The 60948-nt window shown below is 37.7% G+C and overlaps 3 protein-coding genes across 4 annotated transcripts in view; 1 reads left to right on the top strand and 2 right to left on the bottom strand.

Annotated features, from left to right (window-relative positions):
* Window positions 1–1057: 1057 nt before the first annotated feature.
* cdkn2c (cyclin-dependent kinase inhibitor 2C (p18, inhibits CDK4)) lies at window positions 1058–6243 on the top strand. Its single transcript, XM_066644695.1, has 2 exons — window positions 1058–1289; window positions 4515–6243. Exons 1-2 carry the CDS (start codon window positions 1158–1160, stop codon window positions 4890–4892), a joined length of 510 nt encoding a protein of 169 aa, XP_066500792.1. The 5' UTR covers window positions 1058–1157; the 3' UTR covers window positions 4893–6243.
* A 5168-nt stretch (window positions 6244–11411) lies between these two features.
* On the bottom strand, window positions 11412–33298 carry rnf11b (ring finger protein 11b). Its single transcript, XM_066643947.1, has 3 exons — window positions 32780–33298; window positions 19177–19346; window positions 11412–16646 (listed from the first exon to the last, which is right to left on the bottom strand). Exons 1-3 carry the CDS (start codon window positions 32900–32902, stop codon window positions 16475–16477), a joined length of 465 nt encoding a protein of 154 aa, XP_066500044.1. The 5' UTR covers window positions 32903–33298; the 3' UTR covers window positions 11412–16474.
* A 2702-nt stretch (window positions 33299–36000) lies between these two features.
* Window positions 36001–60948, bottom strand: part of ttc39a (tetratricopeptide repeat domain 39A) — a 30889-nt gene continuing 5941 nt past the window's right edge. Inside the window, exons 1-18 of one of the 2 annotated variants that reach the window (XM_066643522.1) lie at window positions 60255–60426; window positions 56957–57061; window positions 52051–52182; window positions 49007–49050; window positions 47659–47726; window positions 47385–47449; window positions 46109–46208; window positions 45951–46016; window positions 45646–45754; window positions 45018–45085; window positions 44693–44752; window positions 44410–44571; window positions 42374–42465; window positions 42055–42175; window positions 39916–40027; window positions 39309–39423; window positions 38525–38641; window positions 36001–37453 (exon numbers count right to left, since the gene is read on the bottom strand). In XM_066643522.1, the coding sequence (XP_066499619.1) occupies window positions 37336–37453; window positions 38525–38641; window positions 39309–39423; window positions 39916–40027; window positions 42055–42175; window positions 42374–42465; window positions 44410–44571; window positions 44693–44752; window positions 45018–45085; window positions 45646–45754; window positions 45951–46016; window positions 46109–46208; window positions 47385–47449; window positions 47659–47726; window positions 49007–49050; window positions 52051–52182; window positions 56957–57061; window positions 60255–60292 (1692 nt within the window). In that variant the 5' untranslated portion in view covers window positions 60293–60426 and the 3' untranslated portion in view covers window positions 36001–37335. Of the gene's footprint in view, window positions 37454–38524; window positions 38642–39308; window positions 39424–39915; window positions 40028–42054; window positions 42176–42373; window positions 42466–44409; window positions 44572–44692; window positions 44753–45017; window positions 45086–45645; window positions 45755–45950; window positions 46017–46108; window positions 46209–47384; window positions 47450–47658; window positions 47727–49006; window positions 49051–52050; window positions 52183–56956; window positions 57062–60254; window positions 60427–60948 lie in introns of those variants that run through there. The other variant, XM_066643521.1, reaches the window with a different exon arrangement.

Here is a 60948-nt window from a genome sequence, read left to right as displayed (position 1 = left end):
GCGTATGTGTGGCTCGACTGTGGCTTACCGTTGAGTCCCGCCTCTCTCTTCGTCTGTTAGCAAAGTGGGCGGAAGTCTCGGGCTTTTATTTCAAAAATGAGTGATGTCAAACAACGGCAGCGGACTGTTTTCTCTCTCACTCCGTCTCCTCTCTCTCTCTCTCTCTCTCTCTCTAACAACGTCAGCTGCCAGCAGTTTGCTCAGATGAAGAAACCGTTCAGAGCTTCTGTGGCAGTACATCGCAAAATGACTCAGTATTCTCAGGTAGTCACCCTGGGTCGGGGCACATTTATTCGGTTCAGATTGTTTTGTTGCACTGTATCTGCTCGACTCGTGTCTAGGCTACCTTCCAGTTGTGGGGAGAAGAATAAAGAAAGACACAGATTCGCAGAGTGAAGCCAGCGCGCGAGGCAGAGCTCGACATTCAAACCTCTCCGTTTGAAATGGGCGGGAAGCTACACAGAGCACATCCTTCTGAAAGTCAGTGAATGGGCTGCGGCGGCTCGCGGAGCTCTTTATTTTGTTTTTCCTGATGTCCTGATGTTTTGCACGCTTTGAGGCTTCTGGTCGTTTTTCTAAGACCCTGCACCTGCGTGTCGGTGTTCTGGGCTGGATTTGCGAGTTTTTACACAAGCCCCAGACTCTTTTCAGCGCTGTCTGAGCGGCTGCCAGATTACTCCGCCTGGCTTTCGTCTCAAACCTCGTGCTTCTGGAGGGCTTACGTGTTTTTATTTTTGCTGATTTCTTTTCCGCGAATTGCGTGGATTCAAAACACGGTTCAGCTGAGTGACTGCACACAGACTGTGAAAGAAATCCGGACCATAACTTCATGGATCGTGTCTTGTTGCACGGCACGTTTTCGCAGGTGGGGACTGGAGCCTGCTGCTCGTTTAGAGATGGCGTGATATCCCTGTTTTCCGTGCGGACTACGATTGTTACAGTGGGTCGATATTAAAACGGGGGGCGGACCTTGGCATTACACCAACTTTTTTTAAGGGGGGAGGGAGGGACGGGGACTGGAAGAAGAGACTATTTACTACAGTTTCGTGTTGCTTCGTGTCACACTTTAGATTTAGCATCTAACGCAGCATCCCAGGGATTGAATTGCAAATCCGTTATTTTCCTGCACTCGCCGTATCCATTTCGCGGAGGAGATCATGGCCGAAGCCCCAGATGTGAACAGGTTGTGCAGTGCAACTGCGAGAGGAGACCTGGGTGAAACACAACTTATACTTCAGAGCAACGCTGACGTTAATAAGAGGAACATGTTCGACAGAACACCACTGCAGGTTGGAGACCCCAAATCTACCATCAGAGGTTCTACAAAAAAATCGCTTAAAATGTTTCAGTTCTTTTTGCAGCTTGTTAAACGATAATTAGTAGCTCTCAGTCCTAAACAGAAATCAGTTTGAACTAAATTGGCATATCTCTCAAATGTCACGAATATAACACACTGCAATTAAAGATGTGGGTTTAGTAAAAGTAGACTAACAAATAGACCACGTAAATCACTTGCCTAACACATTCTAATGAATTCAAATATAATTAGACCCATTTGGATTACTTCTGCTTAATAGAAAATATTGTTTATCCAGTTTTAATTACATTGGATGTATTATATGCCCCATGTCTTCTTATATTTCACTACATAGTTTGTAGTGATAGACTTATTATATTTAACTTAATTTATCATATTATGCATCCCTGTTATTGACATAATTTCTTTTTTTCAAGTGACCCTAACACATGTAGTCTATGCTGTAGTATTCTCGAAGTTCCGGCCTGTGCAGAAATGAGACCTGCATGTATTAGTTTATATACTAGCTTATGGCGCAGGGCTTAATTCTTTAAGCAAACCCCAAAAATAAATAAAGTGCTTTAAATTTTTTTAAACAGTTTCCAGGACCTGTAGATATTTAATGTCAGTTGTTATGTCAGTGTTTTGCTTTCCAATAAATATCTGCTTTTACTCGTTTGCTTTTGGCCTACAATAAAACTGAAAAAATGTATTGACTCCCACTCTCAAAAGATTACTCATAGTTATATACTGTATTTAACAAGTATCTTGTTTCAGCTTCAGAATTACTGTATGGGATCCTAAATGTTGAGTCAACAAAATTGCAGTTGATTTAGACTAGGTTAGCATCTCTGTGTTTTTATATATCTATTTTGGCCAAAACAGAAAATATTCTGAAAGGCCTTCTTGCATTTAATGACATAGGCTTTCTGACTGATTAGGCAAAATAAGACATTCACTTCACATTCATTCAAATAAAAAGAATCACCCTTTTCCCCAAAACATAATCAAAAAAGGCTAATCTCAGAACTGAGATTCTGATTTTAATTTAAAAAATGTATTAATGAGCATTCTGAATTTCTTTTGCCTAGATATAAATAGGCCTGAATGTGAAGTTATGCTGTAGGTCTCTAGCAGCATGTCCAGTCAGGGACGTCAGAAATCGGGTCATAGTCAAGAAGCAAAAAAAAAAAAAAAACTACTCCAGCCTAATTGGCATTTTAATGCAGGCTAAAAGTAAACTTGCAAAAAAAAAGCTATTTACTGGAAAAATGTCATTTCTAAAATAAATGGTTATTTAGTAAAATTATAAATTATTAAATGTATTAAAATGTCAAGCTTTAAGCTTAGTCCAACTGGTGATATCCAATGCTGTCCACATAGGAGAGGCTATGAATCGAACTGAGATAATAGTAGTTTTAAGTAGTGTAATTTATTTATATATATTTTCCTATTTACAGAGAAGGAACACAACTATATGTGGGATTTTTTGCATTTTCCTAAGTACTGGGGCTGCACATAATTAAGTTTTTATTTTGTGTACAACTTATTAAGTGAACACATGGTGTGCACAACATTTTTCTCCAACAATTTATTTTACACACTGTGCAGTGTCCAGACTGTTTCTGAAGCAGCTTAGAATAATAGAGCCATACTTGTGATCCAGCAAAGGTTTGATTGAAATAATGAAGGTCAATCATTAACAATGTTACATCAAGGGCTCAACCTTTAATGGTTGAAGAAGCTAACTAAGCATAATGGGGAATTTTTCATAGACTAACTAAGAGCATAAAGTTTGACCATGGCCAAAATAATGGAAGTATTAATGGAAGGACAATCTAAAGTGCTAAATGACCACCATTTTTGTTATGACAGTTAGATTTACCTAATTTACTGCAGCGCATTTCACAATAGGCTAAGCCTTGTTCACTACAAAGTTTTTGATGGGGTGATATCCTAAGGATACACTTATTTTTTGTTCAGAGTATAAAAGTGACTATTATGTTCTGATAGGCATTCTTGCTTTTTATGACTGATGAGACTAAATAGTGTAGTTCACATTTTATTGACACTAAACATAACCAAATTTATTTTGTAGCTGTAGCAGTAAATGCTAATCAAATTACTGCTACCTTGATTTTAATTTTAATATTGTATGAGTGAGGATTTGGACTCACAATTTGCTTTGCCTACTAAAAATTTATGTTTTTTTTTAAATGCCTGAGTGTGATTTTAGGCTGTAGGCCTAGCAACATACACCTTTGGAACATTAGGCAACATATTTATACAGTATTCTAAGTAATTATATATTTGTAGGTTGTTCTGACTCTATTCAGACTGTCATAGTTTGCCTTTTTTATTTTCTATATTAAATCATTAAGTTTTGAATAGGTGCAAATATACGGTAAAATAAATATAGTGTTCTTTGAAAGCACTCTTAAACAATTTGTGACCGAAAACCCTATGTTCAGAAAAACCATCACTGCTACCCTCAAGGGTACATAGTTAGTAACTTAGTTAGGGAACATAAGTGTACCATATTATTTAATAATTTAGTGAAATTTGTGTCTGTCATACACCCAATTTCATTCCCATGTCTTTCCAGGACTTTTCCAGGAATTTGTATTATTTTGTACAGTTCTATAATAAAGGATTACAAATATTAACCTTTCCTTCTGGAGAAGAGAATGTAATGTAGTTTTAGGAACCACAACTGGACTTTAAAACCACTGTCAAAACCACCTTTAATGGTACATTTACACTGGTTGTACCTTTAGTGAGTATAATGTATCTTTACATTTTTTTCTGAGAATGTACCTGTACATAACGAAGTAATTTCATACCCATCTGCCACACCCTCATTATTTAATAATAAATATTTAGTAATAAAATATACATAAATATAGGTTCTAACATAACTGGACCATAGTTGGGTAGTTAAACTACCCTACCAAAGTTACAGTCCACGATGAAAATGCGTCAAATGACATGTCTGGTTGATTTGTGAAATTGTTAATGCATTGTCACTAGTGAACAAACATAAATACGTTTCTGTTTATGGTCTAGATTTAACATACTGGCGAACAATGGGTTCTAAAAAGTGTGATGTGTTGATTCCCGATGTGCAAAATTGAGGCGATAAACTGTAAATAAATTTGAAATGTCCAGCTGTGTCTTCTCTGCAGTGTAATATTTTCTCCCCCCACCCCCCTTCCAGGTGGTGAAGTTGAGCCGCCCTGACGTTGCTGAGGTCTTGTTAAAGGCCCAAGCGGACCCGAACGTGCGTGACCCCGTCAAGGGTCTCACTGTGGCACACGACGCGGCGCGCGAGGGCTTCACAGACATGCTATACATGCTGGTGAAGTACGGCGCAGACGTCAACTTGAAAGACGGCGACGGTAATCTGCCACTGCACCTGGCGGCGCGCGAGGGTCACCTGGGCGCAGTGCGATACCTAGTGGATGTCTCTGTTCAGCCCTACTCGCGCAACCGAGACAACTTGACGCCGCTGGACCTGGCGCTTGCGCACCGTCGAGAGGACACCGCGCAGTGGCTGCAAACCCACTGTCCCCCACAGCCGCAGAGTCCAGCTTAGCGCGGGAAAAAACGAAAACTGTCAAGCTTTCGTTGTGTGTGTGACAGAGGTAGGCTAGCGAACATGCTGAGAGGGCGTTTTGAAGTATTAGCAGAAAATATTCAGCCAACTACCTCTTTTCTTGAATTGTGAAATTTCGGCTGTGATCCTAGGATCGCAAAGGAGGCGTTTTCTTCGTTTTAAATCACTCACAGGGACCTAACTTGCCATTTTAACGTCACTCTGCGTCCACACCTACAGTTTTATGCAAAAAAAGCCGTGGTGAAATGACATGTTTGGGTTTTTGTTTTGTTTGGGTTTTGTTTTGTTTTTTGCAGATAACTGAACACATTTCCTAAATGAATGCCTACATTTTAATGCTTCAGTTTTGGTGCCCAACAGCATATACTGGGAGAAAAATATACTGTTACAAATGCCTACATTTTTAAGAGGCTAAATATTATTTCCATTATTTTAAGTACCCCAACTAAATATTAAGTGTCCACTAAAAGGCAAAAAATATAATGTTCATCGCAAAAGATTAAGCTAATTAAAATACTGTCACTTACAAAGTCAACAAAGCATTTTACCATGTGACCCCCAGCGTTTGCATAATACAGTACACACTATTTTAGTTTAATTGTATCATAGTTTCCCATTATTATAGTTTCCCCTCATAGTTTGAGAGGATCTTCATTATCAGAAGTGTCCCCAGTGAGCTCGTGAGCATGATTTTCGCTCCACAGGCCTGTTTTGTGAAACCCAGTTGTTTTTTCCATGCCTGGTTTTATTTGGAAGTGTGAATGTATCATCAGCAGGCTGCACTCTCTGTGCAGCTACCATTTTGTGCATTTCCATGTCTCATTAATAATACAATCTCCATCAGCGTGAGAGTGTGATGTCCTTATACAGTAGTCGATGAAGGATATGAAAACGGTGGACAGGCATTGAGGTGTTAATCAAATGTATTTGGGAAAAGAAAGAGAAGTGTTCCCCTATTTCAAAAACAATTGCACTAGGCCTATAAAGATCAGAACCGGGAGATCTGATATTGTGCCCTTCTGTTTGTTTGTTGATCAAATTGCACTTTTGCTTGTACATAATGCATTTTATTATTTGACAGATTTAACTGTGAACGAATGTGTTTTTGTTGCCACAAGACATATTTGCAAAAATAACCAAAGATAGCCGTTTGAACGGTTTCCAAACAAGGCAAACATCATTCACTTGGACTACGAAGACGAAGCGCAGGTGGAGAGAGGACTGTTTTATCATATATTATTTAACTGGAAAGTTTGGAAGACCAAGTCAAAACATTGGTATGCCTTGTAGTCTGAAACTGAACATTACTAATTGAAGATAAGAAACAATAAATCCCTGCCATGAGATGCTGGTGTTGGTGTGATGATTTTCTACGCATGTATTTCGACTCCTGGCTGTGTTACTGATGATTTACATTAGCTTAGTTGCCATAAAAAGGAAGTCCATGTTTTTTATTTTAAATGAGGTTATCAAGTCACGTTCTGGCGGGTGATTTACAGGATACACGTTAAAGCGGTTGGTTTTATAATATGAAAGATAATTTATTAGCCTTAATACATGTTTTAATTCTGCCTGCCCTTAATAACAGAATCGAAATAAATGATTTTAATGAGTTAAATTAACATTCAGCAGGGCGTAATGTAACGGAGTATTAGTAGTGAACGTGCAGAACTGGGCAGAGTGCAGCTGAGGCTAACGTTCCCGTTTTAAATAAGTTTAGCTTGTTTTTACTTTAGCTGACTTAAAATGCTAGGTTTATTTTTGGTCATTTAAGAATATTGGTTTATATTTAACGACAAAATGAAAGCAAGATAAAAAGAGAATAAAATGTCCGACACCGCTGAGCTGAGGAAGTGAACCTAAAACCGAAATCCGTTAGGTCGGCGGAGGACAGGACGGAGCTAGTATTAGCCGCTCTCTTATAGCTCCTCAGAATTTGGCGCTTTTGTACAGAGCAGCTCGTCATTTCCTTCGCAGTGGACTGCTGCTAAAAATGTAATATTGTCACCAAGAGCGCAGTTTTTGTAAAGCTCCTCCGGAGTTGTCAGATGTGAGTTCAGCGAATCTCTTCCTGCTTCAAGGCTCGGCTCATCAATCCATTCAAACCGCAGCGTAAAGTCCAAACGACCAAACTGCCGTCGATGATTCAGATACATACATAAATAAGAAAATACTCGTATAAACATTTCGTGTAGCACAAAGAGATATTTAAGCACTTACTAAAATATAAAGTATGGCTTATGAGATACATTTGTCCTAATTCTGAAACCTTATTGTAAACATTGTATATTATAAATAACTAATACATAGCCTAATGTTTGATTAAGACTTAATAATTACAACATGGCAAATAGACTAATATAAAATATATTCCCCAGTGGTCAGTCTAATATATCATAATTCCAGTCTCCAGCACGATTATTTAAATAAATAATGTAGCTAGACTTTAACACATTATTTTATTTTCTACCTTATAATTCATGACCAAGCTACTGAGAGAATGAGTATGGTTTGTCTTGTCTTGAATCCCATTATGAGGGTACACACTATTTGGACTTCACATGACTAGCCTGTACTGTGGTCTTTTGAAAGTGTAGCTATTACAAAACCTAGGAATTCTTGGGGGTGCTTCTGAGATTAATATGATATAGCATACATAAAGCCTTAGAGTGGTTGGTTGGCGTTGTTCATTTGTTTCGAACATAGATATAAATCCAACCATATTCACTGAATAATTTAAATAAAATGGAAAAAGCACTTATATATACAATATATTTCATAGCTGATTTTTCCATTGGCCTAGCCTATATAACTGTGCTAGGACTGAAAATCACATTTCAGTTTTATTTAAATTAATTGTCTTGTATGAAAACATGCTTGGTTAAGCTTTGACATAATAAACTGACCAAATTTAGACTATAACTAATTGAATAAAAGAATTATCATTCAGCGTCTTTTGATCCGTCTGAGGGTGTGTTCTGAGCAGCAGACCTTTCAGTGGTATTTCAGAGGCACACTGGGATTACAGTGCACTTTTTGCTATTTCTGCCTAATTGCTCAATAAGGTTCTGCTGTGTGCTAAGGTCTACTCCATAGCAGAATATATGCGGGTGCATCATTTTTATGAAAAAGAAATCAAAATTCTGATCATGATTCCATAGGCTACAATAGATATAAACATTCCACGGTATGTCTAATAAGTGTTTGAGGCCTTAGGCCTGAATAACTGAGTAACAGACCAAAAGGGCACTCGTAATCAGAACATAATTTAATGAAAGAGGAAAAGGTTATATATATGCCTACACATTTTTATAATTGTCTTGTAAAAGTAGAACAACAGAACAATAAAAGAAACATTGGAAAACAAATAATAACATGTAATATTTACATCAAAGAAAAACGTTTATACTGATTTCATTACATTTATTACTTTATCCACTTGTAAACTTTAAAATATATTTATTTACAGTAATGTATGTATATAATTAATTGGGAAATAAAGTTAAGGCCTAAGTGAAAGAGGTCAAAGACCTTATAATTCAGTCTGCTGGTTTATCCTGAAAATATTGAAGTCTAGGCCTTCAACTCTATGCTTAAATATTTGATTTACTGCTGCAGCTGACAGATGTACCACCACTTGAAAAACGCCTTTGTTTCTGAGAAAGTGATTTGTCAGTCAGCTAGCATTGAGGTGGTAAGCCATTGCACAATGAACAGGGCTAATATATCTAAAGGCTTTTAAGAGCTAGGCTTCTTCCTAGATCTTAGAAGAGTATATTGTGGTCAGATTGAAAGGACAGAAAGTACAGTGCTTCCTTCCTTGCACACACTGCCACAACGAGTGAAGAAATCTACCTGCAAAATATAGAGTATATAAGCACATATCAAGAGATATTCATTTCAAAGTACACATAAATGTGTCTTAAAATGCAAGAGGCTGTTTGGGATATTGTGAAACTGTGGATTTAATTTGTTATAAATCTGCAGGATGGAACTGAAGGTGTTTATGCCCTCCTCAGATTCAATGACAGGTTGAAGATTGCATGTACAGATACCAGAGATTTTAATAACTTTAGAATATCTGATTTAATCTGAAACACAACAAAATAATACAATTGAATGCACTCAAAAAGAAAGTAGAAGTAGCCCTGTTCACAGACATAGCGGTCAGACCAGTCTGACAGTGGGTGTGGATAAAATGGTGGACATCTGTATATGTAAAAGCAGAGCTGCGCTCCAACCTGTTACCTGTCTTCCAGTGTAGCACTCTTGCACACCTGTCTTACTGGATTATGGGACATTCTCAACAGGTTGGCAATCTGTCCAGGGTGTGTTTCTGCCTTGCACCCAGTGATCACAGGATCCTGAAACACTGCAATCATAAAACTATTACAGGAAATGAATGAATGAATATTGTCTTCTGAAAACATCTGTACATTCTTTTAAAATATACTGACAACATATATTTCATTTTCCAAAATCATGTAGGTGCTACACTGCAGTTTCATGATTCTCCTGAACTAAAAGACCCAATACAGCTCCAGAAGGACTTGAAAATGAGGTATTCAAAAGACTCAGGTTCATGTAAAACGTCAAAGTGCTCAGTGCAAACAGATAAATAGCTGCTATGCTAATCTGAGACATAATTATTTTATTTTTCAGCACTTACAAAAATCACATGCATTTCACATGTGAGAATAAAATGTGATAAGACAGGATGTGAAGAATGCAATCATGTGATCCATTGTTAAGAATATGTAATCACATGTAGCAAAGTTAAAAGTGTAAATGAATAAATTATGATGTAAGCACATTACAAATGAAAACTAAAGAATCATGTATAAAATAATTTGTAAATTCTCAAAATACAAAACTTTCTGCAATTGTGATTAAATTAAATATACCAGGATTAATTTTGACATGACCTATTTCCAACCTTTCTTTTCCCACAATAACACAGGCTGTTCTAGACAGTGAGAGTACTGCTGGTATATGTAAATCAACAGAAGCTCTCTGGCTATTTCTGACCCTATTGTTGAGAGATCACCAGTTTGATTCCAGGTAATACCTCAGCAATGAATGCCTTGTTCCCACACCTGACAGTCAGATAGATAGATAGATAGATACTTTATTGATCCCTGGGGAAATTCAAGGTCTCACTAGCCAAAAGTCAGGGCTCTCCTCTGGCACGTTGGGCTGTCCAGTGCCATTGGACTATGAACTGGCAAAAGATGGTGGTGGTTGACCATCATGTGGCAGCATGTGATTGTCCCTTGGGATGAAAAATATTGTTCTGAAAACATCTCTTCTGATTGGCTGCCCTGTATGTTGACTTAATTGGACGTACTCTGCATAATAGCAGCATGTAGTGTGAGTGTTTTCAAGACAACACAACTGGGCTATTGACCATTAATTTTCATGTTGAAACTGATCAATAAAAAGAATTTTATTTCAGAATGTGGATCACAACACAGTAAAACCAGCTTCTCTTACACTTTCTTAAGTACAGGGATGAGGTGTGATAGAAAGAACATAACTAACCATCATGCTAACTGGAAAACATGTTTTCCTCTGATTTTCAGGGCCTGATCACATGATCCTAGTAAAAGAGAGCTGAAAGGAGAGCTAAAACAGAGAGGTCATCACTCTACTAATTTTATAAATTAAAAATAATTACATCTTTCATGATCTGTAATGTGGGCAGCACGGTGGCATAGCAGCTAGTGTCACAGTTGTACAGCTGCAGGGACCTAGTCCAGGTTCAAGTCCTGCTCCTGGTGACTGTCAGAGGAGTTTGGTGTGTTCTCCCCTTGTCCACTTCGGTTTCCTCCCAGAGGCCAAAAACACACGTTGGTAGGTGGATTGGCGACTCAAAAGTGAATGTTGCCCTGTGAAGGACTGGCGCCCCCTCCAGGGTGTATTCCCCACTTGCGCCCAATGATTCCAGGTAGGCTCTGGACCCACCGCGACCCTAAATTGGATAAGCGCTTACAGATAATGAATGAGCGAATGACCTGTAATGTAATAGCATTGTCCTCCACTAGAGGGAAACGAGCCTGTTTTTGATCTTGGTGGACTTTAAAGTCATATTTATGCCTATGTTAATGTTTTATATCTGCAGCTCTGAAGGTTTGTGTTTATTTTTTTTATTTTAAATTATTTATTTTATATAATTTGTTTTAAGGCAATTGCTCAAAGGCACTTCAGCCATGGATTGAGGTGACATCAGTGCTCCTTCACTTCCCTTGCCCCCAGTTTTCCAGCCGGTCATGTGATGAACGGGCAACCCTGAAGTCTCAAGCTATGACGGCTTCCTTCTTTTTTTTTTTTCAAGAATCAAGTCAAGAATATTCTTTGTATAGAGCAGATAAACACCATACATTACAAGAAGTAAGAGATATAACCATATGCTAGAAAAAGACAGCCAACTTATCATTTTTCTTAGCTGAGAAATCATTTATTAAATGCCTGCAGTACATATCAAACGCATATTTATGATATATACTCAGAAACAGGGCACTCTCAGTGTCAGCACATTTAACACATCTACATCTACATTTGGGGGTTTTGTCAAAGAAAAGTCAAATACTGAACCAGTTTTATTGTATTACATCAATGGCTTTGCTAATAGTCAGGGTTTCTTTATCACTGGCAAATGATGGACAGGATAAAAAGTGTAAATCATACAGTGTGAGGAAAAAAAAAGTATGGTGGAGGTATATTACTAGTCACTAAAAGTACACAGTGTAAATATACCTTTAAAATGTACAACAGTGGTTTTAAAGTACAGTTGTGCTCCATACAGGTACATTACATCTACCTCTACACAAGGAGAGGTGAATATGTTTTATATAGAACTAGGGGCATTTGAAATCAATACAATACTATGATATATATATCTCAGAGAGTACCACCTCAGTGAGAGATTTTCTGATGAGACCGAGGTATGCAACGTTGCATAAAAAAAAAACTTTACCACTTTAGTACTATCCACATACTAAATGCTAGTTTTAAGATCCAATGCACTAATGCTCAGTTATTTTTTATTACAGTGGATGCAGCAAGGCCTACATTCCTGCACTGGCCAGATATAAGAAACCTATGTCTCTCTCTCTCTCTCTCTCTCTCTCTCACACACACTCACACACAAAGAAATGTGTTCAAACACTGATAAAAACAGGAAAAACTTCACTTTAATAGCAGCGACTTCTGAGTTTCGCTTTTTGTTGTTGTTGACATGTTTGGGTAGATTTAGGGAAGGGGTTGTTACAGAGCGATTAGCAGAACACTACCTCATTATCAAATATCAAGTGCAGTGAAACAGCGCACAAAACCAGCAACAAGTTTCCACTTCCTTTAGTAAAGAAGATGACTCTGTTTTCCTTTCGTAGAACTGTTGACTGGGGACTTACAGAAATGGAACAACGTGTAAGCTTTGTTGTGCTTCACTGAGTATTAAAAATAAGAATTGCTAGGGCCTGTATTTAAAGAACTAATGCAAACACAGGTTATTAGGTATATTTCTGATAAATAGATGAACCAGGTGCTTAACAGTTGCATGTCCACTTCACTCAGGTTTCAGTGCATCTGCACTTTACACCTCCTAAGTGTTGTGTTTTTTTTTTTTTTGCTTGTTTAAGAGCACCAAAATGAAGAACTAACAGTACAGAGGCAGACTAAAAAGAATTGCATCTTCCTGCTGCCCAAGCAAAAGCTGTGCAAGTGATTCAAACTGATTTTGGCATCAACAACAATTGCTTTTATAAGTCAGATACATACTTACAGATTTACAGCCTGTGTTCTCGTGGTAATGCTTGATTAACTTCCTCTGAGTAAATCATACATGAGATTAGAGTAAAATAAAAATCAATAAAACATATACATACAATAAAGACAACAAAACTATTGCATGTGTTTTAAAGTTTGAAGCAAAAATGAAAACAAAGGTCTCTACAAATCAAAATGACAAAGTTAATGGTGTGGTAACTGAACACTCATGCAAATATTTTTTTTAATATGTCAACATAGTGTATATTTAAGCATCAATGAACAGGATGTGCATTACTGCGCTGACATTTTGAGTAAGGACATTTGCTTTCAATATGCACAATAGAAAGTATTAAGTCACCAGAAATCCTTATGCATTATTATCCATTATTTTCAGAATTACTCATAATAATTAGATTTACTTTCAAATTAGTCATTAGACTCATAGCAAATAAAAGACTGCCGACTTTTAGAAAACCACACAGCCCATGCCTCCAGTGATCTCACGTTTAAATAAATGGTTTGGTTCTGGTAATGAAAAAGCCGCAAATCTCTGGTTAATTAAAACGTAAAAAAAAAAGAGATATGATTAAAGAAACATACACAAATGACTCAGTGACAGTCTGATATTACAGGATTCAAAGCCTGCACTACTTCAGCTGCAGTGCTTCATAGCCTTTAAAAAAATCTCACAGGTCACCCACAAGCAATATTATTCCAGACCAAAACCTAAGCAGAAAACTTAATCAGACATTCTTTATTTCAAGGGTGTACAGTGCATTAACTAAGAAATTGGACATTGACCATTTTTTGTTATTTTGGCTCTAATTTAGCTTTGTGGACCTACTTAACAATTCTTCGTTAGTTTAAGTCAGTTGGTAGGATTCCTGGTTTTCACAGGTGGCCCAGAGGTGACTCCCAGTGTGGGAAGACAGTACTGGGGGCAGCCATGGCCTTAATGTTAGCAAAGCAAGCAAGCTGGAAAAAAAAAAAAATTCATCCACACCTGAAGTGACTTTGAGTGTTTGGTGTTCACTTCCACAGATGGGTTAAATGTAGAGAATCAATTAATAAAGGTGATTCTTCTTCTTCTATTGTTTAAGGTTCCATTCAATATTAGTGTAAAAGAAGAAAGTGGAAGTCTAAACAAACCAAACAGGTTCAGGTACATACTGCACTATTTATCATCAGAGCAAAGAGCAGTCAGTGCGTTCATTCTGTAATGGTATTATTGCTAATTTGCATAAGTTAGCTACGCAAATTCAAAACTTTGAAAATGTAATCATAGAAAAGCTATTTATCTATGCAGTTAGCTTTTTTTCTCAGAAAATCACATATCAAAACTAAATAACGATAGTAACTAATGAACTCATTATTCATTTATTCATTAGAGTTTCTAAAAATATCCATGATACAGACCACAATAAGTTATCATTCAGTACATGCTTCATTAAGTTAAAACATCAAAGTAAAATAAGGATCCAAAGCAGTGGTCTTTCATCAGATAATATTGTGTAAAAAAAATCCAATTGCTTTTGAACATATCCATCCTAAAACAAATAAAGGGGTGGTTTCCCAGACATTAATTAAACCTAGTCCTGATCTATATCTTCCTTTCAATGGAAAACCACAATACAAAATGCTGTGTAGTAAAGGACCAGGCTTAATCTCTGTCTGGGAAATCCCTCAGAGTTTCACCCGCCTTGATCAACAGTTTTAAATTTACTCAATTGCAATTGCTCCCCAAGACCTTTACACCTTCTTATACTATGTTTAGTTTAGAGTGGGATGCAAATGGCCAAGACAACACTGAAAATCTGAGATAAGAACGTATATTTTTTTTGTTTTGTTTAAAACTGGAAAGGAACAAAAGTGATGCATTTTAAACAAAACATTTAAAAAATAACTGATAGAAGAAATATTCAAATTCTGCATGATTTTTAGATCACTATTCAAATGTAGACTCCATTAAGGCCTGTATTAAAAGCAACAGACATACCAAATGTCTCATTCTTTAAAAATCAATACTGCTCAGCACTATTTGGACAACTCAAATAGGGACCACCATCCATTTATCTAGAACCCTTAAGGAACCATAAAGTTATTGTCTAAAGTCTGTGAACAAGAGACAAGGCTAAATATTTGGCATTCTCCATGATGGTCATACTCCACAGTCCTGTACTTTAGACATTTTCACTTCCGGTGAATGAGCAAGTGCAATGCATCCTCATTTCAGTTCAGGGTTCAAGTCAGGTGAACTCGGCCCATCAAGAAACATTCAATGTTTGGGACTTGAAGAAATCCAGAGATGCTTTTTAAGCATTTCTCAGGTTACAATCCTGCTACATGACAATAGCCACCAAACAAGCTCAGAGGCCTTTATCTAGTGCTAAACAATTAAAACGCTGCTGTAATTTTCAAATATTTCGTCCTGCACCTGACGTCAATCCTTTTGATAGATGTATATCTAAGATAGTCTCTAAATTATAGAATTGTATGCACCTTAACTGTGGGTGTAAACAGGCCTTTGTTTTAGACTTGTTGTGGTTTGCAAGATGTGGTGATTCCTCAGAAATGCTGCATATGTTTTCTGCTCTTTATTATTGCCTTTTATACATTTACAATGAGCTCAGCCGTTTCCTTGTGTTTAAAATTTTTCTTTGGCTATTCCTTACTGTGGTCTTCTTTAATTTGGAAAAATTCAACTTTAAACATCACATATAGAAGCAACATCAGAGCTTTGTTAGTGAACTTATGCATGAGTTAATAATGTAGGAATATGCAAGGCAAGGACCCACTAAGCAAACAAATCTCTTTAAACGATAGACCAATGTAATAAAATGTCTGCAATTCCTGCAAGGTTGAGTTAATAAGGGCATATCTCACCTCAAATTAAAGCCATAAGTATGCATTTTAACCACATATCCATGGCTGAAATTGAAAATGTAAAAGGTGCCAAAAAGCCAAAACAATACAAATGGCCCCAATGTCCAGTTAATTAGAGAGCAGAACACTGTAAATTTCAACCCTCTAAAGCACATTATATCTAGTCAATCTGGTGTGTGTGTGTGTGTGTGTTTGTGTGTGTGCGCACATGCTTCAGACTTGTTGCTCATGTCCAGCAATGATAATGTTCTTCTAATTTTCTTCAAACAACGCATATTCTCACAGCAAGCTGCTACTGTTGTAGAGTGTCCAGAAAAAAGCTAAAGGCTGGGAGCTCAATGGAAAGAGAAACAGGAGTCACTCTCAGCCCTGTGCAGAAATGAAAAGGCTTGGAGGGAAAGGGTGTCTCTGAGAAGAAGTGCAAATGACACCATTTGCAAACTGTGTGCAAGCAAGTTTTATAATTTAGTCAAATGAGCCCTTAACAGAAATAGAGAATAATCAGACAAAGAGAGGAAAGAAGTAAAGAAAGCCCCACTCCCCACTGGGGTCGACACGACTAATTGCATTTTTCCCTAAAGTCACTTTTTTATTTTTTTTACATTCTACTCTTTCACGCCTTCCAGTGTAAGAGCACAGTAGAACTGCTTTTGGGGAAGCTCTAGAGAGTCACAAGATGTAGTCACTTGTATGGTTCCTATAGGTTTCCCTGTCCAGCAGGACAAACCAGGAGAACTTCTCAGGTCCTTACGTAAGTATCCCATGGTGCCATGGGTTGCTTCCCCTTCCAGACCCCTGCTTGTAGAGGGGTTAAACCCTAAAATATCAAGGGGTAGAGATTGGGGGCTCTGAGTATGCGTGTGTGTTTTGTGTTATTTTTCATATGGTAAAATTAACGCAGTCAGAGTTCAGTTGGTTTCATAGGATGAGAGAAGTGCTGCATCCACTGGCTCCATACAGGAGGGGCAGGTGAAGGAGCGCATCAGCCAGTCATCAATGCAGTCCATGTGGTAGATGTGCATGCAAGGAAGGAACCGGATGGGATCCCCGTATACAAAATCCAGCATGCAGATCACACACCTACAGAGACAAAACAGGCATCATATGTTAGGTACAGACGATTATCCAAATCATTAATATGACCTGGTTCTCATTCTTCATCCTATCCTGTCATGTAGATGCACTTAGTAGTTCTATGAGTATAGACTGTAGGCCAGTTGTTGCTCTGCATACCATGTTAGCCCCTATTTTCAAATGGTCAGGACCCAGAGAGAGCTGACATTTTTTCAACGGTGGATCTACATTAAAATCCTCATTAAAATTGAAAACATTCCATTAAAAATTTTCTTTTCATTTTTACAGGCGGGCGGCACGGTGGTGCAACAGGTAGTGTCACAGTCACACAGCTCCATGGGAACTGGAGGTTGTGGGTTCAATTCCCGCTTCAGGTGACTATCTGTGTGTTCTCCCCGTGTCCACGTGGATTTCCTCCGGGTGCTCCGGTTTCCTCCCTTGATTGGCGACTCAAAAGTGACCATAGGTGTGAGTGTGTGAGTGAATGTGTGTTGCCCTGTGAAGGACTGGTGCCCCCTCCAGGGTGTATTCCTGCCTTGCGCCCAGTGATTCCAGGTAGGCTCTGGACCCACCGTGACCCTGAATTGGATAAGCGCTTACAGATAATAGATGGATGGATGGATGGATTTTTACAGGCATAAATATTACTGGATATGGGACTTAAATGTATTAATATGTACATTTTATATATTATATATAAAATATATTTGTAAGTTTTGACATATGCACAAAAATACTATTGAGTGCTGAAAAATGCTCACTCCTATGCATTCAGTCTGCTCAGCATCCATGTGCCAATAAGCCTGTTATATCCAAAATCCAGACTGCAGCCCCAGTGTCTAAATCACACACTGTATGCATGCAATTCATTTGAGCATTTTTTTAATTATCCTGTCAGTAGGTTAAACCAGTTATTTATTCATTCTTTGATTGTCTGTAACCACTTATCCATTTCAGGGTCGCGGTGGGTCCAGAACCCACCCAGAATCACTGGGCGCAAGACAGGAACACACCCTGGAGGGGGCAGCAATCCTTCACAAGGTGACACACACCCCTCTGAACACCTGAGTCGCCAATCCATCTACCAACATATGTTTTTGGATCATGGAGCACCTGGAGGAGACCCATGCGGACCCAGGGACAACACACCAAACTCTTAAAAAAGTTATTGTAATTTATAAATTTCACAAATGAATCTTTAGCAAAGTTTAAAAAAAGAGGCGTCCAACCACCCTACACCATACCATACACCATACAGTCATGTGAAAAAGTAAGGCACTCGTCTTTTTGAACATATTTAAACGTATAAACATTTGAGTTTCATTTGAACAGTACTGAGAAATGGACATAAATATAATGAACAAAAATGTACATTTCTAGTGAGGAAAAAGTTAAAACACCTTATGCCCTAATAGCTAGTATTTCCCCCCTTTAGCTGAAATAACCCCAATGTAACTCTGTAACCATCTACCAGTCTCCGACATCGACTGGAAGGTGGTTTTCCCCATTGTTCCATATAGAATTCTTTCAGCTGTGTGATATTTGAGGGGTTTCTTGAACGCATAGATCACCCCACAGCATCTCAGTAGGATTAAGGTTCGGGCTCTGATTTGGCCATTCCAGAACTCTCCATTTCTTACTTTTGAGCCACTACTGGGCCAACCATGAAGCTTGTGCTCAAATGTTGTGCTGGTCATCTTCTGATACTATGCCCAAATAATTCAGCTTTGGATTCATCTGTCCAAAGCACATTGTTCCAGAAGTCCTGGTCTTTGTCTATGTGCTTTCTGGCAAACTAGTCTTGCCCTGATGCCTTTTTGACAGCAAGGGTTTCCTCCTTGTGCAGTCGTTTCCTGATGGTAGATGCATGTACCTTGTGGCAAGAACCACTTGTAGGTCCAGTGATGACATTTTGGGATTGTTTGAGACTTCTTTATGCGGTCTATTTTTTGCGTTCTGCTCTTGGACTGAACTTGTGAGGATGGCCTAACCTGGCCATGTTGGCAGGTGGTTTAAATGTTCTCCACTTAGAAATCAGCCATTCTACTGTCGGGAAAATGATCTCTTTAGATTTCGGCATGGGCAAATCAAACTAATGTCTGAGGTTTAAATAAGACAGCCTCCTTCAATGTCCTCTTTAAATGATAGTCTAATCATTTGCAGCTGATGTGGTGCATTTTTTTTTTCATGATATATGTGAGTTATGCTTTATACTTTAAAATAATAAACGCTTTAAATTGGTCAACAATATAATATATTTATGTTTATACAAAATCTCCCAAAAGACATTGTTCAGAACATAAACAAAATTATATATATATATAAAATAATAAAATAAAAGCACAGAAAATAGTAATGAGTGCTCACTATTCCTGTACTGAAATGGCTACATGAATACACTTGCATATTTAAAAAACGTAGCTAAGAATGTTTCATATTTTTGGTTCTGAACATTTTTTGGCGGAAAAAATACAATATTTTAATGTTAGAAAATAAATAAATTTTTAGCTCTACATCCATTAAATATGATACTCACTCTCGTATCTTCTTCTCAGTGCTGTCACAGCCAGGGTCGAACACTCCTTTGGGGAGGTGCTGTATAAGGCCAATTCTTTGAGCAATACGCACTTGCTCCTCCTCCGTCAGCTGTGTCGCTAATCGGGCCTGACTTGGAGTGGGGTGGTAGATGGGCACATGGATCTGCTCCTGAACAAACAAAACAAACACAAAAACAGTAAACACAGACAACATCGAGAACGAGAGAGAGAGGGAGAGAGAGAAACCCTCTCCTTAAATAACCTCGGACTCTTGAAACCAACATTTGAAAGTGAGAAATCAAATGAAACTGCATTTTGGTAGTGTAGTGAATTTTGGTTATTACTAAGCATCTTCAAATTACTTCAGAATATTTAACTGTAAACCACTAGGGGGCAATATTTCGTTTAAACATAGTTGCAAATATTGTGGATTTGCAGAAGTATAGGCAGACTGAAGTTCAGGAGAACACACTCCACTGAAACAGATAAGTACTCGGCTGTCTCCACAGCCTTCATTTGGGGAAATGTGTACATGTGTTGCGCAGACATTCAGTAATCATTCTAATCCCATTTGGGCAATATCATCTAACCAGGTCTGACACGACACTCAGCATTTTTTCATGTACCCAGAGCACTTTGGAATCGATACAAATCCATAGGGACATGAAACCAAACTGGTATAGTCAGTAGTGTGTAACACTTATGAATCTGTATGGCCTAGATTCTAATTCAGCACTTGATACCAATTTGTTCTCCACTGGGGCATAAATCCACTTCCCTCAATCCTTTTCTCACACAGAACCAAGCACCAAACACTGCTTTGATTCACTACAATGAAGGGCAGGACTGAAGCCTAGCTGCAATAATGGTAGTCAAACACACTGGCTGTTAATCAGAATTATCTACAAGGCTGTATCTCAGACAACAGATTCAAAAAGTCTCCAGTGAAATCCAATATAACTTGAGCTTGTGTACATCCACTGGATTCAATGCCACAAAATTGTGCTCCAGGCCTACATAATGCAACTCATCATTCAAGAAGGTAATCATCAAACTTTACTTTAGCATTTAACATTTAAATAACCTAATATCTAGGGGTGGGCAAAATATGGTAAACTGCATCTCAATACTCTTTGTTACATCAAAGGAATTGTCACCACCTCTCGACTCCACTGAACAGCTGTATGTGGCACATAAATGACAGATCCTACCAAATTGCAGCTGATACCCATCATTCACAGGGTTGTTTTGTTTGAAGATGCACTTTTTTATCTAAGGAGGACTACAAAGTGTAGCAATGGCAACCTCTCCAAAAACCTAAAACACACCCAAGCAGCTGATTCATTGAATAAATAATGCTTTTAATTTTTCTCCAAAGTCCTTACTAGGCATATGCGCTGAATTTTAAATTAATTAGATCACTTTGCTGTCCACAGAGTCATCACTGAGTCACCAAAAATGGTTGAAAACAACAAATAGGTTGAAACACATTAAAACATATTATTATGATTACACTACATGCATGTGATTATACTTGAACAGCCAATTTAGCTTTTTTATTATTATTAATTCGTGCTGGAGCTCAGAGGTTAAGGTAGTTAATGAGTAAAAGAAGTATATATACACTACCAATTAGCCTGGTGCCTTGCAACTGAGTATTTAGACATTTAGGCATATGCTGTGTGTTCAGAGGTTGTCATAGATGGAAGCTTATCAATAAACTTGCAAGTATGAGCAGGGTATTCAAACTTAAGATTACATCACAATTTTATATATAATACACATTTGTTTTGATATTCATATGCTTCCAAAAAATGTAATAATTTCTTAACCACATTAATACAGCATGGGTTTACATAGATCGGTTGGTCATCTACATTTGGGATAAACTGGAAAGCCATGGCTTTAAAGAAGAATTGTCTGCACAATTAAATCTTTAGGATGTTATTAAATTCAGGTTGGTGAGATGTGTAATGCAGCATTCCCAAAAACACTTACTGAATTGTACACTGTGGTGGGGATAGGGACAAGACATCTGAAGACTTTAATGTTTCTGAAAATCTTTATATAATTTTTCATTAGCTGCTTTTTGGGTTGTAAGAAAAATGGCTACATTTGCTTTTGTTTTCATGACCACAGGTTCCTATCACGACCACTGTGAAACTTGTATAGTTCACTACAATTCACATCAAACCATTCTTAAAGTCTTTGTTTATATTTCATTGATTGAAATATGAAGAGACTGGGAAGTATGAGTGGAATCTCCTTTAAAAGTGGCTTAATTTGTAGGAACTCAAGAAGCTACCATCAGGTTGGAGACAGAATCTGGAGTGGAAAGAAGAGAAAGCTTGAAACTATCATACTATCCTACAAATGACTAATCGTGGAACTGTTTCGGTTTTGTACAGCTGAATTTAATCATGATCCCTGAGAGCTGCTGCATTGCTGTTAGGGGTGGTGACTGCTGCTGCAAATTGTTGCCTCATCTAGTCTCCACACTGGGGGTCTTGCTGATGCAATGGTGGATTGTGGTTGTCATCAGGCTGAAGTTCTGCTTCGCTGGGTTTCATGATATAAAGTTAGTAAGACAGATGAAGGATGGCACAGCAAGCAATCACTTCAGGGGGAAACATTGATTTCACCTATAAAGCTTTAAATAAAATACTCTGCCACCTTATTATCATGATTCCAAATGCCTTGGTGTGCAAACCCACGGTCAGGACCACAACAGAGCCAGTATTGTGTGTGGTGGAGCTTTCTTAGAACTGCAGTGACACTGACATGGTGGTGGTGGTTTTAGTGTGTGTTGGTTGCTCTGGTACATCAGTGTTGCTGCACTTTTTAAACATCTCAGTGTCACTTCTGGATTGAGAATAGGCCACCAATCACTAATGAACAATGACTAACACACAGTGCGATGTCATCCCTGAATTTACATCTACCAGCCCTCTGACCCATGATTAGGAGTTGACATCAGAATTATTCAGAAGCTGTAATATTTAACGTAGAAATACTACATACTTTGTGTCAGAAACTGTGCCCTATTCACAATATAGTAAACTATACTGGGGTTCTGCCATTTTGGAATAGTGTCCAAAAACATAGTGGACTACTTTCGGTGCACTCAAACAATCCCACAATGCACTGCAAAAAGTATTGTAGATCTCATTTACACTAGCAGACAACAGATTACCATAATCCTTACCATTCTTTCTAAAAACCTGCCTGAGGTAGTGTCTGAATTTGTTCACTATCCTCCTGAATTCAGTTCCCTGTAATAGTACACTATATATATTCAAATAATGTAGGGAATAGGGTTGAGATTTTCATACTATGATAACTGTCTCAGAAAAGAAACTGAGCCTGAGTCAGTGTCTGATTCAATCTCCTACTGTTGTAAGCATCCGTTTTACTGCTAACTAAGTTAGTTGGAAATAACCAGACAGGGGGAATTATTTTGGACATGATCCTCATAATAGAGACTTCTCTTTTAATCTTTCACACCAAGCCTCATTTTAATAATAATAATTAGCAGGCCAAAAATGAACGCACGTAAATTAATCTGATTTACTTCTCTCTGCAATTTTCACCGCTGTGAGCTTGAACGTGGCACCAGTGGCCGAGGCAGAGCGGAGCTATGCATGCATGGGTGAGATTCTCAGTTGGCTTGCCTTTTTCCTTTAGTACCGGTAATAAGCAAACTCATACTGTATGATAACCGTGCATTTTAATACCGTGGTATAACGTGAAACCAGTTACCGCTGCAACCCTAGTAGAGAATAGTGAATAGGGAGCTATTTCAGACACAGGAATTGTGCTCCTTTAATTCACACTATGTAGAAGAATTCTGGGGAATGATATCAATAATTCTAAACCTCATGAGGACAACACAAAAACGTGTGAATAGCCAGTAGGCTTACTGTTTGCTGGTGAAATTTAGAGAGCTAACACTGATGTGCTATAAGATAATATTTTAACCCTTTTCTCAGAATAGCTGTCCTCTGACTAATTATTCACAGCAGTAGTATTTGAATGAGACACCATACATTCTGAAAGTGGTTTGCTAACCTAACCCTCTGATCGGATGTAAATTGTTCCACATGATGCAACATTTGCAGTAAAAGAAGAGCTTGTGCAGGTCAGCAGTGTTCATCACCATTCTCTCTTCTCACACTACACAGCCCACACACAAAGCCACATATTTTGGGTATATATGGCAATCAATTCAGAGATCAGGGATATGCTGGGTGATTTGGACAAGTAAATTACCTCTGGGTGGGTAACAGCTGATCTCAGATCAGCAATTAGATTAAAAGTAAGCTGAAAGATCAGGTCAGTATAGACCCCAACCAGCATAGTCATAGAGATCAGGTCAGGGCAATGCAGGCTGTCCATAGTCACATGCTGCCATGTCAAACCAAACAAGTTAGACTACCTGCTTAAACAAACACAAACATAACTGAAAATGGACACCCTGTTCCATGCTCCACAATGTTCATGGAACACAGACTGCCTATTTCACAGACTGAAGTACCCAAGGAATACTGGCAAAATGTGTCTTATATTGTTTCAACAATGAAAAATGATAGGCATATTTATTCAGGAAGAAGGAACTTTGAGGGCAAATTGTGTACAGATGATACAACTTATCAAATACCCATTGTTAAATGTACTTCTTCCTGCAGCTCCAATGACTGTCATTCTACTAACAGAATGTATATATCAAGCTAAAGAAAATAATTCTTATTTACACTTATGACATAGCTGCCTCATTTCTATGAAATTTTGTGACTGGGTTGATCTGTTAGCCAGCAACCGTGTGTGAAGGCAGAGAAACAATGCATAACTATGCACAAAGGCCAAGCCAAACCAGACTAAAAACCTGCCCAATCCAGGTGTATTTATATCAAAAGGGAGAGGAAAAAAAGCAAAATTGCTTTAGCCTACTTGCTTTATCAAAAAGATGAAAGTCTATCTTCTCTCTGTAAACCATACTTTTTTCAACTAAAATATATTTTTCAATCATGCATGTACAAAACATTCAAGGTATTTAGGCCTTCTGTGGAAAATGGGTAATCAATAGTAAAAATGATCATCATTTGAAAGTTTCCTCATAAAAGAGGCATAGATAATGCTGTCACACGAAAATAAATAAATAAATAGAAACATGCTCTGCTAAAAAACTTCATGTACACACACTCACAAACACTAGAGCGGGCCAGTAAAATCTTCATAAACTATTGACATTATAATTATAGTTGAGTGACTCATACAAAGACACAAGTGTCTTTCACAGAAAGACAGACGACTTGAGTGACAGCTGCTCACACACACACACATCTCTGTTCAGCAGTCTTGTCCCACAGGTGTGTGTGAGTGTGACGTTTGTAATGCCAGCCATTGGTGGTGGTGGTGGTGTCAATGTGAGCAGTGAAGAGAAGGACAAGAACATGATCGCTCAGCATCAGCTTTTCTCGACTGACACCTTTCTATTACTTAATCATGGGGCAGGACAGTGCAAGAGACCCTCCGGACCTCAACACCAGATCTCACTGCCATGAAATCAGTTAGCTTATAGTTTAAAGCAACTGTAATATCACCTTCATACAACTTACTAAACAAGCTGGCTCACCAAAGCACAGTTTTTTCAGAGCATGTCCAGAGGTTGGTGACTTTGTCTGGTAGGCGTTTGTTACCAGACATGGTGAAGACAAAATGTTCTGTCTGGAAAGCCCCCTCCTCTGTCCGCAACAGAACACAAAACAAATACAGGTTTTCCAGTCAGTCTTCACTTGTCTTTCTTTCTTTCTTTCTCTTTCTCTCTCAGTCATCCCCTCCATGAGGTCCCCACCTTCCCTCTTCCTACCCAGACAAAGGCATTTGGAAACGGAGATATACATTTTCACTGGGCTCCATTGGCTCTGTCTTGCCTCTTCAAAGAATACTAAAGTATTAATACTTTGTGTGTTGACCCTTTTCCTTTATTACAGTCATTATTTTGACAGCAAACTTGCTCTCAAGTTTAAGAAATCATTAAGAATATGCATGGATACATTCAAAGCTTAGATTTAGACACTGGAAGCATTTTGTGTTCAAACAGATTTAGTGATGAGTCTGGACAGTGGAGTGCTTGGTTCATCAGTTTTAGAAAAACAGCAGCTATTTTGTTTGGTTTGCACAGCACTGTCTGTAAATCACTTCATGTTGCTGCATTTATGAAAAGTACTGCAAAGTAATTATTTGAAGTATTATAATAATAGTAAAATAGCAACAAAAGGGTGCAAGGTGGCTGTCACTGTCACACAGCTCCAGGGTCCTGGAATTGTGGGTTTGATCCGGTCAATGTCCTTGAGAAGTTTGGTGCGTTCTCCCCGTGTCTGCACAGGCCCCACTTTGGGGGCCATGGTTTCTTCCCACAGTAAAAAAAAAAAAAAAAAAAAAAACACACATTGGTAAATGGAATAGCCATGCAAAAGTGTCTGTAGGCGTGACATTTTACATTGACTTTTTATTCCTACCCATTTAATCAAGAAAAATGTTTAATGTAAGATTCATTATAAAATTTAGGCCTATTACTTTCCGTAGACTTGACTTGGACTGAAGCTGAATGACTTGAGATTTGGCTTGGACTTGACAAAAATTACCTGTGAGCATCTCTGACCCAATGTTTTGGCATAAAATTAAACGTGGTCCCTCGTTTTTGCGTTTTAATGTAGGAAGCTAGGAAATTCTGCAAGTAAGAAATGACGAAACTCTATTGTGAATTAGATTATGTCACACAGTGACCTCAGCTCCATAAAAGCATGATATTACAAAGAACAAGATGAGTAAGACTGTTGTCAGCAACAAATGCAGACATCACTTTTTCACGGTCAGAAAATTTGTCACCGTTTGCTGGTATCTTTAATTAGAGAAGATAATTGTACCTTATTCTATTATAATTGTAGATTTCATACACCCCATTTCATGACTTATGTTTTTTTGACACTGTTCTATAATGAAAACTTACAAATATTAGCCTCTCCTTCTGGAAAAGAGAATGTGATGTAACTTTAGGGAACACAACTGAAATTTTAAACACTGTTGCACCTTAAAAAGGTACATTTAAACTGTTTGTACCTTTAGTAACCAATAATGTACCTCTACCGTACCTTTATTCTGAGAATGTAGATTAGCTCAAAAGCAGAACCATGTCTAGTATGACTCAGGTACCACCCACTGCCAGTCCACACAGGCCCACACAGAATCTCAAACTGCTCTCTGGCAACTGATGGTTAAGCCTTAGGCTAATTCTGAGTTATCCTGCTTTATAGAGGATTCCTCATAACTGCCCCCACCAGCAGTTTATGTTATCAGTGAAGAAAGTTGAGTAATGGATGAGTAAATGGCATGTGGAAATGATGCTGGAGAAGTTTTATTCACAAGGAACTACACATAATTCTGAACAAATCTAAACCTGATTACAACTGTCATGCAATAATGTTAAAACTAATTAAATATCAGAATTTCTATAAAAAGCTTAAATACTGGAAAAGGTCTGCCACGATAGTGATAATATTTACAAAAGTGATTGATAGTGGCCAAGAAATAACTGTGATAAGCAGATCTTAAACGGTCATTTTAAGACCGTTTAATGCCATCGATACTAGATATAATCACAACATAAAGCAATTACACCTCTTTAAAGACTGTAAAAAATATTCAGAGATTGAAATTAGAATATTCAAAAATATATATATTTAATCAGAACTGAAAATGTGTGCTGAACATAACTGTACGCAATGACATGTAAATATGATTTGGCATTCTGGGCCTTGTTGTAAAGAACGTACACCTGGTCACTTAAAGCTGAAGACACTTAGCAAAATCAGAAACATGCCCCTCACAGACTACACAAATCAAGGCAACATTATTTTACAGGAATTATAGTCTACTATCAGATAAACCATCAATATGAATGGTTAGGAACATATCTTGTTACACTACCAAAAAAATGTGGCTTAAAAGCAACTGAATATAGGAAAAAAAAAATAGTGCACTCATTTTTGATGCCTGTGCCAGTGGTCCCTCTGTGGTTTTAAAGTCTTGATTATTAAATGTATGTATAAGTATCTAAACTATAGATCAGCTGGGCCCAAACAAGTTAATCCCAAAGGGAAAACATGGCTTTATATTCTAATTTTGGTATTTAGATATAAGCTGAAAACATATAGATCTTCTCATAATACTCTATGCATAATACACATACAAGGGGAAAAAAGTGACATCTGAGTAGACAAATATTTTGCAAAGAAAATTCTCAGCCAATACTACCAGAATTTTAGCTCCTTTAAAACAGAACCAGGAGAAACATTTAAACAATTGTTAACCTCTATTACGTACTTCAGACTTTGGACTGTTCCAGCATAAAGGGCTACTTCTGTGTGGTAAGTGCAACCTTACAATATTAGAATGGTTTCTTTGTGAAAGCTGTCTGGATTTCTTGCTTTCAGAGAAAATAAACACCTCCCTTAATATCCCTCTTTCACACAGAAGGAGATTAGAAATCAGCCTTAACCAAGAAGCAGGCCTAATATTTTCTTACTTTGTCAATGCATAGACTTGTAGCTTCACCAGAAATAATATGTTGAAGAGATTTTCACTACATCATCCTCATCTTTCATCATAACTTGGAGATCAGTTTTGAAATATGTCAAGTAGGAGTTCTTATCTATAATCATATGTTACATATTCATACAGGAAAGGAAGATAATGGCAAGTTTGTGGCGACAGCTGAATCATAGGAAATAAAATTAAGTTTCACAGAATCAGAGTCATTTCGCTTGTTTGTTCTTTTGACTGCTAATGGTAAACATATTGCATGGGTTTTCTAACTGTAGTTTTTCCATTTGCATAAGTATTAGGAACAAATGAACATTACATCCAACATCTTGGGCTGCTTTCATATATCAAAGCCTTCTTCTCAGTGTTTTAGGGGCTTGTTAACAAACTCTGCCCCAGAGAGTATCACTCTTGTCTTTTTCTTTCTGCTTTCACAGCTCCCTGCAGACATGTGGATGTGTGTAAGAAAGGCAGAAAGAATGAAGACAACGAGACAGAATGAAGGCAGGGAGCAGGATAGGGAAAAAGATAAACAAGTCTGGAAGAGTCATTTTGGAGACTGCTTATATCCAAGGTGCTACACTTTAGCTGAGCTGTCTCTCACACACCCACAGTGTGTGCTCTCTGCAGAAGAGGAAAGAGCGTCTGAGGAACAGGCCACAGTCAGGCCATAAAACAAACGAACAGCCAGAGAATGGGCCACAAGCCAGTGTGAATGAAATTGATACGATGGGCTGACGCTTTGGGTGAGACAAGGGGAAAACCATTTGAAAGGCTACAGGGAATCTCCATCAATTCTAACAAAGCCTTAGACATACACATACATGCATCTGCCTTTTTCTTCTTCTCTCACACACACACACAGTAAGACTTATCTTCTCATGTCCAGCTTGCAGAAATGAGTCAGCAACTCTGTCTCCAAACCCACCACTCACTCCCGCAACCAAAGATACACAGACTGAAACTCTCCAAACACTCCTTGACCAAAGAAGTCACTAGAGGAGGTGCAATTACCCCCACCCCCACCACCATCTACAATAACATGACAGATTTGTCACAGTTATTTCTGGCTTGTCTCCAGTGAAACAAATGACATGACATACAGATCTTATCTGTTGGGTGCAATAAGCAGTTCACCCAACATGTTTTGTGAGAGTAAAGGTTACCAAACATGGCTGTTGAGCTGTGCTGGTTGAACCCACTAAGCGCTGTAGGTAAATATCAGGACTCTGCAAAAAAGCCACCTACTCAGTTTGGTGAACATTATAAGATTATCTTAAACATCAGATTCTTATCCCAGATATCTGAATATATAGTTAATAATGTCAAGAAAAGCATATGTAAAATCATACAATGTAAAAAAGGCCCATTGCTAAGGAGTGGTGCAACAATATTTATAATTGTCCTCATCAGCATGAGACTAGGATTCTGATCCCAGTGATCTCTCACCCTTACATGATGGAGGGATACAATCAAAGAAACAATGAATGAGCCATTAAAAGGTCTGAACACTCAGAAAGGCGGCAGGATGTTCTGGAGAAACACTATGGAGAAACTCCATCCATTTGGTGGATAATTAACTTGACAAAAATGATATATAATAATAAAAATAATAATAAGTTGCACCCAACTGAGATCAGGAAGAGAGCATAAATGACCATACTGGCCATCAACCTGACATGTCAAGACTGGGTAGCTAGTATTCCCCTTCAAGTGTTTCAGCTGTTCAAAATCAGTGTCATTTTGAAAATATGCGTTGTCTGGCTTCACAGATCTCAGAGGAAGCATGTGTTAGCCTTTACCCTCCCAGTCTGGTAGTACTGTGCAATTACAGAAGCCCTAGCAAACAAGCAAAGTTAGCCATACTAAATTAGAGGAAACTGGCTGAACAAAATTTTAAATAATATTTATTATGGTTAATGTAGACCTATTTTTCACATCAAAAATTTGAAGAGAATGTTTCCCTGTAATACCTCAGTTTCTTATAATTCACCTAAGACTTCAGCAGAGCTGGTGTGAAGCCAGCATAGTGTGCGCTGAGCTTTTTACCACACTGTTCAAATGCAAACACATCAACTACATGATTCAGGAAGCATGACTACTGATAAGAAACTGAGCACAAAGATGAGCTCTTTCCTCTCCTGATGCTGTGGTCTTTCCTGTAATATGCTTTCATGCCTGAGGGTTGGAAAAAAACCTGGGGTCTTAAACAAGGGCCTCCCTTCTCCACTTTAAAACACGCACCACCAAGTTCTGAGCAGCCGTTAGCATGTCCCAGTCCAACTGGCACCATATAAAAGGCTGACCGGCTGGCAGTCTGGGGCATGTGGGTGAGTGTATGGGTCTGAAATGTATGTGTACAAAAACAACAATAGAGTGGAATTTTACTGCTGATGGCACAGGCTTTTTAAAGCAACAGCAGCAGCTTTACCTAAACAAAAGGTGTTTTTTGTGGCCTCCCACTAAGGGCTTCACACTAATGAACAAAAAATATTCAAAATGGAAATAACAGGAAACAATAAGAGTGAACATAAGAGGTACACAAAATGCAGCAAATGTGGTTTAGAGTCAAAGCCTTTTATGTTCTTTTGTACACACAGGGACTCCATCAAAGTTACTGGGGTAACAGAGTGTATACAGATGCAGCAGAGATTAGACAGAACAAATGTCAGATTCTTCATTTAACACAGGAGATTTTTTCTTACAAATTTTACTTGAACGCTACAGATTTCTACTGAAGTAGCAGTGAACACAGTTGCCATCTACAGCCCTCTACTTTCCAGACGATGGAAAAGAAAAAAACATTGAGCATTCTTGGCAGGCAGCACAGGAATGCGCTGAGATTGAAAATGATTTGGGCTCTAAAGTTGGCCTGGACTCTCTCTTCGTCTGCTCCACACACAGTCCAAACACACCTCCAAATGGCCAGCCAAAAGCCTTAGATGCACAGGGCTGTCAAGACACTACAAGAAGCAGCAGACCCGTTCTCTGAAACTGGGACGAAGGAGAAAAAAAAAAAGTCTTCTATGCTGTCTAGTTATTTGTTTTCACACCCATGTCTGATCTTGCACCCCTGAGACTAAAGATCTCCACAGCAATACTGAGTAGCCAAGGGGAATTCTGCTTGCACTAAGCATAAAAGTGCAGATTCCAGAAAAAACACCCACACAATGAGAGAGAGAGAGAGAGAGAGAGAGAGAGAGAGAAAAGGAGGAGGAAAGACAGAATGAGATAGAAAATTTTTAGTTACACACTTTCACAAATACTGCACTATATTGCATACTGACAGTACAAATTCTCAAAGTGAATCTGTAACCCATTGGAAAAATAAGTGTCTGAATATTTGATGGAGCTAGAGGAAGAAATACTGCCTCATCACAAAGGTCCACCTAAACTATAGTGCACATTAATTAGCTTCTCACATTCAAGACAGACTTCCCAGTCCAAGATTGTGTCTGGATAAACTGTGGTTAATGTAGTAAACTACTGTTTACATTGTAGTGTAGTGTCAAAGCTTAATAAAGTGAACAATTCCCATTTTGGTTATCTCAGATATCAGTTTCTATTGTGATCTGGCGATAAGCCATTTGACCATCTACAGCACATGGCCAGAAAAGAGCAGAGAACAAATCACTGAGCCAAACATCAATACATTTCCAGCTAACCATCATTTGTAGCTATTTTAGAGACATTGCTGGAAGCAAATAAGCAAAAATGAGCGATATTTTACATATTATACTCATGAAACACATGGCAGGGCCCAAGGTTTACTTCAAATGCACAGGGTACCCCAAATGTAATGAAAAAAAGAATGACACCCATATTAAAAACACTGATCCCTTTTTTAGAAACAGGCTCTGAGGCAAGGGGGAACCATGGCCTAACAGGTTTTGTTCTTCCTTACATCGTGTTTCTACAATTGGATCACCATCTTTTATAAGGGTGTTTCCTTTCTTTTCTGTCTCCTTAATTTTGGGACACACTGTGTATATCCACAGGGCCTTGAGGAACTACAAAGTGCTTGCATTTTTTAGTAATTTATGCGTATGCCCTGTCTTTAGTAAAGGTAGTGATCATATACAGAAAAGTGACAACTCAGAAAAAGGAATGCTTAAAATTGCTCTTTGTCATTTGTCCTTTTCCAAGACGGAGCAGGTTTTTTGTGTGGTTTGGTTCTATATAGCAATCAGAATGACACAGCTTTTCTTATGAATATAAGAACACCTTTTACTAACTAATCAGTGTCAAATTATGATAGGGTTTTGTGTCCCTTAAGAGAATATAATGCTTTGAAGACATACCTCCGAGAAAATCCTCACCAATCTCTGCTGAAAACACTGTGACAACCCTACTGTACACAGTAATAGTGTCAACTGTCTCTCACAAGGACATTTAACAAAACTAGTGACAATTCTCTAAAGCTTACCGTTAGCTAATGTAAGAATCCCCAAACGTCGTGGATACAGCATGTACATAATGCCCAAGTGACATAAGTCGATGAAAGGGATGTGTAGAAACCTATTAAAATGCAAACAAACCTAAGAAACCCATTAATGATGTCGCATGAACGTGACTAAAATAAAAGCCTGGTGAATCAATAGTAAACGTCTGACATGATGAAGCAGCTGACATAATGTCTTGACCGCCCCTGCGTAGACTGTATGAACTCTATCATGTTGAGTCTCTCTCTGTCCAGTGAGAAAAACAAAGGGGATTTAGAGAGCTAGGCTACTGGACAAACCTTACCTCACTTCACAACACAGAGTTTTAGATAACAACATAGCTCGCCCACACCAGCCCACTAATTACTGTCTAAAACAAAATAAACGTCACATTTACGGCTTTTAAACTAACGTTTCTGCTGTGAATAATGTAACGTTACACTTTTAAACAAAAATGCGACTGCTGTATATTAGATCCGAGCACTGAGTTGTGTACCTAACGAAACAAAGAGGTGCGTTTACTACAGTAAGATGTCTGGTTGTGTTTAAAATATTTTACCTGGTACGGGGGAGGCGGTTCCTGTTCGGGGTCGGTTCCGTCGCCGAAGCTGGCTCTGTCTGACTGAGACTCGTGGAGCAAAGAAATATCATCAGACGTTGGAGATTTCAGACAGTTGCCCATCTCCCCTCTCGACACTTTGCTGCTCCGTTGTAGATTTAAACCCTAGCTAGTCACTCTGCGCTTAAAGCTCAGTAGTGTTTTATTCCCTAAATATTGTATCCTGACACTTTAACATATACCCAAATGGTCCCAGTCAAAGCCAGGAGAGCCTTCGCTCAACAAAAACAAACCATGTCGACACAAAGAGCTGCAAAAGTAAAGCTAGCAGCTGGAGCAGCGACAACTCGCACAAAAAACGAATTTTAACGGAGTCTCCTGAGCTCCACAAAAGCCAAATGCCTCTCCAATTGCTCCGCTCTTCTTTTGTTTCTGGCTGTGTTGTATACGTTGTTTCTCGCTGAACAAATTTCACAGTATCAAATGTTTTCTCTTTCAATGGCGACTCATAGGCGATTCGGCCTCTCAGACTGAGGCAGTAATCCCGCCCTTCAACTCTTCAGCCAATCACAACACTCCTTCCTCAACAACGAATTTTGTTGTAAAGGCTCATCTTCCAATCAGAGCAGGCAAAAGCAAGGTTTAAAGGGGATATCACCTACATTTTCTTGAGTTTTATTTTTTTGTTTCTCCGAGGTCTACTTACAGCTATGTGCAAAAAGTCTGACCACCTCTGGTTAAATTACAAGTTTTATTTATTTACTGAGGGAAATATAATATCCTCTACAGGGAAACAGCTTAAATATGTTAATTCTGTATCACATTTTGTTTTACCGGTTAAATGTACAAATGATTGTATATTTATGATTAAATAATGCTTTATTGTTTTATTAAAGAAAGACTAATTCCTCTTTTTATTTCACTTCTCATTTTCCTTGGCCGCCCGCGTTGTGCTCCCAGCTGCTGTTGCCGCCGTCGGTTTATCACTGAGTGACTCCCAGCATCCATCAGCGTGTTCAACTCGCCCTTAGTGAAGAGCTTCAGACCACCACTGCCAACTTCAGACTACCTTTCGGTTCACGGCCGACTGAATTCATCAGGCTGAGGGTCAAAAAGATGCCACTAATAAACTTCCTAGTAAAATACAGCTACAGCCAAATCACAGATTTGACAAAACACATTTATAAAAAAGTAATGTGCTTTGCACTCACAGTTACACCTTTTATTCTTGTCAGTTTATAATCAGTTTTTTTGCACTTAAAGTTAAATTTATGTTGAGGTACTATAAATAAAATTCTTATATCAAACCAATGAGAAAAATGTGTTTATTGTTGATATGGTACTTTTAAATCCTTAAAAGATTAATTAAAAACTAAATGCACATTTTAAATGTGTACTTTCAAAATTGTTAATTTATAGCTGTTTTAACATTCTTAAAGCTGCCTTAACACACTAAACACTCACCAGTTTAATGCTTCTTACAAAAACTGATGTCAGTTTTGCTAAGAATAGTCCACTATGCCTGTATTTACATTTCATATAAAGGCTCTGCATATATTAAACAACAGGCTGTTAAAACACTGGCTCTCTGTTGATAGCAAGGACAAAGAGATGTGGAGGAAGTTAATGATGTCATTTTATCTTAAATTACAAAACAAACATTCAGCGTTCTTATGAATGTTGATCTGTCCAGTAACCACACAACACGGAAAAGATTTTGAAATATTTTGGAAATAGGGGGCAATATATATAAATATCCCAAGCTTCAAACTTTATACATTAATTTTTAATCAGCTTTTACATATTTGTATTCCACCACCTTTGAGAAAATATGATTTTCAGCAGTTTTAATATACAGCAGTGGAAGCCCTTCATATCAAAGCTAATATCCTAAAGCTCCACCATATCCAAAATACAGAGTGCTAGAACACTAAGATATTATCATTATGTTAGCATTAACTTTGGTGGAACTGTAAAATTAAAAGGTGGCCATAAAGTGCTATAATTGCTCTAGGACAAAGTATTTAAAAAGACTAATTAATTCTTAATGCATTAAGGTAAACACAAACATGGTGAGATTTGACATGTATTATATCTGGAATTGGTGTTTTATTCAGAGAGCAAACAGATGGCTTCTATTGTAGAGTTACCTCATCCATGTGACACTGATATTTTAAAAGGAAGACATTGAGATATGCAGATATGGTGACTGAGGGGAGAACGCATGAGAGGCATGCACATATTTGGGTGTTAGGGGTTTAGTAGCGAAGTCTGCTACATCTTAGCTTGAATTTGGATTTATGCTACCTGTAGGGTTGGATATGGTCTTAGTCACTGGAAAGGCCTCTGTGTTTTTTATGGATTATGGAGTGAGTAATTGCAGAGGTGAAGCAGAGCAGGTAAATATTATGAGTTTTTAAACACATGTTGTTGACCTAGTACATGTGGAACTGTCCTGGTCTCCAGGGAGACCCATTTGGACTAATGTTTTTTGATGTTGTGTGCATGTATATTGTATATGGTTGTTGATTATTGCATAATCAAATTTTAAAATCCCCATGAAATATTTTGCACTTACCATGCATTAATGGTGCCACTTGGTCTAGGTACAGTCACTTGGCAGGCCAAAGTGGATTTGTTGTTAAGAGATTAGTTAAGTAACATGTCTGAGAAAAGCACTTGTAAGGCTGGGGATCTGGGTTGCCAGACCTCACTGTTGAGCCTTCAAGAGGTATTGTACTAGACGAGGTATTAGTAGGTGTTTAGGGATATTAGTGTATGGAGGGGTGGGGTGGGCAATAATGGACGTTCTGTGATTATGTGCAGGATATTTGTCATTTATCCTGTATACATTCATCGGTTTCCTAGTTACAACATGTACAGTAACTGCATTTGAGAGGTTTGTAAATAAACAATGATGCTAATTTGATACAATCAAGGCTCTTAAAGGCCAAAGGCCCTTAAAATAACAGGTACCACTTTAGAATAGTCCCACACCTATAAATGTTTATAAATGTTACTTAAAAATAATAAATAATCATTTATAACAGATAGATAGAAAGGGTAACAGTGACATTATCTGCCAAATAGTGAACCCACATCCATCTCTACTGTTAAACCTTAGATCTCACCAAATACTGAGCTGTTCTTCTCCATCAGGCAACATTAACCTTGTTAGTGTCATCAAATATTTGTTAATATGTTTAATCATTTAACCACCAATTTTAATTAATTATCCACAGATGTAAAGTCTTTTTAGATATTGATGATAATGTGATGTACCATAACATACATTCATAAATTAAGAGACAAAACAAAATAAACTTTGATCTCTGACAATCAGTTTTAGACAAAAAAAAAGGCACTCTTGCACTTCCTATCTCTGTGTTAAATTGATTATTAATGACTTTTAATGTGTTTACAACCTAATCGATAAGCATGTAATGAACAGATTTATATCATTTATAAATCTTTATAAGTGTAGTCTTGCTATAAGTGTTACCAAATAACATTAATTAATTTAACAAAAGCCATTTTCAGATCTTTTTGTCTCTCTTTATTTTAGTATAAGGCTAAAGTGGCTGTCAATGCAACTCTCACTATGGTTAGAGCAGACAGCCATGGCTACCCGGCTCCAATCTGAAAGACTTGTTTGTTTGAGCTCAAGTACCATCTGGATCATGTCCACACGAAGAAGACTGCCTTTCTAAAAGACACATTCAGCAGTCCACTTAAAATGGGACAATTTCACAAAGCCGAGAACATTACAGAGAATAAATACCAGAAAGGGGAAACAGTTAAATAAACCCACAATCTCCTAGTTTTACATTTACATAATTAATACATTTGTGACAGCCTATGCAGAAAGGAGAGAGGTGAGGCTGCCAATGGGCCTTAGTAGCGGGAGATCATTCACATCTAAAAAAAAGAAGGCTTTTTTTTTTAAAGAGGAATACAGTAGAACTGATGTTACATTATTTTGCCAGTACTGCCCAAGTATCATTACACAGTTTTATTGCCTGACATCTGGCACACAATTTTGCTTTTGACCTGTTTCACTTTCCTTCCAAAAATAATGTCAATAGTTTGTGCATAACGGTTAAATATGTTTCAAAACTAAACTTCATTTTTTCAAAGAACATGTCAACTTTGCTGTTGTCTCAAGTTGGCCACAGTGTAGAAGATCAGAGGGCATAACAGACGGGAAATTACAAAGCTGCTCCAATGAGTCACAGATGCCCTCAGCTGACATTTTAAAATATTGAAAATTAATTAATTTAGTAAACGCTTTCTGTATCAGAGCCCTCTTTGGGTTGTACTGGTTTTAAGCTCTGCATTTCATGTCTGTTCATGCAGCATTGGTTCTGTGCATGTGGAAGTGTGTGCCTGATGGAACGACGGTTCACTCATTTCTTGTCAGAAGCTCAGTCCAGCTTCTCTGACAGTTTTGGTGGTGTTAATTTTGTGCCCTCCTGAGGTCCCTCCTTGCTCTGAAGGCTTAAGCACAGCATGCAGTGACCCTGTAACCTCTCTGACCCCTGCTGTGACCCTGGCTGCTAGGGACTGGACGGTGAACAGTTCTCTCCATTCTGCTCCGTAGCTCGTGCTTTGTGGAGAGCTGCCTGGATCCGGAAATGTGTCCGTGACTCCATGGAGTAGTTCTTATAGTTCTGTCTGCCGAGCAGAGATGAAGTCATTTAGAAGGGTTGTATTTACAGTGAAGTTCACATACTATATACTTTAAGCTACATGTTTTGTATAATAGTATATGTGACAATTTAAAAAAATTAGATATTTAACAAATGGTAAATGTGATTTAATGTGTCATGTGTCATCACACATCACATGTACACCTCACATGTAACTAAGACATAGTTACCAGTTAAGTATGTACACCAATTTACAAATCTAAATATTTCAATAAAAAAAAACATGATCATTAAAAAATGGTCAAACAAGCATCTTTTGTTTGCCATCTGGCATCTTGCTGCATCCTACCTATTGCTGTTTTGTTTGCAGCTCTGTTTCGATCTAGCAATGGTGTTTAGATGCACTGTCTTTTTGATGTTCTTTAGTAACTATCATTAACTTTAAAATGTGCTGAGGAAACATTTCCCTTATCACTTGCCCTGTACTGTTGAAATCAATTGGATTGGCTCCATGGAATCTTGTTACCTGTGCCAGGTTCTCATCCTTCTATCAGTATCATTAAAAAAGAACCTGGATTTGTCCAGCCAGGCAGGTTTTAAATCTTACATCTCTCAGCAGTCTAGACATTTCTGTACCCAATGGAAATATGTTTTCCTGTTATTAACAGACGAATGTTGCCATGGTTTTTGGTTCTTTATTCCTTTCAAGGCAACATTCCAATGTTATTCTTTTTGAATGTTTGCTTCCATGATTCTGGCCACTAACCTGTGACCCATGTGATCTATGGTCTGTTTAGTCCATTGGATTGTGAAACATTTAACTGAAATATAATTTTAAGGGCAAGTTAAATCAGAAAGCCCGACACTAATACATAACTAGGTTATTATAACCTGTCGCTCATTTTGCCCATTAAAATGCTCTGAAATTTAAATGATACACGAAAATCTGGACTGCCTGATTTATATGACATACCTCATTCACATGACATATTACTTATTATTTGAGACTGGAAGTGTATTGGGAAACTAATAAACTGGCAACTAAGCATTACCAGGCATGAGTTATGGAAGGCTTTGTTATGAAATGACATCTTACTTGGCCATCTCCAATAACTTGATGGCTTCCTCTCTCCTGCCTTGTTCCAGACACAGCAAACCATGTTCCAGCAGTGCATTAGGTACAAGGTAATGGTCAAACTTTATCTGTGTCTCACTAGGAGTAAAACAAAGAGAGATAGAAAAGACAATGTTGTTACTTTTTCCTAAATGAATATTTAAACATTAAAACGTTCAAACTTTGCCTGAATCGATTTATGCAGAAAAAAATAAGGGAAATTCCACCCATTGTTACTTCTATAACCCCCTTTTATGAGGCAGAAAGAAACGTACTTCTGTGTTTTTAAACATAAAACGAGTGAGCTCACTAGAAAAGGATTTAATTTAAGATTCTCCAGCTTTCCCCAAAACACAATAAAATCCAGGGAAATATTTTAGTTTTCTAGTGGTTAAAAACACAGATGTCAAGGTTAAAGTCATACTACACTATTCTAATTGCTTATGTAATGTCATTTTAATTATGGCGAGATGCATGGTATTCACATCTAATAGTCTACATTAACAGGTTTGAGACTTTTCAGATTTTTTCTTTGCATTACTTCTTATTTCTGACAAAAACATGCTTCCTTTCAGCAAAACAAAACACTATGCCCAATAATTACTTGCATCAAATAATTTCTTATTCTCTTTGCAAAAAACAGCATGAAATTATTCTTGTTTCAATGAGTTAGAAGTGAAATAATTAGTATCTATTTTGATAATATTTTTTGTTATTATTGGCAAAAACAGTCATTTTTAAATGGTGTAAGGGCTGAACAACTCACTTGCAGAGGACGAGAGTGAAGTAGTGTTCAGCTTCCTCTTGATGGCCCAAGTGTTTCAGGCACAGACCTTTCAGCAGGCTCACCACACACTGGTCATCAATAGAAAACTCTGTCCCTAAAAGAGAACCCACAAAGAACAACTATGAAAAAAATTCTTGTTACAAAAAAGTATACTGTGTACATTGTATGTCCACAGAGGCCCTGTCTGCTTCTTCCGAAATCGAAAGAACCTATAGGGAGTTTATTCCCCTCTATTCCCCCTATTATAATGTAAAAGTTTTACACTAAATATTGGACCACTGCTGTGAGGGCTTTACTTCTTTTATCAACAGTGGCAATTACACGGTCAGGTGCTAATGTTGGATGAAGAGTTCCAAGTACCATTGTAAAGTTCTGTACAACTGCATGTATACTTTAAAGGTCAAGAGAGTGTAATCTTGTTAAAACATGTTTTGCTGTCTGTGATGAAATACAGTTAAGGGAAAACTTTGCTAAATGATATGGCTAAAGCTATGCTGAGCATTCTGCATCACTAGCAAATTGAGCCTTGTATTCTGTGTCAAGTGGCTTGTTATGTGGTCTTGTGTTTGGCTGAGTGAGAAAGTACTTGGATGTAGTTCCATTTTTTGCTGAGCTTCATCCAGTGTCTTTAACATTCCCTCTGTCAAGTCTCTCTGCTTCCCGATCACTGTGTAGCCATTCCAGATATACATCATCTCCTGCAGAATGACACATATGAGCAAGAAAAAAGGAAGTTGAAAGAATTACAGGGATTGCTATACAGCCATGTTAAATCTGTCAAATATTTCACCCTCAAGGGGCTGCTTTTCATGTCACATACAACTCTAAACATACTAAAGAAACACTCTGCAGATATATGTAGACTAATAACAATATACATTACAATAATGTAAATTATATGAGCAGATAGGCAGAAAATTGCTTATTTTATTACTCTTTTTACTCTTATTACTCTGATATATTTGCAAATATCTTTGTATATTTTAGCTCCCAGAGTAAAACTCTATCTTCAAAAGTGTCTTTTCAAAAAAATTGACTGTAAGTGAAGCTGGAATATATTTTTTGGATCATGTGTCATAATTTAATACAATGTAAAAGTAATTTTCAAATTATGATATACAGGATGGGCCATTTATATAAATTACCCTTTATAAAATGCGAATGGTTGATGATATTAACTTCCTGTTTGTGGCATATTAGTATATGGGTGGTGAGCATGGCGGCCATTTTGAAGTTGTCTATTTTGGATCCAACTTTTGTTTTTTCCAATGGGAAGAAGGTCATGTGACACATCAAACTTATTGGGAATTTCACAAGTAAAACAATGGTGTGTTTTAACGTAACTTTATTCTTTCATGAGTTATTTACAAGTTTCTCTTTGTTTTGACATGTCGCAGAGGTTAACACGTGAGGAGCAGACAGAAATTGTGTTGATGTCTGGTGAACGCAGTAACCAGGTCATTGCAGCAGATTTCAATGCAAATCTGCACCCTACGAGACCACGCATCTCCCATGCTACAGTTAGCAAACTGCTTGCCAAGTTTCGAGAAACTGGTACAGTGTTGGATTTGCCAAAATGTGGACACATAAAAACTGTCACTAATGAAAAAACCACAACCACTGCTATTGGTCTGACACTAACCCACATTGGATAGATCCCTCCAAGACTGTTGGAACAAAAAATTATGGTATGGTGTGGTATATGGGGTACAAAGATAGTGGGGCCATTTTTCATCAACAGAAACCTCAAAGCCACTGGATATGCGAAATTGCTACATGATGATGTGTTTTCCTCTTTATGCACCGAAGCTGGCACATTCCCTGAGTTTTTCCAGCAAGATGGTGCACCACCACATTATGGGTGTCAGGTCCGAGCATTCCTAGATGAACAGTTTCCTGGAAAGTGAATTAGTCGTCGTGGGCCAGTTGAATGGCCCCCAAGGTCTCCCAATCTGACCCTCTTAGACTTTTATATTTGGGGTCATCTGAATGCAGTTGTCTATGCTGTGAAGATACGAGATGTGCAGCACCTGAAACTATAGATACTGGAAGCCTGTGCTAGCATTTCTCCTGTGGTGTTGCTATCAGTGTGTGAAGAGTGGGAGAAGAGGGTGGTATTGACAATCCAACACAATGGGCAGCACTTTGAACACATTTTATAAGTGTTCAGAAACTTTTAAATAACTCATTAAAGAATTAATGATTTTTTTGTTCCAACAGTGTTGGAGGGATCTATCCCTCCTATATGTGGGTTAGTGTCAGACCAATAGCGGTCAGTTTTCATGCGTCCACATTTTGGCAAATCCAACACTGTACCAGTTTCACGAAACTTGGCAAGCAGTTTGCTAACTGTAGCATGGGAGATCCCAATAATTTTGACGCATCACATGACTCTCTTCCCATTGAAAAAACAAAAGTTGGATCCAAAATGTCCGACTTCAAAATGGCCGCCATGGTCACCACCCATCTTGAAAATTTTTCCCTCTCCAATATACTAATGTGTCACATACAGGAAGTTAATATCACCAACCATTCACATTTTATTAAGGTGTATCCATATAAATGGCACACCCTGTATAAATATCTATCAAGATTTTTTTCTTCTGACCACAACAGTAAAAAAAAAAAAAAAAAATACAGTTTATATGGCAAAAAAATAAGCCATGTTTACTGCATATGTATAACTGCATTTATAAACTTAAAAAGACTATTAAATGTTACTGACCAGTGGAGGTGCTGGGAGAGGTACTGGGTTTTCTACATTATAACGTCGTGCCTTGCGGATAGCAAACTTCTCTGTGGGCAGTGACTTCCCAGCAATTTTCTGCTTCAGCCCAGGTACTTGCCTGAGGAATGACAATAAAGGTCACTAATGTAGTTTGTCGTGAAGCACTTATTGAACTGCTAGATGGGCAATAAGCAGCCTACATTACTGTTCAGCTATAAACATGGTTTTATGTGTTGTAGTTTGTATTTCATTACAACCACTACTTCTCAGTTATCATGTATGCAGTAGGTTTGTTTATTATTTAGTTTGTCATTACCTGAACAATGCCACCTCGTTCTCCCCAAATGTCTGGCATTCCTCTTGACTCAGCATGCTGAGGTAGGCAGCTTTCATATAGGCGTATGTGGCCTGTGGGAAAAATGTTGTGTGCGTGTGTTTAAAGCTGCACTTTAAACAAAAGAATCCATGTTAAGAGATGTCCTTGTTCTCATTAGGGACATAATATATGGATTTGCAGTTGTAAACCTTTACCATACAGTTACGAATAGTAATTTTATGCAATTATCATGCACATTTGTTTTAATGTTTTAATTGTTACCTATGGAGATGTTATGTTTCACAAAATATATCCTTTACTGTCATATAGTTTGAAAGCTCTGCCCCACAAGTTGACTTGATTGCTTACTTAGGCTTTTGACCCTTGCTCTCTGAATTTACCCTTGTGATACCCTTTGACAACTGTAGCTTCAAAGCAGAAATGCTCAGCCATGTTGCTGTATGCTTATTTCAATCATGGTATGTCTTCTAGCATGTAAACAGCACCACATGAACATGTTAACAAGGTAAAAATGTGTTTTTCCTTGGAGGGTGTCTTTAAAACAAATTTACACTGAAATTATTCAGTATTAATATGTTGCCCTTGGTAGAATGGCTTTCGGTTTTACCACAAAATTTGTAGGAACATTCCTTGACACCTCCAAAGCTCAGTCTCAAAAGTCAGTTGCATTTTCTACTTCTGAAGATGTAAGTAATCAACATTTATTTGGCTACTGCTCCTTTTGAACTCAGAGCACAGAGTTGTCTTCTTAGAAGGATGGACTGAAACATAATGAAAGTACCATTCATCTGATGCAGATTTTTCTTGCACACTTGTTTGCAGTCTAATTTGAGTATTTCTGAATTCCAGTTTTAGAACCTCCTTTGCTTGCTTACTTCTGATATTCCTATTCCAGTACTTTCCTATGTTATTTGTAATCACCTCAAAAACATTTCTAGTACAACACTGTTTACACTGACTATTTACCACCATGTTGACAGAAAGCCCTATTAGCTTCAAGTAACTCTACAAATTTACTGGAAGTATAGCGCAAGACCTCATTTGAAACTCTGCTGGTTGCAAGTTTACATCACAAGTCTTGGGCAACGGTCACTGTTGCCCCACTGGGAACATAACTGAGTCGAGAAACTTCTAACTCTTCATTGCTTATTTTTTCACAATATTTTAAACTGTTGACACTATTTCAGAATTAATGGTCAAATTTCAGATCGGCCATGGAGCTTAGATCTGTGTGCATGACTTATTAAAACTGGACAATGTTTGGTGTGGCAGTCAGTAATGATCTGACGGGAGAGAAGAAGAAGAAATACCTTTATTGAACCCCTTAGAGAAATTACTTCTCTTCATTTGACCCATCCGTGGTAGTGAACACACAAACACACACTAGTGAGCAATTCTTCACAAACACTAGGGGCATTGAACACACAAAACCGGAGCAGAGGGCTGCCAACCACCTTCGCGCTCGGGGAGCTGTTTGGGGGTTAGGTGCCTTGCTCAAGGGCACCTCAGCCATGAATGAACTTTTCCTTGCCAGTCCCCGGAATTGAACTGGTGAGCCTCTGGCCTCAAGCTCGCTTCTCTAACTTCAAGGCCTATGTAAATAAGAACCCTAATAAATTTCTCATTTCTTTTTTGTTGCCTCCACGCCCATGTAGTGTAAATTATTCATGTTAAAAACTTTTTTTTACTTTATTAGATCATCTATAAGACTGTGGCATTCATTCATACATTTCCTGCAACCAATTTATTACTTATCTGTGCAGGGACGCAGGGGGCCAGCCAATCACAGTGCATTGCACACTCGCACATCCCACATTCCCTCAAACACTCACACCTATGCACATTTTGAATAGCCAATTTGGTTTTGGACTGTGTAATGAAACTGAAGCACCTGGAGGAAACCCATACAGACAAAAGGAAAACACAGCAACAGAGGTGGGTTTTAACACACAACCTCAGGAGCCTGGAGCTGACACAACCGGTTGCACCACCATACCGCCCTAAAGACGTCTTACCTTAGACCAGGCATTCTCTTTGCTGAGCAGATCTGCATAGAAGTAGGCCATCTTCCAGTGTCGTTTATAGTTAAAACACCACATCAGCTCCCAGTAACACATGTGATGAAACTGTTTCCACTCCTGCTGTGCTTCACAGCACTCCTCAAAACGCTTAATAGCCTAAAATATACAAACAAACAGCACACACAAAAAGACACCACTGTTATTAAGACTACACAAAAACTGTACAAGCACATATTTAATAGTTCTGCTCATATAAATACTGGACTGTGACACTCACAGCATCTAAGTTGCCTTTGATTTCCTCTATTCGGCCAGCGAAGAACAAGAAGATGGATCCCTAAAAATGTAGGTAAATTACAACAGTATAAAATTTAAGTTAGGGATGTTTTTTACTTTCTAAAGTTGTGTTTTTGAAAGCAGCAATATATTTGCTTGTGATGAACATTTGTCAGTAATATGCTGACATTTAAATGAAATATGATAATTATAAAGCAGGTTTTTAAGCACATATTTCAGGTGCTAAACAATGTACACCTTAAAGTTTGTTATATTTAATAGGTATTACATTAGCATTGCAAGCGTTAGCACTTAGTTTCCCATACCTTAGGGTAGCGTTTAAGATACGGCTGAAGCAGCTTCTCTGCATCCTCCACATCTCCCTCTCCTGTGCCTGAACCATACATAAAAACACACACACAAAGTGTCACTTTACACTTGTAGAACTGTTATGAATCTACATGAACAGTTCAGAAAACATCAGAGATACAACTGATTTAAAGGGTCAATTTCCTGCATAATTCCCCTGAGATATTTGTAGAAATATTTTGTGGATTTATATACCAAAAGCCCTGTGATGGACTGGCACCCTGTATTTGGTGTGTACCTGCCTCCAGACCCAGTGCAGCATTGTAATGGATGAAACTGTTACAGAACATGAATGACTCAATGTACCAAAGGCTTAACTCTTTATTTGAAAGTAATTTTACATTATTATTATTATTATGAACTATGTGACTCATTCAATAATTTATTAATTCATCTTCTGTAAGCATTTGTCCTGTTCAGAGGTGCGTTTTCTGAAACTTTATTTTTTTTATTAACAATTTTTATTTATTATGTCAAGAACATCAATGATCATCATTTAAGAAATCATTTATGATTTGCAGATTAGTTTTAAAACACTAAGTACTTCTCCCTTAATACATGTAATATTTTAATATTGTTTCTCACCCAGAATGAAGCTCATGAATGTGTGGTAGCAGAGCAACAGCATGTTACACAGGAAAGATCTAAACGTTTGCTCAGCCGAGCCTTCCTGAAGTTGCAGCAGACCAAACTCCTAAAACACACACACACACATTACAGCAATAATTTAATACAAAAAACATCAATAGAGCATTTAACACATACAATGTAATGTAAAAATCTCTCATCATCACATGTGCAAGTAACATGCCGTCAAACGTACATCACCTCACATTACATCAATATTCTCCCCTCACTGAAAGCTGAATCCCACAGCATGGTGAACTCACCTTGTTACCAGAGAAACCCACAAACTCCAGCAGCCTTAGGGTCCGGGTAGGCAACAGAGAAAGCATCTGGGAAAAAATGAAAAGACAAAAAATAACTTTCTCCTACTTCCTAAAATACTGTTCTCCTCAAATTTAGAAACATGTATCAGAACACTCACTAGATTAAATGCTCCTACTCCCAGCTTCACTCCACCCTCAAAGTGGCCAGAGTTCTCACCCTGAACATAACCAGAGGACTTCAGCACTGAATGAAGGTCCCTGAATGTAAATATTTAGATATATAACAAAATTTATACTCAAAATAACTCCTGTAACAAACTCCGAAGTCAGAAGCATGAGTAAAAGGAAAGCAGACAAGACGCTGTTTTAACAGAAAAAAATTAATTAAACATAAATAGAAAAAATACTGATGAAACTCACTAAAATGTATCTGAGCAAAATATAAACAACTTTCTTTACAAATGCAATTGATCAGAGATGAATGTATAACATTTAGATTTTTCCAGGAAAAGCCTTAATCACATTTCATATAATACAAAAGGTAAATCGTTTTTCCTATAATCTGCCTTTAGAATGTCTTCTAATTTTGCACTGTGAAATTTGCATAAGTGCAGATGGGAAAGATATATGAAAAAATATCATATTTACAGCATAACATTGCATTACTGAGCATGGATGTGGCATGAGGGGGGCAGCCATGGCCTGGTGGTTAGGGAACTGGGCTTGTAACCTGAAGGTTGGTGGTTTGATCCCGAGAGCTGGCAGGTCATGACTGAAGTGCCCTTGAGCAAGGCAGCTAACACTCAACTGCTCCCCCGGGTGCCCTGGCTAGGGCTGCCCACTGCTCCGGGCATGTGTGCTCACTGCCTCCTAGTGTTCACTAGTGTGTGTGTGTGTGTTTCACTGCACGCATTGGGTAAAATGCAGAGAACAAATTCCTGTGCATGCAAGCACAGTAACCAATAAAGTAATTCTAATACCATTTTATATTGTCCAAATTTATGATGGCTCAGGCAATACTGACCAAAAATTTTTTCTTTAAAACTACTCTATTTTTAATTCCAGCATATAACACAAGCATCAAAAAAGTGGGCTATCATTCTAAACCTACAGAGAAAGGCAGAAACAGCATACACATTTCACAGTATCAGTGGGGGGTATTTCAGGATGTAGGCTGTACATTACAGGACCACACTGGAATAATTCTTTAATCAAGGCCCAGTATAACGGCCTGGTATCAGACTGGTGCCATCTGAGCCCTTTCCAATTCCTCTTTGATGCCATATTTTACTCAAAAATTCATCAGGGTAGGATACAGAAATGAGTTAAATTTCAGAATAATGTTGATTTTAATTTAATTAAATGCATTGCAATAAAGAAAACTAATTTACTGCACATCTTCACTGGAGTTTTTACAAAAGCAGCAGAACTTACTTGTATATCTGATAGCTGTTTCTAACTTTGATTCCACCTTTGATGAAGCTAATCATGTTTTCATCCTGCATTAACATATCATTTAAACAGACGGAAACAAACATTAAAAACATTGTCCTCCAAGATAAATGCCAGTATAATGTCACAAACAAGTGAACTCAGAAAATAAGCTCATCCTATCTTCAATACATATTACATGCCCCAGAAAAACAGCTTCTGAAGGGGAAAATTAATTAAAATTATCAGTTATAGAAAGACTAGAAGTGAAGCCAACCTGTAAAAAGGTGAGTGCTGCCCTCTGGAGGAGACACTCTGCATAACACACTTCCGCGTGGAGCGCTTCTGAACACACAACCAACATTCACTTACAGTAGGGCAAATTCAACACAGATGAAAATCCTACATTAACCTTAAGTGGTATTTGAGAATATTTGATCATTTAAATGTGTGTGGACATAATGGAAAATATTGTTCTTATCAATTCTTCTGTAAATGCAACAATTTAAAGGGGACATGTTAAGGAAGCTCACTTTTGGGATCTGGAGCCTACCAATACAAACACTGTGAAATAAAACCACAAGTCAGTATTTTGTGGTTTAACTAAATCTGAAAAAAAAAAGGAATTAAAGGAGTCATTATGATTATGTGCTGCATCTCATGTGGAATGCAGTTAATTTAGAACTGTCCTGCCTCCTCCTTTGAGTTTCTCCAATCACAGCGAAGGGCCTGTGTTCATGTGAGAGTAAAAGGTGAGGTTAATTGGAGCAAAACAAAACAATGGATGCAGAGAAATAAGAGCACTGAGTAAATATGGCAAAAACGAGTACAGAGAAGAAAGAGAGTCAAGTGAAAATGAATAAAAAAACAATGTTTCTTCTCAACCATTCATCATCCCTGTGCTCTTATGCTGAACTGAGCCGAGGCTCATTCTCAATTAAAAGAACAGATGCTGAAACCAGTAATTCTAAGCAGTTTTGTTGAGACGGGAGAACAGTGTCGTGTTGTCTGATCGTTGTGGTATTTTGAACATATCATATCACAGACATTTCATTTTAACCCCAGGGAACTGTGTTAACTTTTGGAAAAGTGGTATAATATGTTTACTTTAAACAGCATGAGCTCTCTGACAGAGAGTATAATAGAAAAACTTGTCCAGAAAAGCGTACTAACACAACAATTCTTCAATAACTTGGTTTTCAATTAAACAAATCTAGTGTGGTACATAGATTGATGCAGAACATATTTATCCATGTAAATGAGAAGCCATTTAGGAACTAACTCATAAGTAATTATATTGTTGTCAAGGAACTTGCACTTGACCATCCTCTAAACCTGGCCTCTTTAATTTTTTTATGCAGTGTATGAAATTTTCCTGTGGGTGGTAAAGCAAAGTAAGAATATCATTGTGCATTGTTACTGTTGGTTTCTCTGTGCAAGTGATAGAGAAAGGTTAACACTTACACTTGACATTTAGTACTAAACTTAGATAATTATTTATAATAATCAATTAACATTACACAGAAGGGTATGAGAAAAAGTGTTTGGTTTATATTTTTTGACAATTCATAACATCTTCAAATGTCCGAAATAACTGAACAATATCTGTAACTGTTGCCACTTACCTTCTGTTAAGTTTTTGCTGTTGAATGAAGACTTCTTGCGATACCTATTAGGACAAAGGCAAACAATAATACCAACAGATGTTAGAAACCATAAAATATTAAATTAGAGTTTAATCCATCCATCCATTCATTAACTGTAACCGCTTACCCAGTTCAGGGCCATGGTAGGTCCAGAGCCTACCTGGAATCATTGGGCGCAAGGCAGGAATACACCCTGGAGGGGGCGCCAGTCCTTCACAGAGCAACACACACACTCACACACCTACGGACACTTTTGAGTCGCCAATCCACCTACCAACGGGTGCTTTTGGACTGTGGGAGGAAACCGGAGCACCCAGAGGAAACCCACGCGGACACAGGGAGAACACGCCACACTCCTCACAGACAGTCACCTGGAGCGGGAATCGAACCCACAACCTCCAGGTCCCTGGAGCTGTGTGACTGCGACACTACCTGCTGTGCCACCGTGCCGCCCATTAGAGTTTAATTTGAAAAATAATTAAAGACCAAATAGAGCACAGAAACTGATGTAATAAGATCAACATTACTTTTTGTTTATACTTTATGATGTGTCGTTGATACAAAGCAATGAATAATGTCCTTGGTGGAACATTTTGTTCAACGTGAGTGGGTGTTTGAGTGTATGATTTAGCTGAAAGCCGGTTACATGAGCTGATTTGCATTTAACAAAATAAAATCAGACATGATTATATGTTTCACCTTGGAATAGTTCTCCCAAAAGGCTAATATGTATCTTAATGATTTGGGTACTGTTGCAAAAAAAGTGCATATTTGCAAATCCAAATTGTATTATTTTAATCCTTCGTAACCTTAGTGCTTTTATATGTTGTTTTTAGGACAGTATGCCTTTGAGCCTTCCTATGCAATTACACAGTAAAAATGCTGATATAAATCTGGAGTGATAATGACTTTCAGAATTCTGAAGGCATAAGAACCTGCCTCTTAAACTCAGAGTTGATTTGAATCAGATAGGTCATTTAGGTGGATGTGTTAGGGAAAGTAATTCTCCCCACTACCGTAAGGCAGAATTAGTCCAAAGTGAATTCAAAGCAGTGCTCATCTGAATAAATTCAGAGTGACATGGTCATGCCAGGCAAGTGCTGACCTGCTTAACTGAACTTCTCTGGCATGAAGAGATATGAAGGAATACAAAGTAAGTCCAAAACAATGTGTTAAGAAATAAAATCTTCCAGATATTATCGTCAAATATATATTTTTGCTAGAAATGTCCTTATACATCTTAAATGATCTATAAGATTTCTATTTTATTAAAAATATAATTACAGTTGCCTTCCAGTGGCCTACTCTAATAATATAGAGAATACAAAATAAAGAATAATAATTTATATATACTTAACATTACCCAAATGATTACTTATTTTATTAAATGACCCGCACCCCCAATGTTTTGATATTCGCAATTATACATCTTTGCCTTTATGCATTAAACACAGATCTATGAACGTGCATTTAGTCCTTGATTCATTTCCAAACTATAATAGGACACTTACCTGCAGTTTAAGTTACCAGAAAGCCCCAAACCCCTGATTGCTTAAGTTTATGATGTTACAAAAGGCTGTCTGAACCTGTGTTTTGAGTTTGACATTTGTAAATAATTCTTTAGAAAGCAAAAATGCTCAGCCATGATGTTGACCGCTTATTTTGTGTATGCTACATTTTCTAGCATATTCAACACTACATGAGCATGTTAACAATTGTAAAACTTGATTTTGATTTGAGATTTGAGACAAAACCATAGAAAATTAAGTTTTAGAAGAGTTTTTAGTATGTAAACATTGTTAAATCTTTACATAAATCATATTCACTTTACAGTCCATTTAGGATAACTAAGCTGCAAATATGTAAAACAGAGAATTTAAATTTAATTGTTTATTGATATTACAAAAATCAACACATTTACATAAATCCTGTTACACAGAAGTTATGCTACAGAAAAGCTACAGCAGATTATCCCTGTACATTCACACAAACAGTGCATGCAGTAATAATGTTATGTCTTAGATCGTGTATATCTGTTTTAAAGAATAAAGCTTTAAAACCAAATTGAACTTTGAGAAAAACTAATTTGAAAGTATGATACCACAGCATTATTTAAGTTCTGTGAGGAGGAGGGACTCAGAGGTTTGTGGTCAGTTGTGATGTAACAGAACTGGTTTACAGTAAGGCATACATGACAGATTACAAGAGCACAAAAGATGAATATAAAGCTGAGCTGCAGCTGTATGGCTGAGAATGTACATACAAGTGTGTGTATATATATATATATATATATATATATATATATATATATATATATATATATATATACACAAAAAAACACACACACAAAATAATAGTGAGTGTGTGTGTTTGTGTGTGTGTGTGTCAGCTATCAGCAGCATTCAAAGCAGAGATACTGCAAGTGTGTGTTTGTATTTGCACATTTTTCACACATACTCTCTAGCACTTGGTACATTGGTGATGCCCAATGTACAGCAACACCATGGCATTACTTCATAAACTCAAACATGGCATGGAGCTGAGGATAGTGAAAGCAGCTTGAGTTGTTTGAACTAAGACAAGCTGCCTTCTGGCCACATACTCACAACGAAACTCTAAGAGCCTTCGCCAGTCTCAGCCTGTAGCCCTGGCTTGGTCTGTGCTGATTTTGAACTTACATAAAGTGTTTTCTGTCCGAACTCATTCTTCATGATCATGCATACACGTACAGTCTGTCAAACACTGATTGCCATCAGAACTACTCAGATTAATCTCAGATTATCTTCATGTAGAAAATGTTCATACTAAATTAATCAAATCAAATTGCTACTGTCACCTCAGCTTGTTCACATTGGGCCAGATTTGTGAAAAGCTACTTTGTGACAAATGAAGTAAAACTGAGTTAAACTGAAATGCAGTGGTAAAATTTGAGTTGTTACATTGTTCCCCAAAGAGCTATAAACAAATTGAATCGTACACAGGCAAGACAGACAGACAAACAGAGAGAGGCAAAAAGACATTACCGCTGGCACACAGACTGAGCATCCTTCATGGTGTTTCCTGCTGCCAAGATGTCCTCAGGGTCAAAAGTCATCATAGCCTGCATTTCCAGAATGGTGGCATACGTAAGTGCGTGATACATGCTGTCTTTAGTCCTGTCAGTGAACACAAAGAAAGAAAATACATCACATCTATTCATAGCACAACATGAATAGGAGTATGATTCAGCACAACATTAAAGAGAGACAATTCATTCCTCACCTATACTTCACTAATTATATCACATAGAGTTATGTTATGCAAATATGAGACCAGCCTTCATTTATCTGAAGGTTGGTCTTTGCCTTTAGCAAAAAACCTCCTGAAATGTTATTTTTCTAAGGTATATTTCTGAAGAGAAGAAAGGATCTGTACTGGACTGGATGTTGGAACTGGGTTGATATCGCCAGAAAATGCTGGATGAGATGTTATACAAAACATTGTATATAACATTATTAATTGCATGACTGCATAACATCGGTGTCACATAAAACATTTGTGTATTTTGATGATGATATATAAATGTACAATTAATTATTCATTCATTCATTCATTCATTCAGTATCTGTAACCGCTTATCCAGTTCAGGGTTGTGGCGGGAATCATTGGGCGCAAGGCGGGAATACACCCTGGAATACACCCAGTCCTTCACAGGGCAACACACATACTCACACATTCACATTTATGGACACTTTTGAGTCGCCAATCCAACTACCAATGTGTGTTTTTGGACTGTGGGAGGAAACCGGAGCACCTGGAGGAAACCCATGCGGACACAGGGAGAACACACCAAACTCTTCACAGACAGTCACCCGGAGCGGGACTTGGACCCACAACCTCCAGGTCCCTGGAGCTCTGTGACTGCGACACTACCTGCTGCCCCACCATGCCACCCACAATTAATTATTAAATATCATAATTAAAGAAAACATATCTGATCAGTATCTGCCAGTACTTTCTGCCAGTGATTTCTGTGTTTGTTTTGACTTTGGAATATGAGTGTTATCAGGTATTTTCTACATTTCATTCTTAAGTATAACAAGTGTTAGGAGTCATGCGGACGATGTTGGTGTAGTGCACTATGCTTACTTGAGCCAGGGATCACACACTAAGCCTCTACACTAAGCAGTGTAATCTACTACACTACATCAACCACGAAAGCAAACCATTGAAAGGAAAACAGTAATTATTTGAGTGTTCTATATATTTCCATCAGATAAGCTCATTAACGACTTTTCAGAAGTGTGAAAAATGCCACACGGCATGAATAATTTCACATAATCAAGAAGTCACATGTTGCATTCAGTACTCTAAAAACCAGGCCTGTGTGTTTTAAGGAGAATGTGACACTTCAGGCCCAAAATACTCAGCAGAAGGATTACTGGTTGAACCAGTTTAACCTGGTTTGCTCTGCTGAAACAGAGCAGGAATAATGCTGAAGAGGCAGACACACAATGGAATGCCGATTGTCTACATGGCTCACATTTCACCTCTATTCACTGTGAAAAAACCTTATAAGCACTGTGTGACAGCTTAATACAGCCTGCGAAAAATATTATCAACACAGAATGCTGTTATGAAATGATTATTCAATCAAGTTCTACCTATACCTCAAGCATCTGTCCCACATAATCACTTTCCACATACAATCATTTGTTATCAATCAGAAAACAACAGAAATCCTATGCTATGTTTCAGGACATGCCCATTAGCTTCTGCTGTGATTGTATTAGGAGTGAACACACTGTTTCCCTGGGAAACACAAATACATCAAATTATTGTATGTAATAAACCATATGATACAGATGTATTAGCGAGTGATTAAGGTTTAATGTGATAATGATATCCTTTAGATTCAAAGAACAGGAATCAAACCAGCCCTGCCACTGTTAATATACCATACAGAAATATACACAAAGAAAATTAAAACTATATAAAAAAGAAATAACGTTAAAAAAAGAAAGAAAGAAACATACAATAATACTGTTCAAGATAACTTTCAATCCCTTTATAAAAAAAATCTGTCTCCAATTATTATTTTTTTCTTTGTCTCACAATTGTCTAACAATTACTATACATTTAAAGGAAAAAATACACAAATTTTGAATGAAACAATGTAAAACTAGTAACATTGGGGCATTTCAGTCAGTCAGTTTATTATGACATTTTAACATATTGTAAAGGAGAGATGAAGTTTTCAAAGAAATAAAAAGAAATGTAAGAGATTAAAGGAATTATATTACATTAGGCAACTGTTTAATATGATGTAAGGAGGACATCACTGGTGACCCAGCAATTTCTTTTAGCAATGGTGCCTGAGTTTGCAGAAGGGCCATGTGTGTTATAACAAAATGTGATGGATGGTGATTACTGCTAGTCAAGTCTACCCAGGCACCTGCATTTGCAATGCACACTAATAAAAGCTTCTGGGTCAAGTCCCATTTTCTACATATTCTGCATGCATCCAGCAGTGCCCATGAAAACATGAGGTCCCTCAAGTTGTTGAGTATAAAAGCTGACAACTTCCTCAAGATCAGAAGACTGGCAATGCACGCGTCTGTGTGCTTTGAAAATTCAGTCAAGGTGACGCAGGGTTAATATTTGTCTCACTGCCAGTGACTCCAGTATGTCTTTATACGTCATTCCAAAATATACTATCAATCACCTCCATGTGTCTTCATGAGCTCATATTTATCCAATGAAATGGACTTTTCTGTGTCTCACTAATTTCATGACCTCAATATCATGGCCACAATATAGGCCTGTAATTCTGCGGCTACAATTTATTAACATATCTTGTAGCTAAAATACATTATGTGGCATAAATCTATGATTTACATGCCTTATTAAATACAACTACCATGTTAACTAAGGAGCTCCAGAAGGTAAAAATGTTGCTAGCAGTGCCTTCTCAGACTGCTCTAGCAGCTGAACACACAAACACCTAAATGAGAATTAGTCTCTGAATTTTAGTGCTTGTTTTTGTGGTGTTGTTGACAATTGAGTAGAAGGACAAGAGCCATCCTCCTGACCAGTGTGTCATCACACTCTCTCCCCCAAATTCAATCATCTGTGCTACAGAAAAAAACAGCAGCCAGTCTAAAAGAAAGAATTGAAAGACTGACTGATCTTTATATATACACAAATAAACATACACTCACAGCTGCACACACACACGCACTTGCATTTGGGAGAAAAGAAATATATACAGTATATTCCGGGGTTATATTTTCCAGGTTTTAACAACAATACAATAAGACAAATGGTTATAGTTACATGTTATTAATTAAATAATTAATAATGTATTTTATTATCTTTAATATAATTTAACACAATTATATATTTGTGTTTTAAGCCCAATTAACAATTTAGAAATGACCCTAAGTATTTTGTATGAGTGTTTTGTTTATTGTTTAAGTTCTGACCATCTGCCCAATGCAGCAGCTCTATGCAGTATATTGGTATACTGACATATTTTGAATTCCTATAAGCAATACAAGACTAAACTTCTAAGCCAGGCACTTTACACTTCATTTTTATATGCAAAAGGTCACAAAAAGGACGTCACATTTTCTTTGTCTTATCTGACAGAGCTTGATCCATGTCGGTTTTTCACCCACTCCTCCATTCACAGGCCACTTGTAACCAGTGAAAGACCCCCTCCATTCTCTTATGGCTGGAATGGGGTGTGGATTATCTATAATTGACTGGAAAAAAACCATTACGTAACCACATGAGCTGCACCTTCCCGGTAACTGCAAGTTAGAACAGCTCCATGAGCAGCACCATTCTTTGGTCTGACATAATTCTGTAAATATCTGTGATTTTCCCTCTTCACTAAATTAAGGGGAAAAAGTATTACACCTTTGCAAAAGAAACTACTGTTTCTTCAGACCATTATTTAATTAATTAGATAACTATATGCCTTTGGCTGATTTATAGTCAATAAGTTTTTTTTCTAGAGATCATTATAGTTTTAGCATGAAGGACGTCATCAAGGAGATCTTGCAATTTCAGGAGCCTATGATGTATATCAATATGCTTTAGTAAGCCAATGAGACATTTTGATCTTTCCTCTGTCCACATGTGTCTGTGACACTGAAGCCTAGGAGCCAGATGAAGCATTTCAAAATCCTCTCTATAATCCAAACTGAATGTTGCAACAGAGTAACACGCACCTACAGCCACAAGTACAAGCCATCATGATTTCTGCACAAACATGTAGGTTTGGCTCAGTTTTAATGCAGAGCTGATTTGATAGAGGTAGGTGGTGTTAAACCACACATGGTCGCATACTTATGTTACACTCCCCTTCCCTGAAGGCCTAGTGTTTCACCTAGCCTTTCATCTGCTGCAGGAAGTATCAAACTGATGAATATCCAATACATTTGAAGAAAACAATTATGATATCCAAGTTTGTAGATTTTAGCTTAATTGCATACACATGGATTGTTTTTTTTCCCTATGCAATTTCATAACTGAAAAATCATGGCCACAGCCTGCTAACATACTCCAGCAGGAGTGCTTGGGGTGGAGAAATCACCCTGTAGAGATCACCCGCACTGAAAATTTCCAAATTAACATTCATCATATCATCGCTGTGGGAGGAAGACATATCTTCGTTGTTGTACTACATCATTTGAACACAGCAGCTGTCCTTCACACTGTGCATCATGTCTAATAAAACATACTCTTGCTATTATTAGACTCACAGCGGTAGGTTTCAAGAGCATGTGACTGGACAATTTTGATGAGTCAGTAGCATTTTAGGCCGGCATCAATAATTCAGTAAACTTTCTCTGTCACTTTAACATTCATTATGATTAAAAAACCTTAACCACATAATAAAAAACATGCAATTATGTGATATACTCATCTAAACACACTTACCTGCTCCTGAGTCTGGACAGTGCTTCCTCAAAGTTATTTCTCAGGAACAAATCCAGTGCTGTCATGCAGTCCTCCAGAGCCACAGAGAGGTTAGATTTTTCTGACCTGTGAAACAGGAAGTACATACATATTTACAGGAAAATAGCAAAAGACAAATCATACAATCAGCTCTTGTATGTAAGGGGAAGTGGAAAGAACATTGTGCACCATTACACAATTACATTATAGAATGTTTTTGAATGAACACCACCATCTGTACCCAAAGTGTCATTCTTATACATTAATTTTCTGCAACTGCTTATATCCAATTCAGGGGATCAGTGGGTCGGAGCCTACACAAAATCATTGGACACACGGTGGGAACACACCGTGGGTCACAACAGTCCTTCGCAGGGCAACACTCACACCTTCACTCATATGCTCACACCAATAAATACTTTTGGGTCGCCAATCCACCTATCAACGTGTGTTTTAATTGTGGACCGTGGGAGGAAAACTGAGCATCTGGCGAAAACCTACGCTGACACAGGGAGAACACACCAAACTCCTCACAGACAGTCACCCAGAGCAGGGCTTGAACCCACAACCCCAGGACCTTGGAGCTGTGTGACAGTGACACTACCTGCTGCACCACCGTGCCGCCTTCATTCTTATACATCAGAAACATTTATGAACTCAGTTTTCAGTTTTAATGTAACTGTTATACAGTGGAGAGTTTGACCTAATATCTATGAGTGTATATGTGTACGCAGTGTTCAACACATTCATACTGCTACTTCCAGTTTATCATAAGGACAAGGAGACTGAAATACCCTTCAGACTCACCAGGCAGTGGTATGATGCAGAGTTTGTTTAGAAATGTACACAGGTGCATGTTAATGTAGGACAGTACCTAAGTGTGATTACCACCAAGCAGCAGACTGTGTGTGTAGTCCTGTGGAGTGAGTATACTGTATATCTTCAAGATGCAATATATACTTCAAAGAATAGCACAAGATGCTATATAGTTTATGACAATGAGCACTGTCTGCTAGAAAATGCCTGCTTTAGTGTGCATCATTAGAAAGCCTTATTTCATCTTAGTCCTGTGGCTGGTCATATATCTTTTTTAAAAGGATGACTGTTATCCATTGGAAGAGTATTAAACTATTACAGTCATGCATTTGGCAAATGGTCTTATCTACCGTGACTTATATTTGTATATTAATTTATTTTATATGTGTATATTAAAGAATATTGGCATAGGAGAGCACAAAACTTCAATGCTGGGAAGCTCCAGGAAAGTAAAAGAAATTTTCATTCTAAATTTAAAAAAAAAATAAAAAAATGAGCTGACAATGAGCTGAAATTTATGGGAATCACCACAAATTCGAATGAGTTGTAATGTGCCACATAATTTAATAACAGGCCAACAAGCATGCATACAGTAATAGTCCTATAATGTCCTCAGGATAATAGTGGCCAATGACCCTTCACTATGGACAGAGGGATGAAGAAATGACTGGTATGTAAGAGGACAATAGAAAAGAAAAGGAAAAAACACAAGAGAATCAGTCTTTGTGCTCTACTCAACTCTCAATTGAAACACACTAAACAGCTCAAGCAGTGATCATCATTATTGGGTGAGAGGTCTGTATGGCTGTTAATGTCTCAGCAGGCTTAATGACTGGCATACTTGCAGACTGAGTTCCACCACTGTCTGAAAACTTCTTAGCTGTTTAAATACTGCAAGGATTTCATCGGGGGACTAGGTAGAAAAGCTTTATAAGGTAAGAACATGCAGCTAAACTGCCAACAAATAAAAAGAGCCAACATGAATAACAATTCACATGTTTTAAGCAGCACAGTGTCTTGATACGCATAAGTTTGTGAGAAAGAGGGTAAAGAAAGGTCAGTTAAAATAAAATCATGATTGGAATTTTATTTTCTCCTATTTGTAATACAAAAGTTTTCTGAATGAGAGAGAATATGAGAACTATAGCAGTATTACTTGATTGAATGAGTATCATAATATACTAAGTGCATAGAAAGGAATTACAATAAAAATTGGAACATGGAGCACAGATGCTTTTATGTTTTGCTCTGTATGGTACATACTGAAAAGCCAGTAGTCAGTGAAAAGGATTAATTACAGTCAGCAGCTCTGAAATGCTGATCTCTCAAAGGAGCCACTAAAGATCATTACTGGAACATCTGGCACAAACCAGCTAACAGAAACACACGGACATATACAAACAAAGACTAACACAGATAACCGGGAATGTAGTATACATAAATCACAAAAGATGTGCTTTTAATCTGTATTCTAACAATGGATATGAGGCATTTTGATAGAATGACACTACAATAATAAGAGCTTAAAAAGCAAAAAGACCCCCAAAAAAAGCTGAATCAGAAATTCAGTATATAAGTTATATGATTGTTATAAACATCGTAAAACAAAACAACATATTTTGGATCATGTCTTCAAACTATCATACATTTTCTGCCTGTTAATTACTAAATAACTCACACATGTGACAAATGCATTGTAGGCAATGTGGTTTCAGCTAAACTAGACTTTCCTGGTCTTGTTAAGTCACATATTTAGTTACATATTATAATCCCAAAGTGGCTTACACAGTAATATAAGTAAAATATAATAAATATTTAAAGACAAAATATTGTAGATATTTCAGGGTAAATATATGTGAGGAATTTTCCCCCAATAGAGCAGTAAGCTATCCTAGAATTATTGAATGGCCTAAGAGAACCAATACAACTCTTTCTAGAAACTAACTAAGCTACCCTATCCTTATATACACAAAAGACTTTGTGTGTGTGTATGTGGTGTGTGTATATATATATATATATATATATATATATATATATATATATATATATATATATATATAGCTACACATATAAAAATAAGGCTAGGCTAGAACCCTCATGCCAAAATCTGATACTGGGTTTCAATATTATAAATATTGTTTTGATAATCAGATAAAATTTGAATGAAAAAAGTATGACATTCCTCCATGCTGCATATTTTCACACTGTGACAGACAGCACAATGATGGTAAATCTTAACACACCAAACCCTAAATTTGCCTTACAAGTTATTAATAAATAAAATATGTTAATGTAGATTTTGTAAAACCATTTTTTGTAGAAGATCAGCACTTTTTGTTGGTCTGGATTATAGATAAACCCTTTTTACCTTTTAGAACATTTTGCCCTAAAATGACAAAAACAGTCACATACACAAATGTGAATTCACACATGCAAAGTCCCATTAGCACCATTTTCATCTTACCCATTTGCCAGAGTTTCTGCCTCTTCTGACATTTTCATCTGGCACGGCAAAGGATGTAAAAGTGGGTTCAGTTAAAAAAAAAGTGAGGGCAAGAGAGAAAGAGGGAGAGAAAGAGAAGACGCAGAGTACTTCACAGTTTGAGCTCAGGCCCCTCTCAGCAGCAGCTTCCCCCTGGGTTCAGCACTCACACACAGACACACTCAGGCACGCATGCACGCACACACACACTCCATTAACCACGAGAGAGGAAAGTGAAGGAAGAACGCAAAGCATAATAAGATTTGGATGACTATCATACAGAGCACAAAAACATTCTCTCTCCTCCCCTTCCTCCTCAAGCTCTAAAGCTCTCCTTTTCAAAACCCCTCCCCTTCTCAGCATCACCCTCACCCTACACACTGCAGTCTGCCGTCTGATTGGTCACTGCACCAATATAGGAGGGGCCTAATTTTCAGCATTTCAGTCAAATAAAAAACAAAAATTAAGCAATAGAAATATACCAGAGTCAGGTGACAATCTGACTACTGCATCAACATTATAAGGGCAGGCCGTTATCACAATGATCTGCCTGTAAATGAGGCCTGGCTGGAGGAAGCCTTGTCACAAGACTCAGGAGAGAATGGCTAAACTTCAGGCTGCAGGATGAGTGAGGCAATGACGTAGCCAGCAGCAAGCTGGAGAGAGAAAGAGAGAG

This window comes from Hoplias malabaricus, chromosome 14, assembly GCF_029633855.1.
Source record: "Hoplias malabaricus isolate fHopMal1 chromosome 14, fHopMal1.hap1, whole genome shotgun sequence".
NCBI lineage: Eukaryota > Metazoa > Chordata > Actinopteri > Characiformes > Erythrinidae > Hoplias > Hoplias malabaricus.
This window is presented reverse-complemented; position numbering and strand designations above follow the sequence as displayed.

What these genes read in the sequence shown, in the direction of transcription:
- cdkn2c (XM_066644695.1), top strand. Translation starts at nt 1,158, where the DNA reads ATGGCCGAAGCCCCAGATGTGAACAGGTTGTGCAGTGCAACTGCGAGA. An exon ending in TCGACAGAACACCACTGCAG is followed by an intron (nt 1,290 to 4,514) that starts GTTGGAGACCCC and finishes CCCCCCTTCCAG; the next exon opens with GTGGTGAAGTTGAGCCGCCC.
- rnf11b (XM_066643947.1), bottom strand. Translation starts at nt 32,902, where the DNA reads ATGGGCAACTGTCTGAAATCTCCAACGTCTGATGATATTTCTTTGCTC. An exon ending in AACCGCCTCCCCCGTACCAG is followed by an intron (nt 19,347 to 32,779) that starts GTAAAATATTTT and finishes TTGTTTGTTCAG; the next exon opens with GAGCAGATCCATGTGCCCAT. An exon ending in ACTGAGAAGAAGATACGAGA is followed by an intron (nt 16,647 to 19,176) that starts GTGAGTATCATA and finishes TTGTCTCTGTAG; the next exon opens with GTGTGTGATCTGCATGCTGG.